Consider the following 72,089-nt stretch of genomic DNA (forward strand, 5'->3'; position numbering starts at 1 on the left):
ATACCACTATTTTCACATTATTATATCAAAACTCGTCCCTACTTCTTAATCATAATGAATCCAAAATTTGGATATTACAATTTTTGAAATTAACCACACATAAATACCAATGATTGGGATAATTGTGATGCATTGGAATGAATAGTTGTAAAGGAGGAAAAATTTAATATTGTCAAACTCTATTGAAGGTCAAAGCTATATCTGCTTTAACTTTGATGTATGCAATAAAATATTAGAAATTATTACTAACCTTATTATAATGTACTTACTCACAATTGATGTTTTTAGATTAAATATAAGTTTTGGATTCCCAAACAAAATCATTTTCTAATCACATAATATAAGACAAACATTAGTATATTATACTTAATATACACCTGAATAAGAAAAAAAATGAGCATCATGTTTGAAGATGTAATTGAAAAGGTACATAAAAATATTTAAATTAATATAATTTTTAACAAATATACAAGTAATGAAATTTTTTATTAATTAAACACTTTTACTTTTGGAGTTGTGCCCTTTTAAAGCAAATATCATTTTGAACTTTATCATGAAACCTTCTTTTTCTACTTTTGGATGCATATTTCACTTCATGCTCAAATTTTTCCTCAACAACATTAATTTACTACTTAATTAAAATTCTAATTTTGAAAAATAATTATATTAGCCAAAAGAGTACTATTCTTTACATCATTATTTATTTTAACTCCTTTATTATCTTCTTGATCATGCCCAATTGATTGTTACTGCGCAACAATTTCAAACAAATATAACCATAACAACACAACACAAATAATAAATTATTATTTTATATATTTGTATTTTGTCTTACTAATAATGTATCCAAGCTTTGATAGATCTCTTTGGATATCTAGGAAGTTCAACACCATTATGTTTGCTCCTAAAAAATAAATCAAATCACTAGGTCAATTTTCTAATATGATTTCAAATACCATAAAATAACTTCTATTTTTATTTTCATTCTATATTAAATATGTTAGAGGCTTCAACATTTAAAAAAAAAAACATAATAACTTATTATCATTGTTTATTTTATATTAGATCATTGTATAAATGATAAGAATCAAAATGGTTATGGGAAAAAAATGAAATCAAACTAATACATAATAAATAAAAAATACTTCCACCACCATACTATCTTAACAAAAATTTATCTTAAATTTCAATCAATTTTCTTTTCCTATCTTACAAACAAACAAATACCAAATAAAATACAAACAAAATTATCCATCCAAATCCACCACACAATTTATTTCACATTTCAAAAAATTTTCTATTACTATCTTACAAATGAATGCCAAATAAAATAGAAATTTAATTACCACTCCAAAATCTCTTTACATTTTCAATGGTGGCAAAATTATGAACCTCTCCATTATATCGTCTTTAATGCTCAATTATGGATATAAACATAGTATTTTTCATTAATGTGATCAATCCATAAATTGAATACTATTTTTCTTTCATCAATTTCTAACAAAACCACCAAAATATATGTTATAGTGAAGACATTTAATTTTTTATTTTATTTTTAACTCTAGCTCTTTTTCTTCTTTGTCCTCCTTTGTTATCACTTCGAGTTTTTTTTTTTCTTATTCTTCCAGGGTTTATCTTCAATTCAGGTCTTGAAAACTTCCTTGCAACTAAAAACAAGTCGTCAACACCTCTTCTAGGTTCAACATCTCCTTTAATTCCTCGTAAAGCTTAAGTGTCACTGAAAGGGAAGCTGAATTTCTCATGGGAACACAACATAGAAGAGAACCAATATACAAATAAAGAGATTTAACACAAAAAATAAAGGGATTTATTATGGGAAAGATGGATGAATTTATCACCGAAAATGGGTAAATGGATTTCTCACTAAAAATTGAGCTCATAAACCAAAGGATTTCTCATAAAAAATGGGGCTCATAAACTAGAGGATTTCTCATCGGAAATGGAGCTTATAAAACATATGATTTCTCACCTAAAATGCAACTCCTAAACCAAAGACCAAATATAGAGAAGAGGGTAGGAGGTTAAGAAGATGGATTTTTCACTTGTGTCATGTAGGTAGCAACCAACTACCTATTTTAATTTTCAATTTTTTTTTTTTATAACTCACTATTTAGACGGTTGAGATTTAACATCACCCATCCAATGACTCCAACATGTTGGAGCTATGGTATTGCCCGTGGTACTGTAGAATTTTCCTAAGTTTTAATAATAATAATAATTGGTAGTTGACTAATCATTTGCAAGTTACTCATTTAGACCCATATTAAATTTTGTTTCACTTGATAGTAGTAGTTGATTGGATAAACATCATTATTTGCAGGTGACTTCTTTAGACCGACATTAAATTTTGTTTCATTTGACTACCAAGAAAATTGGGTAAGAAACTTGGGCAGGAGAAACATTCATGTCTTGTTGCATACTAAATCTCACTTGTTGTAGGAGACACAATGCTAGAAGTACATCATACATCACATCTAGAATGTAAAAATATTCCTTTTGTAGAAGGTAGCATAATAAGTGAAGAGTCCCTTACACTACTTGGCCCACCATAAGAATAGAAGTTGGACGTTAAGACCAAGTCATGTAGCCATAAAGTTTATAGAATACTAAAGAAGTCCATAAGCCCCAATGGTACCAAGGGGTAAGATTGGCCACAATGGCTCTTTAACTCCTTAGGATGGGATGCATTGTTAGTCATGGGTACGATATATGTAGAGCCCTAACAATCAACTTTGTAGTAAGTAGGGATGTAAATTTCCACTAATCTCAATGAAATTTCATTGAAATTTCATTGAAATATTGTGTTAAACAAATTAATTATAATTATTTTATTTTAAAATTTAACTTAATTGACCACTAAAAATACAAAAATTATGGTGATAATTTTCTTAACTTTTTTTTTATATCATTTATATATTAATTAAATATAAAAATATAAATATTAAAAAAAATTATACATTTATTTATATCATTTAATACAATTGAATTAAATGGATCATAATTTTAATATTAAATATATTTTAAAATTAGTGACATTATAATTAAATATCACAACATTATTGTAGAATAAAATTTAATGTAATTTAATCATAAATGTACACTTATAAAATTAATATTTTTTATGGACGCATACGATATTAGGGTCATGCTGATATTTCGGTACCATACCCCTAATCTTGAACCAATGGTCAAATGCCACATGTGAGGGTTAATTGAATTGAAAAAAAATAAGAAGAAAAAAACAAACTTTACTGGTCACCAATCGATCAACCACCTATACAAAGATAAGAATCCAGTGCAACACCAAAAATTGTTATATTTAAAACATCCAATTATATAATTTCAAGAATTATTTTATATATTGAATGATTTGTAAAAATTAAAATCATTTGACGGAGAAATTGAAATTTATTTATTTTGTAATATAAAGTGATAAACCAAACAAGTAAATAAAAAAATTTAAATAAATTAAAAATTCTAAAAAAATAATTTGGTGATATAATTTATAAATTAAGGAAAAGTAAATTTATTTTATTTTAACTTCAAATTATTTGTTGAAAAGAATGGATGAATATTTGAAGTGTGAAAAGCAATATAATTGGTTTATGGAGTGAAAAAATATTGAATAATTTCAATGAATAGTAAGTGAAATTAGATTTTTCATAAAAAAAAGGGGAAACAATAGAAATAAATTTAAATAAGTATACATTATTTTAAAATTAAAATAGTTATGTATTTGTGAAACCAAGGTTTGGTTAATCTCGGTTTTGATAATAACAAAACAAGATTTAGAACTAATGATTATATTTCAAATGTGAATAGGCAAGACGATTTCCAAAGTGGCAATTACAAAAGCAAATCAAGCCAAAGAGAAATCAAGAAGAAGAAGAATACCTTAAAGAGAAGTGTTTTTCAAGACCCACGCTTCATAAGATTTCTTTGTAAGGTTGTTGGTGCACTAGGATTTTCATGTATTACATTCTTTACTTATACACCAAAATCATCCAAGAGTTATTTTGTTTTAAATTTTTTAAAATTGGATGATTTCATGTTTTCAACTAAAACCATGTGTCAAATATTTTCCAAACTTTTTAAAAAGGTTTTAAGTCGAAAAAGTTGGTTTTTAAGCAAAAAAACGGCTTAACTGATTGAACCGGATGAGGAACTGGTCGACTCCACAACTCAACCGGTCGAGGGGTGCAAAAAACCTTCTTTCTATTCTAGAACAGGTTTTCAACCAGTCAAGGTATGAACAGTAACTGGTCGAGGTCCAACGGTCACCTGCCAAGCATTAAATGCTAATGGCTAGTCAATCGGTCGACCCCCAACTTGACCGGTTGAACAACTAACAACTAGTTTGACTTTTTTTCCTCTATAGAAAGGCTTCAAATCTTCATTTTTTATGAGCTTAACCTTTCTTGAATATATTTGAGCCTTGTAAGAGTGTTTTGAGTGCACCATTGTTCTAAAACTTGCATATTATTAGTGCACCATTCAATCCTAGTTTTCTTGTATCATTTGAGTTTAAAGTTTTTGTAGTAGGATTTTGTGAGATCATTTATTTGTAAATCTTTGAGAATAAGAATTGAGAATAAGAATCTAAGTGTGAGGTATCACTTAGGGATTCTCAAGTGTAGGGTATCACTTGAGGGGTTATTCAAGAGTATGATATCTTTTAAGGTTTGTAAAGGGTGCTTGGAGCCAAAGTCCAAGAGGGTGGATTGGAACCATAATCCAATTGTATTGCTTGAAGGCTTGGTTTGGAAGCCTTGAATTAGTGGAACTTCAAGCTTGGGATTGAAGTTAGAGGAGAGTGGATGTAGGTCAGGTTGTGTCGAACCATTATAAAATCTTGTGTTTTCATTCTCTCTTCCCTACTCTTTTACTTTATATGCAATTGTCTTTATATTATTTTATTATATACTTACATATAATTGTCTCTTGCATTCATATATTTTAAATTTATTAAAAAGAGACTATCACTTTTTTCACCCCTCTCTAGGGTGATTACCTTAGGTTGGATTAGCCTAATTTTTCTAACAGTACTAATTATTAATTGAGAAATGTATTAATAAATTATTTTTTATAATTTAAATTTAATTACACAAAAGATTGGTTGAAATATTGAAAATATATATATAAGAATATAATTAGTAACAATAAGGAAACCCACATCCCTCGCTAATTTTTTAGTAATTTTTTATTTGATTTTTTTGGGCATTAATTAAACACCCCCTAAGTGTAATAAACCTATTTAAACAATATCTAAATCATATGAGATTCCAATTTTTTTTTTTTTAAACTTGAAAAAAGAGAATAATTGGGAGGGTACAAAGAATGTGAGGATTCATCACATTCTTCGTACCATAACTATTTTTTTTTAGTATTTTTAGATTTAGATATTTTTTTTTTTAACATCATTTGAGGTCCCAAAAATTGTAGTGAACCTATTTACACAATATCTAAGTCACATGAGGTCCCAATTTTATTTTTTTAAAACTTCATAGAAGTGGAGAATTGGGAGAGTACGAAAAATATGAGAATTCCTCACATTCTTCGTACCCTACTTAACGTTCTAGTTTTTTCCTTTTTTCCTTCTTTTTTTTTGGGCATCATTTAAAAATTCTCTAAGTGTAGTGAATCTATATAAACAATATTCAAGTCATATCAAGTCCTATTTTTTTTTAAAAAAAAAGTTCAAAGATATGGAGAATGGAGAAAGGTACGAAGAATGTAAGGAATCCTCACATTCTTCGTATCCTTGCTAATTTTTTTGTATTTTTAGATTTTGATTTTTTTTGGACATCCATTGAACATTCCCTAAGTGTAATGAATATATTCAAACAATATCCAAGTCATATGAAGTCCCAAAATTTTTTTAAAAGTTCAAAGAAGTGGAAAATGGATACGGTACGAAGAATGTGAGGTTGTATTTTTTATTTTTCCAAGCATTATTTGAATACCTGTTAAGTGTAATAAATCTATCTAAACAATATCCAAGTCATATGAAGTCCCATTTTTTATTTTTTATTTTTAAGTTCAAAGAAGTAGAGAATGGGAAGGGTATAAGGAATGTGACGATTCCTCACATTCTTTGTATCCTGCCTAATTTTTTAGTATTATTAGATTTTGATTTTATTCGGACATCATTTAAATAACCCCAAGTGTAATGAACCTATCCAAACAATATCCAAGCCATATGAAGTCCCAAAAAGTTTTGAAAAGTTCAAAGATGTGGAGAATGGGGAGAGTATGAGAAATGTGAGGACTTCTCACATTCTTCGTACAACTACTAATTTTTTAGTATTTTTTTATTTTGATTTTTCTAGGCATCCATTGAAAATTCCCTAAGTGTAATGAACCCAAGGATTGAAATTTTGGATTTATCAGCGATATTTCACTGATATATCAGATATCGGATGACCTCGAAACGATTTTGAGTATTGATTATCAAACTAGAGGAATTTCGGAAAAATGTTGGAAATATCGTCAAAATATCAATGATATACGGTTTGGAACCAATGAATTGACGATTAAATCAATTGTGGAGCGATGTGTGGAGTAGCAGGGAGAAATGGAAAAAATCGACAATTTTTTAGGGTGTTTTTTTGAAAATTTTGAAAATTCATCTGACAGTCAGATTTGAAGTTTTGACAATCCGATTACCCATATTTCACTTGTGTTTTTGTAAAGGCATCCAACGGTCAGATTGGTGATCTAATGGTGGAAAATCAATCTTGACTTGATCTAACGACTGCGAAATGTTTCCAATGATTATACGAAGATCTAATGGCTAAATTTGAACCAAATTTTGATTCAACAGTTAAAATTAATTTATAACGGCTATTTGACCATCCAACGACTAGTTTGATAAAAAAAGTCCGATAAATACCCACAATCCATTCCATTTCATATATAAAAATTTGATCTTATTCAATTCTATTGCTCCAAATTTTTATTTTTTATTTTTATCTCTAGCAAAATTTTTAAATTTTGAAAATTTGGTGGTAAAGGGGATTAACTCCAAGTTAAGGCTAATTAAGGTATGTTTTACCTTTCATAAAATTTATTTTTATTATGCATAATTCAATTTTATTTGTTATGTATAGTTTAATTGATATTATCTAATTTTAAATTTTGTCATATTAACATTAAGTTTCATATGGAATGCAAATTGATTTGACATATATGCCTATTTAGTTTCATTTTTTAATAATTTTAAAATTAAATTTAAAATTGTAATGTTTATCTATTTCATGCATAATTCAAATTTAATTTCAATTTTTATTAGTAATGATTCTTATCAATTTCATGAATATGGAAATTTAATGTAATGTTTATCTATTTCATATATGCATAATTCAATTTTAATTTCAATTTTTATTAGCAATGATCCTTGTCAATTTCATGAATATTATTAATATTAAATTTTTTAGATGTTTTATCTTTAATAATTTTAAATTTGATATTATTTCGTATAGGAATTTAAAATACATGTTTAGAAAATGGCTAGTGGAAGTGGAAGCGGTATCATGGGTCGAGATCCTTGTTGGAAATATTGTACACCTATGGAAGGGAACAAAAATGGAACAATATGCAATTATTGTGGATTGACAATGAAGAGTGGTGGGATTACTCGTTTTAGATTTCACCTATTGCATACAAACCCTCATTCAAATACAAAAAAGTGTCCTAATGTGCCTCCTGAATTGAAATAAGAAATGAGATGACTTCTAGAGAAAAAAATAGGATAAAAGAGAAGAAAACTGTAGATATAGAAGAGATTCAAGCTTAATTGCGAGACATAATGAGAGGAAGACATAGACATGTAACTGATAAGGAGGATGAGAAGAACCTTGATGATGATGATGATGATGTGTATATGTATCCGGTTGACATGCACCCTCATGAGCAACATACTTATAGAACAACAGTTCGAGCATCAAAAGCTACTTAATGGAATCGACAATAAGAAGAACATTTTGTAAGAGGCAAAAGAAAAACATGTATGATATTAATTTGAATTATTACTGTTTCTTATCAACTTTATCAATAATATTAAATTAAAATATATGTTTAATTTTAATAATTATAATAGGTAAATCTTCACATCCAACTAATCCAAGAAGGCATATGCGAAGATCGCAAAGTGTTCGATATTCAGGTTCATCACCGCCTAGTGCACCCTCATTGTACAAATCTTTAGCAGCAAGATAAAAAATGTGAAAAATCTTTTCAAAGGTGGTGCCATCAAGGAAACCATGGGACGTTTGATCAGTAAGTTCTTCATATATGAGAGTGTTGCACCCAATAAAACAAACTCTCACCACTTCAAGAACATGATTATGGGTACACAATATCCAGGTAATTATTATAATTTTAAAAATAGTATTCATTTTAACAATATCATTATTATTTATAAAGTATGATTGCCACAAATGTTCTTATATGCTTTAATTATATCTGGATGGTAGGTATGGGTATAGAACCACCGTCTCCTTATGAAATCAAATACAAGTACTTGGATAATGGAGTACAAAGACATGGAAGCTTATGTCAATGTTCAAGAGAAAAGTGGAAGACTTATGGATGCATGATTATGTGTGACGGATAGATTGGGCCCACAAAATTAAGCATAATTAATTTCATGGTATATTCACAAGGTAGCACAATCTTCCTCAAATATATTGATGCATCAAATTATATAAAGGACAACAAATACATATATGGTTTGTTGAAGGATGTGATCAAGGAAGTTGGCAAACAAAATGTGGTACAAATAGTTATGGATAATGGGTTGGCATTCGTGAAGGCAGGGGAACTGTTAATGAAAAAATACAACCTTTATTGGACTTTGTGCGCAACACATTGCATCGACTTAATGTTTGAAGACATCGGTAAAAGGTTGAGTGTTGCAGATGTGATTACAAAGGCTCGAAAGATAAGAAACTTCATCTATAACCATAGTCGGTTGCTTGCATAGATGCAGAAGGTGTGTGGTGGAGACATAGCTCGCCCTGGAGCAACAAGATTTGCAACCAATTATATTGTCCTCGACAATCTTTTGAAAAAAAAAAGGCAAACTTGAAGAAAGTGTTTATCATTAATAAATGGGCACAACACAAGTTAAGTGACACATTAATCGACAAAGAGATTGAAAAACTTATGTTTGATCATGCGTACTAGGAGATAGTGGGAAAGCTTGTGTTAATCTATGAGGTGATATACATGGTTCTTTACATTGTCGATTCAGAAGTTGTTCTTACAATGCCATTTGTGTATGAATTGATTTAAGTTATGAAAAAGAACCTCATTCAACTTAATGCTAAAGAATAGGTATTAAAAATAATCACAGATCGTTGGGATAGAACTCTTAAACATCCTCTTCATGCAATAGGTAACTAAGTATTATCCATATTTAAAAGTTATTGGTATTTAATATGTTTCTTTCATAACATTTTAATTCTACATTTCTACTTTACTATTGTAGCATTCTTTCTTAATCCAAGGTTTTAATATAAACGTGAAGTTGGCACTAATCTTGATCTACTTCAAGTTCAAGAAAGTCTTTGCAAAATTAGATCCTGCAGCAAAAGGTCTTAGTCAATTTGGAAATAAGGTAAATTATTAGAGTTATAATATAAATTAAATAATTGAATTTCACTTACTCATTTTTTGACTTTCAATTATTTAATATGTAGCTTATACTATTCTGAGATGCAATGAGAGGATTTGGTGATTGAGCAGTGATTGCTTTGAGGTCATAAATGGTTCTTGGTGAGTATTATTTGTGAATTAATAATACATTTCATTAACATATTATTATAACTTTCCAATATAAGTATTGATATCATTTATTTGGTTGTAACTGAATGGTGGTTCATGTATGGAAACCACACTCTTACATTAAGAAGGTTGGCCATCAAGGTTTTATCATAAACTGCATTATTTTCAGCTTGTGAGAGAAATTGGAGCACATTTGCCTTAATTCATACAAAGCAAAGAAATCGGTCTGCTTACCCGAGGCTCCAACAATCAGTTTTCTGTTATTATAATATGAAACTAAAGACCCATGATATGGAGGCAGAAAATGACAAAGTTGTAGAGAAAGATTACCTCGATTTACTTGACATTATAGTTGAGGTTGGTGAAGAATAAGATAACCAATTGTTTCAATAGGTTAGACCTCTTCATTTAAATGATGAAGATGGAAATCCCGACCCATGAATTGCCGCACATGTCCGAGAAGTAGGTGTTGATGTTGAACGGGTGTTATCTGAAGAAGTTCATACTGATAGTTTTAGCCAAGACACGAGAGATTCATTTCTACAAGGAACTTCTCAACTAGCAATCACTTCTCAACCTTCTTTTGACTCCACAAGTATTGAACATAGTAGTAGACCTAGTGCTATTGGTACTTTTGCTTTCGACTATGATGGTTCAAGAAGAGAAGAGACCAATGATGGTAGCAATCCTAGAAATGATGGAGGGAATGTTTGACAATAGCAGTAAAGTGGACAACCATTGACATTTACTTGTGAAAATGATTTCACTCATTGTACTCAAGATGAAGACCACGACTCTAGAAGAGTTGGTCTAGGTGTTGGAGCCATTGGAAAGCCATATAGAGGAAGACAACGAAGAATGATGCCATGCAACGAGGACTCATTGTTGGCCAGTTTTGAGTCAATGAGTATAGAGACTCAATTTAGTGACTTATCAATGAAGCCAACATTTATACCCCTTATGCAATGAGTTATGGTCAGCCTCCTCCAAATCTTTCAAGTTCTATTGATGAAGAGTACGAAAGGTATAACTATCCTTCTTTCGTACTAATGTCGTACTACATTCCATATCAGATACAACAGTAAGGATTTCAAACAAGCATATGGGAAAACCCTAGATTTCAAGAAATTCTTGCATGGCATGTTCGTACTTACAATCAATACTATCGAAACTCAATGTCCTGGTATGAATATTGTCTTCAACAAGATAGGCTCCTTTCATCTAACAATATATTGGAATCACATCAATCTTCATTTTGGTATTAAAGACTACTGTAATGTCATACGTATTATGTTTATGTATAAAATATTTTCATTTAATAAAATCAGATATTTACTAACTCAATTTAACTTTCTAAGTGTACAATCCCAAAATTCATATTTTCTATTCTTAAAATCCAAGTATCGAATCTACTGATATATCTCTGTTTATCGATATTTTTTTTAACCATATTTATGTCAATTAGACTTACAAAATAACTTTAACATGTATATTCTTGCTTATTTTATTATTCTTTGGAGTTTTCCAAGCATTCCCATCATTTTTGAATAATTTTTATCTCACCGATATTTGTGTAAAAATATCTATCGATTTTTATCCAATATTTTCGATATATCCGTAAAATCCAAATATCGATATATCCATGTTTACTGATATTTCGAACATTGAACGAACTTATCTAAACAATATCTAAGTCATATGAAGTCCCAATTTTTTTAAAAAAAAGTTCAAAGAAGTGGAGACTAGGGAGGGTTCCTTACATTCTTCATACTCTGCCTAATTTTTTTTAGTATTTTTGGATTTTGATTTTACCAAACATCATTTGAACACCCCTTAAGTGTAATGAACCTATCTAAACAATATCTAAACTATATGAAATCTTAAAAAAAAAAAATGGGAAATTTATGTAACCATACACCAAGGGGCAAAATTTTGCCTTTTAGAAACTTTGTTTTTTACTTTTCAAATTCTGTGGATTTTGGGGAAAATAAATGGTCTTTCATACATTGTAATAGTGATGTTAAGACCCTTCCAAAAATGCCCTCTACACTTTAACAACTCTCATAGTTGGATTAGCCGCTTGGAAAAGCCACGTAAGCAAGGTCCAAATCAATTGTCCACTTAGTCTAAAAAATTAACCCATTTTAAATAAGGATATACCAAGAATTATGAGTCAACCCTTTTCTTAAGTTGAAAGACAAGTACCACAAGAATTATCAATGGCAATCACCACAACATGGCTGATTTGGGCAGCTTAACAACTTTCTGACCTTTGACACTTTTCACCATTGAAGTGAACGTCCAGGAGGTCAATTATGCCAGCTATTATCTTTTGACCTACTATTACAGGGCCAATCGGGTGTAGCAGGCATTTTATTTATGTTTCATTTCATGTTTATCTCATAGTGGTCAATATGGTTGAATTGATATAATCATGAAGGTTTTGAATGATCAAAATTAACTATATCAATGGTCATGTTAGATCATTTTAGTAATGAACCATAACAAGCTACATTCTATGGTGAATCACTGATTCCTATTGATGCTCTTTCTCCTATGACAACCATCTATTGATAAACAAAAAAAAATTGCATTAGGCATATGTATTGAAGTGTTTTTTATACGACTTACAAAGCTATCAAGAAGGACACCATCAACATCTACACCTGGCAGAGCAATCCCTTTAGAGTAACTAAGAGCTACACTTATCGAAAGCATTAGACTAAAGTTGAGGTTGGGTAAGTTACAACACTAACCTGAATTTTTCTAATATAAGCCATTGTTGATTGCAAATTTTTTCAACGGTATATCTCAAAGAATATAGCTAATTTTGGATTCTAGGTAAGGATATATATTGTTCAAATCCTAATTTTGGAAGAACAAGAAATTTGGTGCTTTGAAAATTTAAATCTCAATATTTAATATGTGATCTATAAATGACCATGTGTTTTTCAAAGTTTTTCCTTTTTCAAATTAGATAATCATAAATTCTCGCAAAAGTGAACACCTAGAAAGTGATGACCATAAAACATAACTTTCAGCACATAGAAAGAACATCTAGTTCGTTAATTTATTATTTTACTCTATGAACCCATTGGAGTTTTTATTTTGTTTCTTTTAATTTATTATTTTAGGCTTCAATAGGTTCAAACACTTATATTCAATGGCTTAAAGTGGAAAAGGGAGAAAAACTTTATTATTTTTCTATTATCTTTTGTTTTGTTTTTTTATTTTTTATTATTATTATTTTCGCCTTTTTTTTTTGCTAGGTTTGGATGGTGAGAAATTGGATGTAAAAAAAAAAAATTATGGCTAACACATTTCTAGTCAACACTCAACGCTTGATTTGAAAATAAGAGATAAAAAGGGACAATGAACAAATCAGAAGGAGCTACATTGGAATAGGAAAGAGTTCAAACTAAAATTCGAATAGGCTATATTTATGAGCATGCCTTGAAGTTGTGCATGGATACCTATTGTAATGGTTGTGTATTTATCATGGACTTCAATCAAACCTATTTTTTTAGGGCATGTTGATTAAACCCTCATCATTTCAAATGGAGCGTCTATTTTCACACATCACACCGTCCCATTTACCATACCATTGTTTAGGGATTGGAATTGCGATTCCTTGTGGGTGTTTAATTTTGTTATGGCATCATGCCTGGAAGAAGGCCAATTTCTTTTTCCTTGAGAAACTCATAAGGGTTTACTAAGAATGGAGAAAACACCTTAGGGTATTTTTGGTTGGTAAACATCGTAACATGAACAAGACAAAAACTTATAAAAAAATAAAAAATAAAATATGAAAGAAGATGCATTTTCTGAAGGTTACCTCATTATCCACTGCGTTGCAACCTCCGACAGGATGAAAGGCTACTTTCAATCTAGACACCAACTAATATATACTTCTAACAACAAATTTTCAGAATTGACTGGAGTGCATTTGAAGAGCCGTATTGGAAACCAAGAAATTGATTTTGTCCTCCCAACACGCAACAATATATTGGAACTTTAAGCTGGAAGGACATATCAGGCTTTAAACTGGAGTGGATTTAAACAGCTTTATTGGAAACTTAAGAAAAAGATTTTGTTGATTTTGTATTTATTGGAACTTTAAACTGGAAGGGATGACTGCCTCAGGGTACTATTGCATGGGAAATGCTACCTAGCTGTAGGTCTTCAAAAAATGGTTTTTTTATTTTTAAATTTTTTCCAATTTGATTTATGGACTTTTTGCTAATTTGGTTAGCCTTTTGTGATATTGGTCTGAAGCTCTTAAAGTTGATTACTTTTAGGTTTTTCTTTTTATTTAAAGGGTTAATTTCGTTGATAGCCCATTTAGTATAAATATGCTAAGCTATCTTAGGTTTCAATTTTATCGATTAACATTCTTATAAACATATTTCATATATAAATATTAATTTTTAAAAAAATATTTAATTTTAAAAAATTGTTAAACACTCTGACCTAAAATATTTTTACTTAATTAAAATCTTTTTAGGGATATTAATTGACGAAATTTAAAATCAATGATGGTAGAATATATTTACACCAAACCTTTAGGGGTTTTAATGAAATTAATCTTTTTTTAAATGAATTTGGTTTTAAATTAGAGCAATTATATTAATATAATTACTAATACAGGGATTAAAAATTATTTAATTAAAGTTTTCGAAGAAATCAAAGAAGCCTACACTATATACTTATTATGTTTTTTGGAAAAACCCTTTTTATTTCATAAATTAATGCAACCTCTATAGCCTCCGACCATTTAATAAAAAGGTTTACCAACAATACAAAAATATATTGGGTTAATTTCATTAACCGCTCTTGAAATTTTGGTTAAATATATCTAATTTTTATTGGTTTTACCCCTAATTTTTATTGATTTTAAATTTCATGACATACCCCTCTTATTTTTTCTTATTTGATATTTTCACGCATTTTTCTTTTAATTCAAAATAAGTGAGATATTTGACGAATTTTCAAATCAATTAAGGTTAGTTATATTTACCTAAAACTTTAAGGAAGTAATTGAAATATATATATATATATATATATATATTTCACAAGTATAATATATATATATTTTAAAGTCATATTGTTTATACTTTATTCTCATTTATTTATTTTTATTACCTTAATTTCATTTATTTGCACTATTGTTTAACAATTCAAATCTCATCATATGTATTTAATAGTCTAGATTTGGATTTTAAGAAACACCACTACAATATATTAGCATTTTTCTTAATAAACTGACCAGAAAAAGAAATGAGTAAATAAAAAATATATTTTATCATATCCCAAATATCATAAAGAGAATTATTACATGTATTTACGATATTATAGCTAAGCAACTTTTCCATAGTTGCCATACATTTCATTTTGATTTTATTGTTTTCTAATCAAGTTTCATTATTTTGTAGTCTTATTGTTTTATATTATGATCCTATTTTTATTTTAAATTTATTTATTTGTATCATATTCCTTTATATTTATACTTTCATGCAATAATTTAGATTTTATCATTCATCTCATTCTTCAAATTCAAAGTTGAATATACATCAATTGAATACCATTGACTGCTCCTTATCATAAGATCTTTAAATCTATACAAGTGGTCCACATAAAAACAAACAAACAAAAAAGGGAAATAAGTAAAAATTTCTCAACAGTTCTTATCATAAATTCTATTAATAGCTTTATTTCTCAACATTTCTTATCTAGCTTTCTGCACTCAAATTTTTTAAGAGTTAAATAACTTCTAGATATTAATATATATATACATAATTTTTTTTTTCTAAAATTATATATTCCTTATTTTTTATAAAGCTTTTTATGAAGAAAAAAACCTTTCTTATTTTCTTATTTCTCTTTTAGAACAATTAAATTACTTAATTAGTTATGGTTTGGGTACACATCTTATTTCTTATATTTGCAAAATAAAAAATAGTACCATCTTATATTTATATAAACTAAGAACTTTTACATAAAAAGTATAGATTTATATAAACGACACCTTAATAAATATTTTTATCCGTTTAAGTAATTATACATGTAAATTGTAACACATAAGGGTTAGGTTTGGGCAAAAATATAATTTTGGGTCTATAAGCTTAAATTTTGGACTATATCATAAATATAATTAACAATAATAATAATAATAAACCCTAAACCACATTAAGAGGAGCCTGAGAAAACTTCAAAGAGTTTCATTTCAACTTATATTCCTTCCCTTCTCCTTAGAATATAATTGTTATTTTGGTTTCACAAAGAAATAAAAAAAATATTTAATAAAAAAGAATGTAAATAAATAAATCGGTGAGGAATATAAAATTCATAAATTTTAAATCTAGAGGTTTTTTTTTTTTTTTTTTTTTTTTGAGGATTTAAGAAACATAAAGTAATTCTAAGATTGAAGTTTGAATCCGGTGGAAATATATTGTAGATCTATACTTTTATTCTTTTTAGAGAGTTAAAAAAGAGGTGTTAGTGACAAGATCAAATTTCATGCTCTTTGATATTTTATTGTTCTGGGTGAATTCATAGGGCACACTGCATGTGGAGACTATAGAACTATCGTAGGAAAACATTAAAATTAGTACAAGTGGTTATGAAAAATTTTGTTAGTGTATTTTGGGTTGGAAAATAATATGATGTTGATTGAGAGTAAAAGGTTTTTTTTTTCTTTGTACCATGTAGGTTGTAGAAGTATTTCCAATGTGATTTTGAGGTATAGAAGAATTAATCTTAATAAAAGGTTTAATAAATCATTTAAATGGTTGGATGCAGAAAATATTAGGCTAAAATTCTTAGGAAAAAATTTTGAGTAATTGTTTAAGAAAAACAAGTTAAGTCAACCTAAGTAATGGAAATTAGATATTTCCCTATATGAATTGATTTTACTTGATTTTGGTATAGGGTTAATAAATAAATAAATATATTTTGAAATAATATTTATTAAAACTTTAATATGAAGGATTTCTTTAAATCTCTAAGTGATTCAAAAACAAGGAAAAGAAGATAAATAGTTTATTTGAAGATCAAATTTCTGTAAATTTTTTTTGAATAAAACCAAATTTTAAACATCACTTGTGTAAAGGTAACACCCCCCTTAGACCAGACAAAGTCTCCAAAAACATGTCAATTTTTCGGCAAAAACGATTACAGATCAAGGGTTAAGGCTAAAGACTAGTTTTAAAACATGATTTTAAAGCAATTTTTTTTTTTTTTTTTTTTTTTACTATAACCCAATCTTTTTTTTTTTTTTTTTATTTTAAGATTTATATATAGGATTATGTATATTGTAGATATTAATTAGTAAAAAATAAAAATATGACTCAAATAAATTTCATTTCCCTTTATTGTACCCCTTATGAGTTAAAATAAAAATTCAAATAAATAAATAAAAAGAGAAAATTAGAATAATAATTAAAACAAGAAATTCTTACTTTTATTGTTATATTTGATTAGTGAATTTGAAAAATGTTTAGATAAGTTTGAAATATTGATATTGAGAATTGTTTTGATTTGATTATATTTTTACTTTACATATGCATTCTAGTTATCTAGCCCTAGTTAATAAGGGAAAAAGATATTGACCTTTGTTAAATTTGGTGTGGTTCACAATGATTTAAAAACCTAGCGAGTAAGGTAGTTACTGAAGTATAGTGTATCATTAAATTGGTTTTGATTTTGCCCACCAACATATAAGGAATATGGCTAGTCACTTATGTAAATCCCACTATAATAGGCATCTCTGTAAGTCCCACTATGATGGACACTTCTATTAAAAACCAAATTTTTTTATTGAATATATGCATGTTTATTAAGAACTTCAATTTGATACATTTTGAAGATAACACATGTAATATAAGTTTGTTTCGTATGATTGTACTCATGTTACAAGCATTTTCTATTTAATTTTTTAAATAAAATAAAAAAAATAAATGTACTTGATCTCTTCCCTTTATTGGGCTTTCGAGCTCACTCCTTCTATTAAATGTTTTTAGGTACACTTGATTTTAGGAAGGATTAGTGACATAAGTAGGAAGGACTTGAGAAGTTCTTTTATTTGTTCAGTTTTGAAACTAGTTACTACTACTTTTGGGAGAATTGTCATATGAATTTTGTATGTGAAATTAAATTTTTAGTTAAGACTTTTTGGTAAACTTAATTACTACTTCATACAAGTTTTGTGATTAACATGTTGCTAATTATTTCGGCTTATCAAGTCATTTTCATTTCAAGCCTTTAGGTTTCATATATGAAATGATTGTAGCCTCCAAATTCGGTCATCATATAAACCCATGTAATTAAACTTAAATGTTGATACACAATGTTGTACATCAATTAATGATAATAAAAGTAAAGAAAAGAATAAGGTGTAACATAGGGTTTATTTGAGAATATTTATTTTTAAATAATTTATAATAACAGTTTTTAAAAATAATTCTATAATATTTTCAAAATAAAAATTTATTTGAGAACTTAAAATATTTTTAACATACTTTTACATTTTTAAATATTTCTTAAAAGTAGTTCGTAGTATTTTATTTTTAATTATTTTTTATATTTGTAAAATTATATTTTTAAAAGAGTAAAAAATAAGTGAAAACAATCCAAATATATTATCACATAACACCATATTTTATATCTAAACTTATGTTCTTAAAAAATATTTTTAAAAGGTTTAAAATTGGAGGAAATAAAAAAGTTTTGATACCTTAATGTAAAAAAATAAAAATAAAAATCATTACCCTTTCAAAATAAATGTCAAAAGTTCTTATATTTTATGTGTTTTATGTGAGAGTTATTACTATTTTGTTGTTTTTAAAAATAGAAAATAATAAATTTACGTAAACAATACCTTAATAAATATTTTTATCTATTTAAGTAATTACACATACCTAACGGTTGGGTTAGCCCAAACATATAACTTTGGGTCCAAAAGCTTAAATTTTAGACCTTATGGGCTTAAATTTTGAACTATAGGCTATATATATAATAAAGCCTAAACTACGTTTTGGATACACTTTTAAATACTATAGGGAATAAAGTTTAGAGAAAATTTGAGATTTTAGATCTAAAGTGAAGAGGAGAAGTTATCTCTCTTTTTCCAAAGAAAACTTCAGGTAAAAGTTTCATTTCAACTTATATTCCTTCTCCCTATAATATAATTGTTATTTTGGTTTCACAAAGAAATAGAAAAAGAAAAAGAAATAATTAATAGAAAAATATGCAAATAAATAAATCAGTGTGTAGATGAATATAAAATTGACAATCTTAAACCTTGAGCTTTTTTTATGAGAATTTGAGAAACATAAAATAACCCTAGAATGAAAGTTTGAATTTGGTGGAAATATCTTGCATATCTGTGCTTTTATTCTTTTTAAAGAGTTAAAAAAAACGGGTTAGTGATAAAATCAAATCTTATGCCCTTTGATGTTTTGTTGTTGTGGGTGAATTCATAGGGCACACTGGATGTGGAGACTATAGAACTATTATGAGGGAGCATTATAAATAGTACAAGTGGTTATGAAAATTTATTTAAGTGTATTTTGGGTTAGAAAATAATATGATGTTGTTTGAGAGTAATAGGTATTTTTTTTATACCCTATAGGTTGTAGAAGTATTTTTAGTGTGATTTTGAATTATAGAAGAATTAATCTTAATAAAAGGTTAAATAAATAATTTAGATGCTTTGATGCTAGAAAATATTAGACTAAAATTCCTTAGGAAAGAAATTTGAATAATTGTTTAGGAAAAATAAATTAAGTTAACCTAAGTAATTAAAATTGAATGTTTCCCTATATGAATTGATTTTGGTATAGGGGAATATTGAAATATATTCAATATTTTTTTTTATTGTTTTAAATGTTAAGTGAATTTTAGAAAATGTTTAGATAAGTTTAAAATACCAAAATTGAAAATTATTTGGATTTGATTACATTTTTACTTTACATGTGCATTTAGTTATTTGACCCTAGTCAATAAAGAAAAAAGAGTGACCTTTATTACCCTTGGTGGAGGTACTAATGGTTTAAAAACCCAGTTAGTAAGGTAGTTACTAACTTATAGTGTATCATTACATTGGTTCAAGTTTTTCCCATCAACATATAAAGAACATGGCTAGCCACTTTTGTAAGTTCACTATAATAGACATCTTTGGAAGTCCCACTATGATGGACACTTCTCTCAACAACCATAATTTTGTATTGAATATATGCATGTTTATTAAAAAATTCGATTTGATACTTTTATGAAGATAACACATGTAATATAAGTTTATTTCATATGATTATACTCATGTTACAAGTATTCTCTATTTCATTTTTTTTTTATAAATAAATGTACTTGATCTCTTCCTTTATTGAGCTTTCGAGCTCACTCCTTTTTTAAGGTACACTTGATTCTAAGAATAAAGAGTGACATGGGTAGAAAGGGCTTGTGAAGTTCTTTTATTTGTTTAGTTTTAGGATTAGTTTATTTGGACTTTAATATCTTTACTACTACTTTTGGGAAAATTGTCATAATTTGGAATTATAGATTTTTTTTTTTTTTTTTTTTTTTTTGTGAAGACAAATTTCTAGTTAAGACTTTTTGGTAAACTTAATTACTATTTTAGACATGTTTTTTAATTAATATGTTGCTAATTATTTTTGTAAAGTTATTTTCATGTTAAGCCTTTGGGTTACACATGTGAAATGACACTATGGTATGCTACTAACCTCTGAGTTTGATTGTGACATGAACTCATGTAATTAAACGTAATTAAATGTTTGGATTTGGAGCACAATTGTTGTACATCGCTTTAATAATGTAATAAAAGGAAAGAAAAGAATAAGGTGTAACTCAGGGTTTATTTGAGGATATTTTTTAAAAGAGTATCCAAAAAAATATTTATAATAACAGTTTTTAAAAGCAATTCTATAATATTCTTTAAAATAAAAATTTATTTAAGAACTTTAAATATTTTTAACATACTTTTTATATTTTTAAGTATTTATTTTTTAGAAATAGTTTATAGTACTTTATTTTTAATTATTTTTTATATTTATAAAATCATTTTTTAAAGAAGAGTCCCTAAAAAAATAAGTGAAAGCAATCCAATATATTATCACATAACATCATATTTTATATCAAGAAAGACTGTAATTTACATGTCAATGTTTAGGGATTTCATATAAACAAGGGGATATTTCTTACCTACCAATGGTAAACATGGCAAGGCCTCATCATCACAACTCTTAAGGAGTTGCACTTCATTAATCTATTTTCACTTTTATTTATAAATTCCCATGGGTTAATCCTAATAAGAAGCGAGTTTTTCAATCTTATATCTTATATTAAAATAAAAAAGTCATTTTATTTAATTTTCTTTTCATAATGGAAATAGACAGTGGAGTGATGGCTGCACTAGGTGGTTCAACCACATGGGGAGAAGGTCATCATTCTTTGTGCCATCATCATTTTCGCCTTCAATATGTGGTGATGTATGTGAGCGGAGTGTCACAACATTGCATGCCAAAGTGAAGGCAAGGCCCATAATGACTTTCTGGAGGCATTTGTTCTTGGTTTACCAACTGCATGTGAAGTAAAACAGAAAATTAATTTATGCCCAAGTTGTTATTCAAGTGTTACATAATAGAACAACGGGAGGCTTGGAAGCATACATCCAAGTGACAATATCTGCTGAACATGTGGATTTTCCCGGCTAATCATTTTTTAATAAGGTCATCTCTCCATGCTGCAGCTCACGGACGTGTCACTTGAACATCGATCGAGGGCATTCGAAATTTTGCCATATAAAAAAGCTAAGAGATGGGATTAAAATATAAGTGAGTAACAAGAGAAATTAAAAAATCAGCAACATTAAAAATGAATGGTAGGGTCCACTCTTCATGAATGCCACCTATCGTGCTATCTCAGTCCATTCAAATGGATGTTGAGATTATACAATCATTTAAAACGGTAAGGCAGTGGACTGCATAAATTCCTACCCGAATCTAAGTACTTCAGTGTGCTATATTATTTGAGTAACACACATGTTGATTAATAAATGAATGACATTCCATTTGTATCAAATGACAACATAAAGGAGTACAACTTAATGATCAGCTTATGATTTTTTTTTTTTTTGTACAATGGCTAGGCTAGACTAGTAACGTAAATATTTCACAACTAAAATGTGAACATGAACAAGTTTCTAAGTTATTTTTAATGGTATGTAACAAAGTGAATAGCAAAACATCTAATAATAATATTAGTATGTCTAAATCTAATATTACATTCCTTTTGGTTTTGCAACATTGTGTAAATTGATAGGATGTACCTGAAGGAACGTGTAGCCCTTAATATATGTTGGGTGACTATTGCGGTAGTCCTTGATTCCATCCTCTAGGAATTGTAGGAAAAACTTCACTTAATTTTTTCTGGACAACAACATCACTATCCCAAATTTTGTCCCATAAGTCATGCATCCTATCGAGTTTTTGAATTCCTCACCAATGGGTAGATTATGGAGGTTCTCTTCCAACAACTACATATTGTAAGTGCAATTTTTCATTGCTCTCCTATTATGAACAACAACGTCCACACCAATGCTTAGGATGCCCATGATCTCACTCACATCTTCAAGAGTTACCAGGGCAACAATTCTTGTGGCCATATGTAAGTGGTGGTAGCCAATGTCATAATTGGCAATGATCCACTAGATTAGTTCATAACTGAGCTCTTTGCAAGCCAATTGGATGAATCCCCCGAAGCCCGTTTTAGCAATGAAATCTTTCTTCTCAATTGGTAGTGCGTGAGCATAAATTTCTTACCCGAGCAATAGGACTTTGATTACTTAACCTACAATATCAAACATTAGAAAGACCTTAAAAACAGGTGGGAATCATGAAGTTATGGCTTAAGGTTCAAATTTATAAATAAAAAAAATGTTAAAACAAGTGCATTTATAAACCTTTTTGATAAAATTAACTAAATGAATGGAGAAGTTTTTATTAAATTTTTAATGAGTTTTCAAGTTCTCAAGAAAAAAAAATTAAAAGTTTTTATTAAATTGAATTCGCGAATAAGCTTTTGTCTTATGGTCAGATGATGATTCAAATGAATAGCCTATACGCCATGATTACAATAATATATAACTAAATTCATATTACAATAACACAAAAATTCACGTTACAATGAATCTAATAGATATAAAATAAAGATACTCATATGAATGTAAATTATCAAGGATCAGATTTGATTTATTTTAAATTTTTTAAATAATAAATCATGATAAAACCAAAATTATGAAGAACAATTGATTATTGAAAAGGATTTTTCAAGGCTTCTCAATTTTTTCATGCCTAAGCAATCTCACTCTAAGCCATCCTCTGTCACAACAATCTGATTTTTTATTTTTTTATTTTTTTTATTTTTGGCCCTGAGGATTGAGCTGCAAGGCATAGCAAATGGAAGAGAGTTTGAGATTAGCAGTCCAGTTGGCCATTTACCACGCTTTCTGTTTCTTCTAGATTCCAACCCTATAAGCCTTCTTCAATATTATTTGGGCTTTTTAGGTTCCAAAATTGAAGGAAAACAAGGTGTAGACGTTTTGGAATGAGAGAAAGAGTTTAGGATTTTTTGGTTTCATACAATGAGGAAGTAAAGGCAGGTTAGGGTTTTTTTCATTTCCCAAATTGAGAAGAAAACAAGGAAACTTAGCGTTTGGTTTCGATATGGAGATGAAGACGAGGTTACTTTTCCCTTTTCTTTGGTCTCCTACTCTTTTAGGCACTTGGGCAGGAGAGAGTTTGGGAAGGCAACTTAGGTTCTGAATGTCCTATTATTTTGCTTATGTTGACATATATTTTCTTAGACTTAAAAAAGTATATGTCATGGTATGCTATTTTAATGGGTAGTAAAGACTTGTACAATTTAACCATAAGCAATTATGACATATGTGTAAATGGAAAATGATAAGCATGGCTTATGAGAGATTATCTTGACTTAAAATTATAAGTCAATGTATTGTTTTTATAGAATATCTAAGTCTACATGACTTATAATTTACAAGTCAAGTTACATCATTTAAATTATATGTCAAGGTTGCTTATCATATCAAAACCTGATGACCATCTTGAAAGAGCTTAGAGTTTGAAGCTTCTTTCTCCAAACCTTAACCTAACCTAGCGCTTTCTATCCCCTTTTACATTGATTGTCAATTCTACTATATCACTCTGAAAGCTGCTCAAGATGAGGCTTCTAAGTAGACAAGGTTAGCTAATGCTTTCAATTGAATGTGAGGTTACTACATAACATGCATCAAGTGGTATAGGATTTAGTAGCATAGATCTATTGAATCGATGAGTATTTTACCTCTTGTTTCTTCAAAGGATTTATTTTATATATTTTTTGAAAATTTATTTATTTATTTGATTTTTTATCTCTCTATTGTCATCTCTAATGGCTTGAGATAAACCAATTAAAACTCTTTATTTCTCTCTTTAGTTTTCTCTCTCTTCTCTCTTCTTTTCTTCTCCAATTGAAAAGTAAAATATCATATCAACATTTTCCTTGATTCTCTAGTCTTTAATTTTCCCTCTATGACACGACCCTTGACTTTATCAAGCTCCCAACCATTTAATCAAGACCATTTCTCTCAAAAAACCTAAAATATCACAACAAAAGTAATTTCTTTTGCAGTGTTCTTCCTTCTTGGCTTCAATTCCATCTCTTAGTGTTCGTCAATGCACTAAGTGTACTAAATTTTGTGATATGTGGATAACTATCTTGTGCAATTGAGAAGCCACGAGAGTGGAGATGAAGGAATTAGAGTTCGATTTTGCAATGGATTTGAGGCAAACCCTTATGCAAGATGAGACTAACCTCGAATTCATATACAACGAGCTATTAGGAGTTGAAACCCTGATATGGTGGTGGGCAATGTACATATGTGCTACTAATTGTTAATAATTTCCGTAGACATACTTCACATATATTTAAGTTAAATATATAACATATTTAAAAATCTGGACAAAAAAAAAAAAAAAATCATACTAAGTTTAAGGCCTATAATTGCCCTTTAGAAAAGAAAAAAAAAAAGTATAGGAAACCAAAATGCATGTTAAGTGTAATACTTGGATTTTATGTCCGATATGAATCCAAAATGTAAAAGATCTAACTAAAGATGTTAAGAAACTAACCTCTCTTAAATATTTGAGGGAGTACAAGTTCGCTATAAAAGAAACTTATGATGAACTTTTTACTATAGAAACATAGATTAAAGAAGAAATTGTAACATTTTATATTGATTATTTATATACTAGTTCCTCTACATAAACAAACAAGTCATGAACCTTCATCTAGAAAAACAACAGGTAAAATACTTGAAATAAAAAAAAAAACAAATTGTTAAAACCAACGAACAAGGTGCATGAATAGTCAATTAATATGCATCATTAAAATAATAAATAATGATATTACATGTTAAGAAAATTATTGTTTTTGCAAGTTCAATAATAGTGCAACCCAAATTGTAATGAAATAAAATGAAGAATGAGTAAATAAAAATGTGGTATACATACCATTTGTTATGTAGGTCACTCACAAATGGTACACATCATTGTCTAGACAAATATTATCAAAAACGAATTCACCAACTTTATTTAGGTCAACAACAATCATCTGAACTACAAATTTAAGTCTTTTTAGTCTAATACATTCCTGTACGTTTAAGTGTTGCTAGGGTTAATCAATGGACCCGTTTAGACTACTTTCGTCCCAATGTTGGGTGTAAAGGATTAGCATGGGAAGTGATGCGACTCATGGTAGCTTAGCTTTAAAGGCGTATCAACAAAATTTATACCTTAAATACTATTACTAAAGTAGCCAAGCTACTATAGCATAGTGGTTCTAGGATCGTTCACTGGGAAGGGTTTTCGCAAACACAAGTGATATTCAAATTAGGAAAATAGGTGATTTTCTTATGGATGTTAGCTTTAAAAGAAGATGAAAATGTTTTAAAGAGATTTAAACTAACTTAAGCTAACATTAAAGACTAAAATGAAAGGGTGTAAAAACAAGTTTCTCAAAGATAAGATAGCTATGCTCTGGCTCTTATGCAAATTGGAAATCTCAGGATAGGCTCCTCGCGTTGGGGTTGCAACTATGGTGATGCTTGCTTCCCGAACCGGTATGGATTTAGCAAATCAAGTTTTAATCCTTTAAAATGGCAAAACAGATGGTAGTGAATTTTATCAATGGTTATTCACCTTAGACTTCCTTTGAATGGCTCGTAAGAGATAACTAATGGTCTAAAGCCAAAAGCTTACCAAATATTGGCAACTCAAAGTCATTCCAGGTGATAAACTCACCTTTCAATGGCCATTGAAATTGGTTCTAACGGATTAATGCAAAACTTGGAATTGAAAACCTCACCTTCCAATAGCTCGTAGGAGATAACTAATGGATAGAAATCCAAAAGCTTATCAAGTATTGGCCGTTGGAAGTTGTCCAAAGGAAATAAAAACCAAAATTTACATTAATGAACCATTAATGAAAAACGACTACCTTACCTTCCGGGTGCGAGAAATTTCCATGGGATTGCATCCAAGCCATCACATAACATCCATACTTTGAGAAACTTAAAGGTTTTAGCCAATCATCCTCTGAGGAAAAGCCCTCAGAGGCTGTTTGGCTACTAAGAAAATGAGAAAGAAAAGAGAAAAGAAGAAAAACAGAGCTTTATATAATTCTAATTTAATCTACAGAGGATCGATCACCCCATCCATCCATTTTCCAATCTCCCCTTTTGGAGGTGTTGTGCACCTCTATATATAGCAAAATTACAAGATAAAGCCTTATGATGGCTGAATACAAGGTTACAAAAGGAATTTACATGAGAAAATATCAAGCTACAAATATCTGAGAAGTCGGTGGTGCGTGCGTGGAGAAACAGAGGAAATTCGGCATTTTCGCAATGTGCCTAAATCCTCCTTGCGAAATTTCGCAAGGAGAAATTCACCTTGCGAAATTTTCACAAGATTTGATGCAGTTGTCTTCCGAAGGCCATATCTTCCTCATTTCAGCTCCAAATTGTACACGGTTTGAAGCGTTGGATTCTTGACTTCCTGAGCTTTGAAATGGTATATAGCATGTAGAAAATGGACTTCGGGAAGTGCTCCAAAAGTTCGAAAGAAGACTGCAGCTGCTGTCCTCTGTTTTCCTCTTCTCCATTTGTTTTTCCTCTTTGCATTCTCTTTGCTTGTGCTCGTGTTTCCACTTGAAATTCAAGCCTGTAAACTTCCAAAATCCTTGCTTTAACTTGTCCAATTAGCTCCTCCATCATTTGGCATGCTTGAATTGATTCATAAGCTGATAAAAACATGTAAACTTGCCACAAAATGGTTAAAACCAATTACTAAGGACCTTAATGAATTAATTGGGTTAAATGAATATGATTACTACACAAAGGTGCTTAAAACCATTATAATTAGGTCTACAAAATAGCACTTTTTGGTAGTAATCAGGAAGGAATGTAACTAAAAAGTTAAGGCTTACAAAAAGTCAAGAGGAAAAGTTCCTTTTGATTCATTGTAAGGTATATGTTTGTTTTATAGGTTGTTCTTTGGTATATATCCACTATTTATTTTGGGGGTACCTACCTACATTTGTCCCCAACAATAAAATGACATGTCATTGAAAATAAAAAATAAAACTTATGAAACCGGTAAAGATGACCTATTTGTGAGAAATAATCGCATGCATCTCGTACATATTTAAATATTATAACTTTTTTATAATTTATTATTAAATATCAAATATAATTTGTTATTTAATGAACTACCTAACATTTATCTAAAAAAAGAAAATTCTACCAACTACCTTTATACACTCATTATTCAAAAAGGGATACTAATTTAATATGAAAATTAAATAGTTTCAACTGTTATATTAGAAAATATGTGGGATGTCTTTTGATAAATCAAATTTGAAGATCTAGTTTGAAACTTTTTGAGGAAGAAAGAAAGAAAAATTGTATTCCATGAAGAAGATGAAGGATTTCAAGTGATTACAAGTGTCAAATTTAATATTTGATATTTTTTATTTAAATATAAATTTTGTAGGTAGAAATGTTATGTTAAATAACAAATATATAATGATTTATAAAATTTAGATTTTAGAATTTTTTATGATTTTATTATTAACAAAATTAAGATAATTTAATCTTTTGTTATCAAATTATTATTACTATTTTTATATCATTTTTTTGTAGAAGGAAAACTAAAATTTTTGTTTCTTGAGAAGATATTGTATGAAGGATTTCAAGTGATTACAAGTGTTAAAGGTAACATTTGATTTTTTTTTATTTAAATATAAATTACGTATATAGAAATGTCATGTTAAATAACATTTAAATATGTAATGATTTATAAGATTTAGATTTTTGAATTTTTTATGAGTTATTATTAATCAAATTGAGACAATTTAGTCATTTATTATAAAATTGTCATCAATATTTTTATATCATTTTTTTTTGTATTCATAGATTAAATTTGAAGATGAAGTTTTATATATCTTGAAGAAGGAAAATAAGAATTTTTGTTTCTTGGGAAGATATTATATGAAAGATTCCAAGTGATTACCAGTGTTAAAGGTAAAATTGATTCTTTTTTATTTATTTAAATATAAATTTTGTAGATAGAAATGTCATGTTAAATAGGGTATATAAACAATGTGAGAATGTGTATAAACAATGTGAGATAAGGTACAAACAATATGAGAAGGGGTATGAATAATGTGAGAAGGGGTACAAACAATGGGAGAAAGGGTACAAACAATATGAGAGAGAGTACAAACAATGTGAGAGATGGTACAAAATATGTGAGAAATGGTATAAATAATGTAAGAGATGGTACAAAAAATATGAGATGAGGTAAGAATGATGTGAAATAGTGTATGAACAATGTGAGAGAGGGTACAAAGAATGTGAGATGGGGTACTAACATTGTGAGAGGGGGTACGAACATTGTGAGAGGGGATATGAACATTGTGAGAAAAGGTACGAACAATGTGAGATGAGGTACAAACAATGTGAGAGAGTGTACAAACATTATAAGAGAGGGTATGAACATTATGAGAGGAGATAGAAACAATGTGAAAGAGGGTACGAACATTGTGAGATGAAGTACAGACATTATGAGAGCGAGTACACACATTGTGAGAGGGTGTACGAACATTGTGAGAAGGGGTACGAACATTGTGAAAAATGGTACAAGGATTGTGAGAGAGGGTACAAACATTGTAAGAGGAGGTATGAACAATGTGAGAGAGGGTACAAACATTGTGAGAAGGGGTATGAACAATGTGAGATAAAGTACAAACAATATGAGATAGAGTATGAACAATGTGAGAGATGATACAAACAATGTGAGAGATGGTATAAACATTGTGAAAAGGGGTGAGAACAATGTGAGAGATATATGAATATTATGAAAGAGTGTATGAACATGGTAAGATATGGTACGAACAATGTGAGAGATGGTATGAACAATTTTATTAAACAAATTAAGATAATTTAGTTATTTGTTATCAAATTCAATATTTTTATATCATTTTTTTTTATATTTAAGGATTATAAAATATTATTCATATCTTTATTAAAAAAATGTGAGAAAAGACATGAATGATTTTGATATATGATATGAAACATGTGAAACAAGGTATGAAATGATATAAAATATTTATTTATTTTAAAAACCAAATTGATAACAAATATGATTAGGTAATGTAATTTTCTAATTACTCTTTCTTTTATATATCGGTTTCGTCATAGATATGATGGACAAATACAGAGGAAAGTAATTCATTATCAATTTGAATGATGAAGACTTTAGTTACCAATATGATAGCAATATGAAAATTGAGTCTAATGAAGAGGTCATGCTAGGTTCAAAGAAGATTTTGAATGGTTTAACACTTGAAGATGTATGGAAAATGGAGTTCAGCTTAATAGAGGAGGTAGAAGAATTTTATAATTTATTTCCTAACGTTACTAGATTCGGTGTTAGAAAGGATGATGTAGAATGAGATAAGAATCAAAATATAATATCTCGTAAGTGGGTTTGCTCAAAAGAAGGATATTGACAAAGAGTGTGTTTGGAGAATGAAAATTGAAAATGAGAACCTAAGGCAATAACTAGAGTTGGTTGTGAGCCAACATTTCATATTGGGTTTGACAAACAAGTGAACAAAGTGGATTGTGAGGGAGTTTATGACCGATCATAATCATCCTTTGGTGGAACAAAAAAATATCCAATTCCTTTGTTCTCATACGATCATGAAAAATGTAGATAACACTTAATTGAATACAATGCGAGGTGTTGGCATGAGAACTAGCCAAATTATGGATTACATGGAGCAACAATCAGGTGGATGTAACAATGTTGGCTTCACAAAAAAAGATCTCTATAACAATGCTAATGTTAATCGTAGAGTTCAAATAAGAAATGGTGATGCAGAGGGTGCTTTGGCTTGCTTGTGTGGAAAGGCTTAAATGGATCATCATTTTATTACAAGTACAATGTTGATGAAGACAATCGTCTAGCAAATCTATTTTGGGTAGATTCTACAAGTAGATTGGATTACACTTGTTTAGGAGATGTGTTAGCATTTGATACAACTTATCAGACTAATGCTTATAAAAATCCATTGGTCATACTAGTTGACATTAACCATCACCATCAAACTATAGTGATTGGATGTGCATTATTGGTAGATGAGAGTGCTAGCACTTATACATGGATCTTGGAGACATTTCTTGATGCAATGTATAACAAAAGGCCTCTTTCTATTATTACTTATGGGGATAAAGCAATGCGTTAAGCCATTAAGAGGATATTTTCATACTCTTATCATCGATTATGTGCTTGGCATATTCAACACAATGCATTCACTAATGTCCATGTCAAAGATTTTACTAATCATTTTTCTAAGTGCATGTTCATGGAAGACATCATTGAAGAATTTGAATGTGCATGAAATGATTTGTTGGAAATGTTTATTCTTCATGGACATAAGTGGGTGATATATATGTTAAGCGTTCCAGATAGGCAAAAGCTTATTTAAGGGTTTTTTTTTTTTTCCAAGTGTGAATAGCACGCAAAGGTGTGAAAGCATGAATGCATACCTGAATCATTTCCTTAAAAGTCGTTTGAAGCTGTTTGAGTTTGTGAATAATTTTGATAGAGCACTCTCACATATTTGTCATAATGAGGCAAATGCAAAGTTTGAGACACACCATCCTTCAGTTGTTCTAACAACCAAACTCTATGCACTTGAGAAACATGCAAAGATTGTTTTCACAAGGCAATCTTTTCTTAAATTTAGGGATAAGATGAAGAATGAAAAATTGTTTTTCCCTGTCGATACAAAAAATCATGGAGATTATCATGTCCATCAATTGACCAAGTTTAGAAGCCTTGACAAGTTCTGGAAAGTATGTTATGGTAATGGTGATTAGTCTATGAAATGTACTTGTATAATGTTTAATTTAAGTCAATTGGTTTTTCATATCCCCACATGATTGTTGTAATGAAGATAGAACACCTTGAAGAAATACCCGATATTTGTATTATGAAAAGGTGGTCTAAGTTAGCAAAAGAAATGATCCAAGTTCATCATGACAATGAAAGTCAAGGCGATGCGACTAACATCATACAATATGATGCACTTAGCTCTATGTGCTCATGGATGTCTTATTTTGCATCTCAATCAAAAATTTTTTTTTAAAGAGACTAGATGTGAAATTCAAAGACTCACTTGTCAAATGGAAGAACTTTGTAAAAATTCAGTGGAAGAAGGTGAATGAGAAGATTTGAAAGCTACAAACACCATGTTTAAGATCCTAACATTGTAAAGACCAAAGATAATCCAAGTACCTTAAAAGACAAATGTAAGAAACCAAGGCATTGTGAGAAATGTAAGAAAATAGGACACACTATTCAAAAATGTCCAAAGTTTGTTAAGATTCACAATGCATCCATCCACATTGAAGATTCAATTAAAGAAATGGTATATTCAAACTCATCACTAAATTTATTAATTATTCACTTTATATTTATTTTTATTTGGTTAAATTGATTTTTTTTTTCATGATAATATATGGGGACATGCCTTCATTACTAAATCACAACATGGAAGGTCGATCAAGACATGAGACAAATGAGTTTACTCAAAATGTAAGTCTAACTTTTTTTTTTTATTAAGTTTTATTACGATGTACAAAATATTCTTTATGAAAGTAATTGAAAAATTAAATCATACTACATGAAACAATTGACACATTTCAAAATGGTTGAGAAACAAGCTTATATGATTCATGGCTCGGGTTACATCCACCAAATTAGTTTACAAGCCAAGCAAGAGTCATAAAGTAACTTATCTAAAATATATATCATTTATTTGTATATTGAAATAAAATATCGTTTATGTTAATATAGGGAGACATGCCTTCATTACTAAATCACAACATGGAAAGTGGATAAGACATGAGACAAATGAATTTTCTCAAAATAAAAATTTAACATTTTTTTTTGTAAGTTTATCATGATGTGCAAAATATTCTTTATGAGAGTAATTGAAAAATTAAATCATATTACAGGAAACACTTGGCACATTTCAGAATAGTCTAGAAACAAGCTTATATGATTTATGGCTCGGGTTACATCCACCAAATTACTTCACAAACCAAGTAAAAGTCATATAGAAACTTATTTAAACCACATGTCATTTATCCATATATTGAATGAAGTTCCTAAGCATTTAATATTAAGTCATATATATAACTATAAATATTTCAATGTAGGTTACTATGAACCACTTTACATCCAAATTTTCGAGATCAAGTTCTTCATATCAAAACCAATGAGTGCTACTACAATGTAAAAAATCATGTAGACAAAAAATCAACTCTTGATTGTATTCTATACTCTTCTTCTCTTGCTTTTTGTATGATTATGAATTTTACTTAGTATTATGGCTTTCTCACTATTTTCATCATCAAACACTAATTCAATTGCCGACTTGTGCCTTGCAAGTGTAGACTCCCAATGGAAAGGGGTTGAATTTGAGTCCATGTATTCTGATCTTTGTATATGATTAATGACATATACTCCATAATCCCACCTAACATAAACAATGAGACAAAATTTATCTAGTTAGTACATAGTAATATTATTTTGAACACATTATATTTGATAAAATAGTTATACTTGTTTACCCATTGTCTTGCACATGTACCATGTAGGTCTTTCAATAGGAAAACTTGATAAATTCTTGTCATGCTCATTGAGATTAAAAAAATGTGCACACTCTTCAACCTAACATATCATTATATCTTTTAGCAAAATAAAATATGTCAAGTTAACAACTAACACTAAAAATTAATAAAATTAATTAAAATGCATGTAAGACATATACCACTGTTTTCACACATGTAGTTCACATGTGATCCATTTCTTTAGATGATGATGAATCGAAAATATGAATATTACATTGATCAAAATTTATCACACACAAATATCAATGATCCGGACATGTATCATGCATCAATATGTGTATCTAAACAAAACACACATTTTAGCATTGATAATTATTTACAACTATAATATGAATACAACTTCATATATGTACCTTGTCACAATCCTTCATTTCATCCATGTGCTTGATAATATGTGAATATCTTGGTAGAATTTGACAATTTTCTACCACCATGCAAGATCATTTTCTATACAAAATAAACTATCACAATATTCATTAGGTTTCATTTTTTTCTTTAATAAGAAATATAATGGATGAACATACCATAAATGTAGTGGGTAAATAGCATCTCGTGGACCGTATTCCTTGAATTGCTTCTTAAAAGTATTGAGTTTGCATGCAAATACATTTATGATCTAAAAATTAAACACAAAAAATTAACAATATTAATTATGTAATAAAATTAATAAGAAGTGGGTTTATCCTTGTATTCCTCACCATATCTAGCAATTTTTGTCTAGGCCCTAAAGTAAAAAAGTCTTCCTGATTTGCATCCTCATATTGAAAATTAACAAGTTCACTGCAAAATATAAGGTATTTAATAAGTATAACTTTTAAAACATGACATGCATAAACAAGGTTTAAAATATCGATAATCACGGATATATTGGTATTTTAATTTTATGGATATACAGGAGATATATCGACGAATATTTTGGAAAAAAATTTCAATAGGCCTAATAATTGATCAAAACTCATGGAAATGTAAAAAAAAAAAAAAAAAAACCTCATAGCAATGTAATTAGAAGTATAATAGACATTTTAAAGTTATTTTGTTAAAGAATTTGATATATATGTATGATATGATTTGCGATATTAGATGTAATTATATCATGTTGATCAATAAGAAATGTGAATTTTGTAATTGTACATTCATTATAAAGCCACACGAAAGACTTGATTTCATTAAATATTAATAATTTGTACATATTACATTGTAATTACCCTTTAATACCAAAAGGAGGACCAATGTGGTTCAATGAAATTGGTAGATGAAGAAACCCCATCTTATTGTTGGAGACAATATTGGTACCAACTCATTGAGCCTCGATAATATTAGTTAAAAATTTTAACATGCCTCATATATATCTCTTAAGTCCTGCACAATATCTCTACATAGATAGGATACTCGAGGTTCACCCATGTGTTCATGTCAAATCCTCTTTACATCTGGTATGGAACTTGGTATGACATTTATGCAGAATGGGAATAGCTCAACATACCATACTCTTCATTGGTTGAACTTGAAGGTTGACCAACTCATCACATAAAGAGGGTATGCGTCAACCACATTCGAGGAGTCACTAAATTGAGTCCCTATACTCATAGATTCCATGGATGAAAATCTTTTTTTTTTTTTTTTCCATCAAAATTTTGGGTTTCGACGATTGGTGATACGAAATGTTGACGGGAGGAATTTCATTAAATTTCGATCAAAATCTCCAAAAAAATAAGCTTCAGGCAAAAAATTGACAAAATCTTCAAAAAATCATCAACCATTGCAATTAATTAGCAAAATTTCGGTTTGTATCGTCAATTTTTCATCTATTTTTTGAAAAAATCGACGCCTTCATCTACTTGCTTGGTCCTCTGATCCGACAGCTCCTAACTTCCCCACATTGATTTGACGGTCTAGATTTGGTTGGAGTTAGGCGCCTTCATTTGCTTCCCTGGTCCTCTGATCTGACAACTCCCAGCTTTGCCACGTTGATCTAACGATCCAGATTTGGTCCGAGCTCCAATAGTCAATTTCATGTGCATCTTATGGTCCAAATTGAATTTGGATGTGATCCAATTGCCAGAATTGAATCCCACATCTATATGATGATCCAATGGTTATATTTCACCTAGATTTCGATCCAATAGCTATTTTGGCCCAATTTTTTTTTTTTTCTATAAATAGCTCATTTTTTACCAATTTCATCAACATTTCATCTTTAATCTTTAATTGCTCCCAAGGTTACTTTTTTTTTTTTTTAAAGGTATGTTTGTTTTAAATTTTAATTATTTTTGTATTGAAGTGTAATTAATTAGTACATCAATTCTTTTTCTTTTCATTTGTAATTAATTAGTACATTTTTTAATTCTTGAATGAATTTGTAGATTTTCTTAGAATTAATTTAGCTTAGTTAATTTATTAAGTTAATTAACAATATTAGTAGCTTCCCAATTTCTTCAATTTTTTTTTCAATTGTAATTAATTAGTACATTTTTTAACTCTTGAATGAACTAGTAGATTTTCATAGAATTAATTTAGCTTAGTTAATTTATTAAGTTAATTAACAATATTAGTAGCTTCTCAATTTCTTCAATTTTTTTTTTCTTTTCAATCGTAATTAATTAGTGCATTTGAATTAATTAGTACATTTTTTTAACTCTTGAATGAATTACTAGATTTTCTTAGAAGTAATTTAGTTAAGTTAATTAACAATATTAGTAGCTTCCCAATTTCTTCAATTTTTTTTCTTTTCAATCGTAATTAATTAGTACATTTGAATTAATTAGTACATTTTTTTAACTCTTGAATGAATTAGTAGATTTTCATAGAATTAATTTAGCTTAGTTAATTTATTAAGTTAATTAACAATATTAGTAGTTTCCCAATTTCTTCAATTTTTTTTCTTTTCAATCGTAATTAATTAGTACATTTGAATTAATTACTACATTTTTTTAACTCTTGAATGAATTAGTATATTTTCATAGAATTAATTTAGTTTAGTTAATTTATTAAGTTTATTAACAATATTAGTAGTTTCTCAATTTCTTCAATATTTTTTTTCAATCATAATTAATTAGTACATTTGCAATAAGTTTATTTTTAATTACTTGTTTAATTTAAATTTTTATTCAATTGTAATTAAATAGTATATGTTCAATAGATTTGCAATGACTAGTATAAGTGGAAGTAGAGGTGGAGGTGGTGGGAGTGGCATGTTCGGTCGAGATGTAGCTTGGAAGTATTGTTCACCAGTAGAGGGGAACCAAAATTGGACAATTTGTAATTTTTGTGGACTATTAATGAAAAGTGGAGGCATTAATCAATTCAAGTATCATTTAGCGCATGGAGACCCGAATAACAACACAAAAAAGTATCCTATAGTGCCACCTGAAGTGAAAGAAGAGATACGAGAGATGTTACATGAAAAAAAGTAAAGCAAAAGCAATGAAAACTACACATATTGAAGAGATCTAGGCCCAATTACATGGCACTATGGGGGCCAGGCATACGCATCATGGACAATGATGATGATGAAGATGAAGAAGTGTATATGTATCTAGTAGATATGCACTTAGATGAGTAGGATGGCTATTGAGAAGTAGTTTGTGCATCAAAGGCAACAGAATGGGAGTGACAACAATATGAAACTATTATGGGAAGCAAGCATAAAACAGGGGAATCGTCACACCCTAGTGGTGCACCGACAATACAGAAATATCAAAGTACGCAACATTCAGACCCATCACCATCTATTGCACCTCCTTCTACAAGTCTTCTACAACAAGATAAAAAAATATTAAAGATATATTAAAGGGTGGTTCAATTAAAGAAACAATGGGACGCTTAATAAGCAAATTCTTCATTTATGATAGCATTGCACCCAATAAAGCAAACTCTTACCACTTCAAGAATATGATTATTGGTGCACAACAAGTAGTTAATTTCTAATTTCTCAAATTTTATATTGTTTCTTACCTTGAGTAGGTGTAGTCTTTTGTGTCATGTTTCAAATATGTCTTACATATGATTTGTAGGAATGGGAATCGAACCTCCATCTCCATATGAAATAAAGAATAAGTACTTGGAAATGGAGTACAAAGATATGGAAGCATATGTGAACCAACAAAGAGAGAAATGGGTGACATATGGTTGTACCATAATGTCAGATGGATGGACATGACCCACAAGATTAAGTATAATTAATTTCATGGTCTATTTAAAAGGGAGTACAGTGTTCCTTAAGTCAATTGATGCATCGAACAATATCAAAGACCACAAATAAATATACAAACTATTGAAGAATGTCATCAAAGAAGTCGGGGTAGATAATGTGGTCTAAATTTTCATAGATAACGGGTCAATGTTCATGACAACAGGGAAGGTGTTGATGAAGAAGTTTAACTTATATTGGACCCCATGTACGGTACATTGCATCGACTTAATGTTTGAAGACATCGGGAAAAGACCTAGTGTTGCAGATGTGATACGCAGTGACCACAAGATAACCAACTTCATTTACAATCATGGTTGGTTACTTGCAGAAATGAGAAAGTACTATGGTGGCGACATTGTTTGACCGAGAGCTACAAGGTTTACTATAAATTATATTGCTCTTGAAAGTCTTCTTAAAAAAAAATGTTGATTTGAAGAAATTGTTTGAGTGGTGAATGGGTACTACACAAGCTCAATCGGACAAAAATTGGACGAGATATGGAAAAATTAATGTTTGACCATCAGTATTGGGATAGAGTGACACATGTTGTTTCATACTTTGAGCCACTATACGTTGTGCTTTGAATCATGGATTCAAAAGTTGATCCCATAATGTTGTTTGTGTACGAGCTTATGCAAATGATGAAAGCGAATCTCATTCATCAACAAGTTGGTGATTGGATCTTCAAAATAATCAAAGATCGTTGGGGAAAAACATTAAAACATCTACTTCATGCGGCAGGTACTTAATTTTCATCAATTGTTACTTTGATTTTATTTCATTTTCTCTTATACAATACTAAATCTACATACTTTTATTGTAGCATACTTCTTGAATCCAAGGTTTCAATATAGGCCTGGAGTTGGTAGTGATCTGAATTTAATTCAAGCAGTCCATGACGTATTTGCTAAATTAGACCCAAATGTTGAATTGATTAGTGTGGACCTGCATTTTTCACGTGCGCCCCCACTCAATCGGCGAAACTCGCTTTTATTTGGTGAAAAATTTATTTTGGAAAAGTTGAAGTCACCACTTATTTTATTTTATTTTAAAAGGGCAAATAAAACAAGAAAGAAAACCTTAAAGAAGTGACTCCATAGTTTTTGGAAAAACGTGTCTTTGAAAAACCTGAGTCTAGGTCCATGGATCAGGTTACCTATTGGGAAGGTACCTCTAAAAAGGTAGCACCCTTCTAAGCCCTACAAAGGTCTCTACTGAATAAGTTGAGGGAAATGTGGCAATTAATTGATTAATTGAGGATACCTAGGTAGACTAAGGTGATTTCAAAAAATAACATGCCAAACAAGATCAAATCACAATAAAGGAGAGTTAGGATGCGTACCCAAACTACTTCTCAAACGTTATCATAAAACATCAGAGTTAGTATAGAAATATAGCACACAACATGTATTTAATCATAGCGAATCAAGCATACATTTAAGCGCCTAAGGATCACATCAAGCATAAATAAGGCTCACAACAACATGCATATTCATGGAATCCCAAAAAGTAATGATAGAGAGCGTACCTGGATATCATGCATAATTTATAAGATTCCTCAAAAAAAGAAAAGAAAAAAAAGGCTAGAGTGGTTAGGACAAGTATATATTATATAACACCTTTATTATGTCTAATATATAGTGCCAAAGCCAAAATCGAGCTAAGATAAATCAAATGACCCCAAGAATAGTAACAATTCCAAGTAAAGTATAAAACCATTAGCATGTAGTTAGAAAAGGAAGCATCATAAAACAAATTTCTAAAAATTGGATTAGAGTGGAATTTAATTACAAAAAATTTCAGAAAACAAATCCTACACATCTAGATCAACATACCGAAAGCCAAATACTCATTTAAAGGATAGATTGTAGCAAAGACACCTAAAGGTTCTACAAAGTCCAGATTAGATAAGAAAAAAGTGACATGCATAAATGATTTTTTTAAAAATAATAAATGATCACATAAAATCATAAAAAAAAAAAATCAGACATATATTTCAAAGTGTCTATATCACATAAAAAATGAATCCAGGGTCGGATAGTACTTAAAAATATTTTTAAAACACTTAACCTAATCAGATGTTCGGAATCCAGAATGCACAGTAGGCATGACTTTGAAAAATCATATCTCCCTCAAAAATGCGTATTTTTTAATTTTTTTATGTATCTAAGATCAATTTAAAGAAGCTTAAAATTGAGGAAAAATATCAAATCAAATTTAAAAAGTCTTCTGACATTTTATTTTTGCAAAAAGATCCCGGGTGTCCAGAACTGGGTGAAAACGGAGCCCCCCTAAAGACTCATTCATATCTTCCATTCCGGAATTGCTTTCTAACTCAAACGAAACTTTAAATTCAAGTTCAAGGAGTGAGAAAAGTTATAAAAATTTTGAATTTTTTTTTTTAAATATTCTAAAGTTGCTGAAACGAATTTTGAAACTAAAGGGTCAATGGTTGAGTGAAAAACTGGCAGCAAGAAATAAAAAGTTTTAATTTTTATTTTTTTTTTGGTGGGGGTTCCATCAAGCTTTTGTTCATGCAATGTAATCAAATTCCCCACTGAGATTGCATCCTGCTCTTGACATTCTGCACCTCATATCTACCTCCCATCCAAACAACATCTTAGTTTTGAACAGATGCTTTGGCCAGAGATTCTGAAAATTTTGGCTTGCAAGTGATTTTAGCAAAGTGCAAGAAATTCTACACTGAAGCAGCTGCTGAAACGCTGCATGGAATTAGATCATCATCAAGGGAGCAACGGATTTCTCAATGCTACTGTCCAAATGGCATTTAGGATCTGGAACCAAAGGCCTCCCATTCCGAAAATAGGTATAGAAGAATGATCAAGATCACCCTTGTTGAGTAACCAAAATCACTATGCTCACAAGTCTTCTCCTATTGAGTTGGTTCATAATTCTCACCTGAACCTGGATTGGGATGATGACCAGGTCCAAGTAAAGTAACATTTGAAAGAGGTTTCCCCCGCACATTGAATTCATGTTGATCAATATGCCCATTCTCATTCTATCCCAACTTTCCCTAGTGTCTTTACTATCACTCGTTCGATGTGTAGTAGATTTGCCTGAACCAATGTAAATGGAGCGAGATAATATGATGGGATTGTCCTTGCTGTCGGCTCTTTCTTTTGATCAATAGAAGCAAAGAAAACTTGTGTTTGAACCTTCATGTGTCCATCACGGCTTACAAATTCTTTTTGTTCCCAATTGCCAATGGCAAAATAGTCATCTCCAAATTCAGAAACTGATGATCGATTAGCATGAGTCTTCATCTGTTTTATGCCACCCAAATGGAAGAGATTCATTAGAGCTGAGCTGCCGACAATCAAAATCAATGTCATCCCCACCATCTTCTCTGTAGGCTTACTTTAACAGAGGCTCACCTCTGGCTTTAGGAGATCTGAAGGGCCCAGCCAGCACCCAACCCTAATTCTCACGGAAAATACAGTTACATAGTCACCATCTCTCCATCAATCACAATCGCCAAATTATTCTTTTAAAATTGTAGAAATCTCCGAAGTGCAATCTGTTTTTAAAAAGCAAAAATATCTACGATAGTGCTTTCTTTTCAATTTCCCGAGTGCTCACATGGGAATGGGTTTTCGGTTTGTCATCCAATACACGCACTGTTGTAGAATTTTTTTACGTCCAGACCAAGGGCCTCTTGCCATCTAACCAGTTTTGAAATGCCCCCACAGATGATTCGTATACAATTTCTTGCTACCTCGGTTGTCTTATACCCTTTTTTTTTTTTCACAGTTCCGTCATCCCTTCCTTTTCAATCGTGTGTGGACTATATGCTTCCAAATTCCATGCAAAACAAATCAAAATTAATGGTTTCATCTCCATTAGTCTTCCAAATGCACCCTGAAACTCCAGAACTACAGCCACTGTTATTTGAATATTCGTGCACCACATTTAGGAACCAAGAACGAGTTACTGATCTTCTCCAAGACGTTCATCCAGGCACTTGGTTGAGTTATATTCTGCTGCGTCCAAGATTTCATTGGAGTACATTCTTTTGGGCATTCAGTTTTGAGATTCTTGTGCACCGTCTGGGTTGTATTCATCACCTTTGAGCAGCACAACCACCTGATTCATTCAAAGTCGTAGAACTGGAGACCACTAACATAAAATTTCAGTTCATGCCTTCTTAAGCTTTCTTTTGCATTGTTGGTGCTGTAAGTAGGAATTAGAAGACCCATGCAGCCAATATTGCCCCTATGAAGGGGCAGATCCAATAAATGTACAACTGCTCCCACGTGTTATGCCAATTGTTTATATATGCCCATCCAAATGCATTGGCGGGATTCATGGAAGGCCCAGTGTAAGCAGAGCCTGAGACGACCAGAATTACAGTCGTCATGGCAAGCAACCATGTCTTTAGTACTGGACTCTTTGGTCCCTTGAGGACAACCAAAAGCACAAGAAAGCTAATTGTAAAGGTCAAAACCCCCTCAGCAATGGCTCCAGTATGCAAGTCCACTTTCAAAGAAGGCCCCCCAAGCATAAGCCTGTACTATGTTGGCATCACCTCCATGATTGCCAGGGCACCACCCACAGCACCAGCTGCCTGAGCAGGAAAACGGAAAGCCATGGAGATGAGGCTGTCGGGTGTGACGTCGGCGGCATAGAGCCCAGCAATTGCAATGGGATTGAAGCTGGCCCCACCCAAGGCATCCCCTATCATGTTGAACACGAACACAAGAACAAAGATGAGGACAGTGGTGATGAAAATCGCAGCCAAACAACAGCGCCAGAACCCCCAAGGCCGACGATATAAGATAAGTGAATATCCTCACCGTTGAAATGTAGAACACCCACCTGAAAAAGTCCACATCCCATCACCCATTGCCGTGTTTATTACTCCCATCCTCCTTTTCAATAACGCCATCTCCCTTGGTCTCTTCTCACCCTCTTCAAAACGTACCCCCCTGCTTCGAACACAACCCCTCTCCCCGTCTACATACAGCTTCATCCTTTTCTTTTCACTTGCCAATCTGACTATGGAAATTTTTATTTCAGAAGGAAAAAATGATGTTGTCCTCCTTGGATTGATTCCCCATTCTCCAAAAAAAAAAAAAAAAAAATCACAGCCTTAACTCCAATAATCATTCCATTGACTCAACCAGCTTGGAAATGACGCCTCACCATGGATAAATCTGGCCCTTCAAGATGTGTGATGGTTATTCGTTTTCTCATTCACCACAGTGTTCCCTTTTTAATTTCCATATGTCATGAGGTCCCACTAGAAAAGTCCATTTATGCATCCATCACATGAAAAAGTCTTCACATACATATTTTCCACTGACAATCATAATAATAAAAACCTTCTCTAAAATTCTTCTGTGGTGGCGTAGCTACTACTCTCTCCAATCTTTCCATTGGTGTACTCTCTTGCAAAATTTCAAAGTCAATAAATTAAATAGAATAATAATAATAATAATATTACTAATAAAACATTTAAACAAAATTATTAAGTTAACATAGATAAGTAAGGACAAGCATTATGGAAAAGTGACAGAATAATAAATAAAAATAGAGGAAGAAATAGACAAGATATTAAAAAAAAATAAAAATATAATAATAAAAAGTCAAGTCATGTGATTTTACAAGAACGAACCATGCAAGTCATGCAAGCCATACCAAAAATGCAATCTATACCAACCATGCAAGCATGCAGAAATTCCCTAAAAGGTAACCTAAGTAGACCTAAGGTGTCTAAGTGGGCCTATGGCGCCTAAATGGGCCTAGGGGTGCCTAAGCGGGCCTAAGGTGGTGCCTAATGGGCCTAGGGTGATGCCTAATAAGCCAAGTGTCTAAATGAGCCTAGGGTGCCTAAGTGAGCCTAAGTCTAAATTAGGGCTGCCAAGAGTCACAATGGAGTTAGATAAATCCCTCAACCAAAGTCCCCAAAGTGGCTTAGAAAAGATAGGCTACACAAGTAGTAATGGGCCACCAGGGAATTACTGTAAAATATGGGACAAATACCTTATAGGACATGTGCTAAGATGATAAAATGGAGGGTCTACAATTTGTCAATTTGGAAATGAGGTAAATAAGAAACTCTTATTTTACTCAATATAATCAAATAATAATTTCATTCATCATTTTATTTGAATGTTTACTAACAAATATTGATATAACAAAGGCTATGAGTAAATAAGGAAAATACCCAAAGGGGGGGGGGGGGGGGGGGGGGGGGGGGTGAATTGGGTTTTTCAAAATCTTTTTCCACACAATAATATATACACAAAATAAATAAAGGAAGGAGATAAAGTTAGAGAAATTCAAACTCGGGTTTATAGTGGTTCGGCACTCCGTTGCCTACGTCCACTCTCCTCAATCTCCTAACCGAGTGAGGGTTCCACTAACTTGAAGCTTCAATCAAGCTTTCAATCTTCTTACACTTGGATTCCGGCTCCAATGGGCTCTTACACAATCTCTTCAAGATTTGAACCACTTGAAGGCTTTCACACTCAGTTTACACAAAGATGAAACTCTCAACCTAGCTTAAGGATGACTCAAGTACAAGAGAAAGCTAGGATGAATTGCAAGAGTGCACTAAGAATATGCAAGTGATGGTTTGATGCACTTAGAAAGAAAATGAGAGCTTTTTTATCAAGAACAGGTAGGTGGGCTTTGAATGCAATTGTTTTCTTGTTCATAAATGAAGAGGAGCCCTCAATTTATAGGTTTCTAAGCTCGGGAGACAAAAACAGTAGAAAGTAGCCTTGATCGGACGAGCAAAGGGTCGACCGGATCACTAGCCGTTGGTGCATTTAATGCATGGCAGGTTACCGTTGCCTTGACCGGACCTCGACCAGACTAGGGTGAGGTTTGATCGGGAAGAGGAAGCTACTGGGAGAGACAGAAAGTTTTTGTGTCTCCCCGACCGGAACTCGACTGGACAAGGGAACCGGTCGATCGGTTCCCAACCGGTTGAGCCGGTTGGCCATGGCCTCGACCGGTTGAGCCTTTTGGCCCCGAAAACCTATCCTTTTTTATTTGTTTCTTTTCCAATACTTAGGCAAGGTCTTTAGGGAGTTAATATGCCATTTTGAATCAATTTGCCTAAGGTATATTTGATAAAACTCGGGTTTTAAAGAAAATCAAGTTTTAGAGAATAAACCGAATTTTCTAAGATGCATGAAAAGGTATGAACATCCTAAGTGCACTCATGCTATCATCTTACATTCATTTCCTATGATTACAAATCTTCCAAATGATCTCGATCCCGTATTCGTTTGGTCCTTGATGAATTTTTGAGATTAAGCCTGAGATTCTTAACAGTTTAAAACAATTAGTCACTTAACCATGGTTTGTTATCATCAAAACCTGATTAGGAGAACCCTTGGGCTAACAATCTCCCCTTTTTGATGATGACAAACCTTGGTTATCTAGGAGACAGAGAAATCTCCCCCTCAAACCAATAATGGAATAATCAACACAAAATTTAGGAAATTTAAAACGAGAAGACAATGTGAATAAATAAAAGTGTCATATCATATATAAGCAAGAGCAAGAGTACATGAAAGCATAAGTATGATATGCATGGAAATGAAAAAGTCTCCTAAGGTCCCTATCCTAACATATCTCCCCTTTTGGCAACATAAAAAAGAAACGAAGGGGGATCCCAAACAAAATCAAGGCTGAGGAGGTGGTGGTGGAAACACTGAACGGAGGTAAGCCATCATCTCCTCGTGTTGACTCTCCTGGCGGCTCTCAAGACGCTCAATCCTCTGTACGAGATGCTCAAACTGAGAGGTGAAGCCGGCCTGATACTGATCAATGCGATCCTCCATGGAATAAAAGCGAGTATCATGAACCACTGCTAACTCCTCCATACGAGACCGAGAGAGCTGATCTGTGCCGACAAATCCATCCAAGGTGGATGATCAGGAGCATGAGGAGCCTGAGATGGTAGCTCGGTAAATGATGGCTGAGATGAAGGGCCTGCGGTGAAGGATGGCTCAGTCGTCATAGGCTCTGACTGATGTGGAGGCGGAATGTCAAGCTCGGGCCCTCTCTGCTCAAAGTCCCTCTGAGGGTCCAACCCATCCTCCATCTCTCTGATCTCGTCCTCCTCCTCTACTCCGGGGTGTATCTGATCATGTCCCCGGGCCTGTCGCTCGGCTTTCCTAACCCAGGAGCCATCGGGGGCCTTCTCAAGCTTCATGCGCCCAGAGAATGCTCGTCATACGTGTCATAGATGCTGGGTGCTCAAACTCTGTCTCTCTACTCAAGTCTACCCCAGCATCCTTGAAGACACGAGTGAGGAAGCGGCCGTAGGGAAGCACTCGTGTGGTGCTCTCACAGCAGGACATCATATGCCTCATCATCACATATCCTACGTGTATCGCCTCCCGTGAGAAGTGAGTCGACAAGAAAGGCCTCATAGTAGGAGACCTCGTCCCGATGTCCTCCCCGTGGTAATAGGATGGAGCAGATCATATGGTGAAGGACTCGGCTAGGCACGGTCAGGCTATGTGCTGAAGGTTTGCCCATCCCATGGGCATCTGCAAGTCCGCACAACCTCTGAATGGCCTCTCTAGGCTCGAACCCTGGGATAGTAGGCCATGCCTTGGCCTCATATACTCGAGACCAACAGGGGGAATGTCAAGGATGCGGCAGATGCTCTCCGGACTCAGCTCAATCTCAACTCCTCGGACAGTGGTCCTAATCGGTCCTCCAAGTCCATAGGTCATCCTGGAGTAGAATGCACGCACTAAGGTCGGAAAATAGGCTCAGAAACCGTCACAACTGGCAGCCATCCCATCCTGATGAAGAGTCCCTCAAACCTGAGGCTCTGAAGTTGGGAGAAATTGATGTTTCTCCCTGGAACCACCTTTCTCTTGGCGAAATGCGTCTTGTACCTCTGATAATCCTCAACTGAGCCGAAGAGGGCGGTGTCGTACCTCGCCTTTCGGCGAGCCTCGGTCTGCTCAGGCTGCTGAGAGGGCTCAGCAGGGCGCTTGCCCTGAGCCCTGGAAGCACCCGTCTCCTTTCGAGGAGCCATCCAAAATCCAAAAATGGAGATAATCTCGGAGAAATGAAGCGATCAAAGAGAGAAGACCAACCCGAATAAGCCCTAGGCGCGCGGGAAAGGAGCAAAACCAGAAGATGGCGCGCAAACAGAGAGGAACCCGTCCAGATCCGAAGTCCAAAGCCGTCAGAGATGAAACCCTAGCCTCAAAATCTCGTCAAAAATCACTCCAAGCCCTGAAATCGGTCCAAGAATAGCTCAATCTGGTCTCTGAAGGCGGGAAGATGAAGAGGCTTCAAGGAATAGCAGAGAATAGTGGAAAAAACTGACGCGCGGGGACCTTTTAAATTCCCAGCCCCGACGAACCGGTCGACCGGTTCCCCAACCGGTCGACCGCTTGGTCAACGGTCAACGGTCACATTTTCCAATTTTTCTTGCATTTTCTTGTCTCGTGATCCTCCCCCTGCCCTTTTCAGTTGAAATCCCCAATTTTTTATGTCCAATGCCACGGGAATTTGTATTTTTGGTCAAAAATTGACCTATTTCCTAAGGGATTGCTATATGATGCGTATGAGATGAAATTTATGCAATCATAATGCATTTCCAACAAGAATTCATTATACAAACATCAGATCAAAGAGAAATAACCCCTAGTTGTCTTCTAATATCGGAAAATTGTTCTTCACTTAGAGGTTTTGTAAAAATATCGGCAAGTTGATCTTTTGTGCTTACAAATTCAAGTGTAATGTCACCCTTTTGTGCATGATCTCTAAGAAAATGATGTCTAATTTCTATATGCTTGGTCCTAGAGTGTTGCACGGGATTTTTTGAAATATTTATGGCACTAGTGTTATCACATTTGATAGGAACATGCTCAAAAGACAAGTTAAAATCACTAAGTGTTTGTTTCATCCAAAGGATTTGTGCACAACACAAACCGGCTGCTATGTATTCGGCTTCCGCCGTTGACAAAGCTACCGAATTTTGCTTCTTACTATGCCATGAGACAAGTGAGTGTCCTAAGAAATGACAAGTGCCACTAGTGCTCTTTCTTTCAACTCTACAACCGGCAAAATCGGCATCCGAGAAACCAATCAATTCAAAATTATCACCCTTAGGATACCACAAACCAATATTCATTGTCCCTTTCAAATATCTAAGAATTCTTTTAACGGCACTTAAGTGAGATTCTTTAGGACAAGATTGAAATCTAGCACACAAGCATACACTATACATGATATCGGGTCTACTAGCGGTCAAATAAAGCAAGGATCCTATCATGCCTCTATACATAGTTGAGTCAATAGATTTACCTTTTTCATCCATGTCAAGCTTGATGGATGAGCTCATTGGAGTTTTCATCACCTTGGCTTCTTCCATGTTGAACCTCTTGAGAAGATCCTTTATATACTTTGCTTGATTGATGAAGGTTCCTTCCTTTAGTTGCTTGATTTGAAGTCCAAGGAAGAAATTGAGTTCTCCCATCATGCTCATTTCAAACTCACTATGCATACACTTAGAGAAATCTTCACAAAGAGAGTCATTAGTAGCTCCAAAAATAATATCATCAACATATATTTGAACTAGGAGCATATCCTTTTCTTTGGTTTTTATGAAAAGAGTTGTGTCAATTTTTCCCATTTTAAAACCCTTTTTCAAAAGAAATTTACTAGTCTTTCATACCAAGCTCTAGGTGCTTGTTTCAAACCATAAAGTGCCTTTTTAAGTTTAAAAACATGGTTTGGAAAGTTAAAGCTTTGAAAACCGGTGGTTGTTCAACATATACTTCCTCATTTATGAAACCATTTAGAAAAGCACTTTTCACATCCATTTGATATAGAATAAAGTCTTTGAAACATGCAAAAGCAAGCAACATTCTAATTGCTTCCATTCTAGCTACGGGGGCAAAAGTCTCTTCATAGTCTATTCCTTCTTCTTGATTATACCCTTGGGCTACCAATCTTGCCTTATTTCTTACTATGATGCCATTTTCATCCATTTTGTTTCTAAAGACCCATTTGGTTCCAATGACACTTTGATTTGAAGGTCTTGGTACTAGTTCCCATACTTCACTTCTTTCAAATTGATTTAATTCTTCTTGCATAGCAATCATCCAATTTTCATCAACTATAGCATCTTTTATGTTTTTAGGTTCAATTTGAGAGATGAATGCAAGATTATTACAAATATTTCTAAGGGATGATCTCGTTCTTACCCCACTTGATGGATTACCAATGATTTGATCTTGTGGATGGTTGATGACAAACTTCCAATCTTTTGGAAGGTCTTGGCTTGATTCACCTTGCACTTGTTGAGGAGGAGGTAGTGCCAAAGGTGATTCTTCTTTCTTGGATCCTCTCCACTTTCTTCTTGTTGTCTTTTGTCTTCAATTTGCAATTTTCCCATGGAGGTCTCCAATCCTAAATCATCATCAAAACTTTCTCTTTCTTGAAGAGAATTGTTAGATTCATCAAAAATGACATGGATGGACTCTTCTACAACCATGGTTCTTTTGTTGAAAACTCTAAAAGCTTTACTTGAAGTTGAGTAGCCAAGAAAAATTCCAACATCGGATTTTGCATCAAATTTTCCAAGATTATCTTTGGTGTTTAATATAAAACATTTGCACCCAAAGACTTTGAAATAGCTAATGTTGGGTTTCTTGTTTTTCCAAAGCTCATAGGGAGTTTTCTTAAGAATGGGCCTCAACAATATTCTATTTAAAACATAGCAAGAAGTGTTTACCGCTTCGGCCCAAAAATACTTTGGCAAATTGTTTTCATTTAGCATGGTTCTAGCCATTTCTTGAAGAGTTCTATTTTTCCTTTCAACTACCCCATTTTGTTGAGGAGTTCTAGGAGCCGAAAAATTGTGATTGATACCATGCTTATTGCAATATTCCTCAAAGTCAAAATTCTCAAATTCTCTCCCATGATCACTTCTAATGCAAGTGATTGTAAAGCCTTTTTCATTTTGAACCTTGTTACAAAATTTTGAAAACTCATAAAAAGCTTCACTCTTTTGACTTAAAAACAAGACCCATGTGTATCTAGAGAAATCATCCACAATGACATAAGCATAAGATTTTCCTCCTAGACTAGGTGTCCTAGAAGGACCAAATAAATCCATGTGTAGCAATTCAAGAGGTCTAGATGTTGAGATGAAATTTTTGTTTTTAAAAGAGTTTTTGATTTGCTTTCCCATTTGACAAGCTTCACAAATTTTGTCTTTTTGAAAATTAATTTTGGGAAGGCCTCTAACAAGTTCATCTTTGTTGAGTTGGGAAATGAGGTCCATGTTAGCATGTCCCAACCTCCTATGCCACAACCAACTTTGATCATGCATGCTTGAAAAACATCTATCATGGCCATTATATTTTGAAATATTTATAGCATATACATTTTCACATCTATGGCCCATGAAGATGGTTTTGTCATTTTGAATATCCTTGATGATACAATGAGATGCTTCAAAAATTACTTTAAAACCTTTGTCACAAAGTTGACTAATGCTCAAAAGATTGTGTTTTAAACCATCTACTAATAAAACACTTTCAATAAGGGAGGATGTACCATTCCTATGTTACCTTGACCAATGATTCTTCCTTTTGCATTGTCTCCAAAGGTGACATATCCTCCTTTTCTCTTTGTAAGGAAGGCAAACTTGGATTCATCCCCGGTCATGTGTCTTGAGCACCCACTATCCAAGAACCACTTATCCTCCGTTGAGCCCTACAAAATGAATTCAAGTTGGTTTAGGTACCCATGTCTTTTTGGGTCCTTGAGGGTTAGTGACTTTGGATTTTTCAATCCAAACCTTTTTAACCTTGCATTTGAATTCTTTTGAGCACCATTTCTTAAGGGACATGTACTACTAATGTGCCCTCCTCTTCCACAAAAGTTACAAATAGTGGAAGGACATTCACTTGAGGATTCTTTTACAAAATAGTTTTTAAAATACTTTTGGTTCTTTGAAGATTTGAATCCTAGTCCTTGTTTGTCAAAAACACATTTTTGGCTTGCTAAGATCATTTCAAAGGACTTTTGTCCACAAGAGAAAATTGAAAGAGAGGAGGTCAACCATTCATTTTTCTTTTTCAAAATTTCATTTTCATTTCTTAAAATCTCATTCTTTTTTCAAGATGAGTTTTAGAGATTTCATCAATCGAAAACTTTTTTTCACTTCCTCAAGTTCTTTTTCAAGTTCTTGAATTCTCTTTTTAAGAGAATTATTTTTCAAACTAAGTTTTTCAAAATCCTCATATAGTTCTTCAAAAATAACATGCATATTTCATCACTAGAGTTAGAGTTTACCTCATCAAGATCATCTATTGCCATGAAGCACATGTTTGCCACTTCTTTTTCCTTTTCTTCTGGAAGATTCTTCACTCTCACTCCAATGGCCATCATTGCCTTCTTCATTCTTCTCTTGGCTTCAATTTTGTAGAGAGTACAATCATATTTAATGTGTCCCGGCTTTTTGCATTTGAAGCATATCAACTCTCCTTTCTCTTCCCATTTTTCCTTGTCACCATGTGATGAGGGTTCCCTTCTTGAGGGATTTCTTCTAGAGGTAAACTTTTTCCCTCTAAACCTTTCACCTCTCATGACTTGTTTAGCTTTCTTGTGATGAGAGCTAAATCATCATCTTCTTCACTTGGTTTTTCTTCTTCAACATCTTCTTCTTCCTTGGTTGTAGCCTTGAGAGCTATGTTTTTCTTCTTTTTGTCTTCACTCTCTTGTAGTTGCTTTGTCAAACTGATTTCATAAGTCATTAATGACCCTAAGAGTTCTTCCATAGGTAGCTTGGTCAAATGTTTAGCTTCTTGAATAGCGGTGACCTTTGTATGCCACTTTGAGGGGAGAGACCTCAATATCTTCATCACATTTTCAGATTCATTTATGACCCTTCCCAAAGCTTCAAGGCCATTAACGATTTCAGTGAACCTAGTGATCATCTCAACAATAGTTTCAGTTTCTTTCATTGAAAACAATTCATAGTTATGGACAAGTATATTAATTTTTGACTCTTTCACTTGATTAGTTCCTTCATGAGTTATTTCAAGCAATCTCCAAATTTCCTTAGCAGATTTACATTGGCATATTTTATTATATTCATTCCTATCCATAGCACATTGCAAAGTATAAACGACTTTAGCATTTAATTGAAAATTTTTTCTATCAAGCTCATTCCATTCTTTCTTGGGTTTTGGAACCAAAACTCCATCAACTAATTTAGTGGGAAAAGTTGGGCCATCTTCAATGACATCCCATACATCTAAATCAGTTGATTGTAAGAACCAAGTCATTCTAGCTTTCCAATAGGGATAGTCGGTTCCCGTAAAGAATGGAGCTCTATGTTTTGAACAATTTTCAGTTTGAGATGAGCTTGATGGAATAGCCATTTTCCTCTTAGACGATTATGTCTTAAGCAAGAGGTCTAGCTCTGATACCAATTGATATAATAAAGGCTATGAGTAAATAAGGAAAATACCCAAAAGGGGGGGGGGGGTGAATTGGGTTTTTCAAAATCTTTTTCCACACAATAATATATACACAAAATAAATAAAGGAAGGAGATAAAGTTAGAGAATTCAAACTCGGGTTTATAGTGGTTCGGCACTCCGTTGCCTACGTCCACTCTCCTCAATCTCCTAACCGAGTGAGGGTTCCACTAACTTGAAGCTTCAATCAAGCTTTCAATCTTCTTACACTTGGATTCCGGCTCCAATGGGCTCTTACACAATCTCTTCAAGATTTGAACCACTTGAAGGCTTTCACACTCAGTTTACACAAAGATGAAACTCTCAACCTAGCTTAAGGATGGCTCAAGTACAAGAGAAAGCTAGGATGAATTGCAAGAGTGCACTAAGAATATGCAAGTGATGGTTTGATGCACTTAGAAAGAAAATGAGAGCTTTTTGATCAAGAACAGGTAGGTGGGCTTTGAATGCAATTGTTCTCTTGTTCATAAATGAAGAGGAGCCCTCAATTTATAGGTTTCTAAGCTCGAGAGACAAAAACAGTAGAAAGTAGCCTCGACCGGACGAACAAAGGGTCGACCGGATCACTAGCCGTTGGTGCATTCAATGCATGGCAGGTTACCGTTGCCTTGACCGGACCTCGACCGGACTAGGGTGAGGTTCGACCGGGAAGAGGAAGCTACTGGGAGAGAGAGAAATTTTTTGTGTCTCCCCGACCGGAACTCGACCGGACAAGGGTAACTGGTCGACCGGTTCCCCAACTGGTTGAGCCGGTTGGCCATGGCCTTGACCGGTTGAGCCTTTTGGCCCCGAAAACCTATCCTTTTTTATTTGTTTCTTTTCCAATACTTAGGCAAGGTCTTTAGGGAGTTAATATGCCATTTTTGAATCAATTTGCCTAAGGTATATTTGATGAAACTCGGGTTTTAAAGAAAATCAAGTTTTAGAGAATAAACCGAATTTTATAAGATGCATGAAAAGGTATGAACATCCTAAGTGCACTCATGCTATCATCTTACATTCATTTCCTATGATTACAAATCTTCCAAATGATCTCGATCCCGTATTCGTTTGGTCCTTGATGAATTTTTGAGATTAAGCATGAGATTCTTAACAGTTTAAAACAATTAGTCACTTAACCATGATTTGTTATCATCAAAACCTGATTAGGAGAACCCTTGGGCTAACAAATATGATATTAACAAATTAAATATTGAATACATAGTTTATCATTTTTTCGAGATGGAAAGAGAAGATTCGGTGATCGAGCAGCAGTTGCATCAAGGTCAACAATGGTGCCTAATGAGTACTATTTCTTAATAGAAAAAAAATTTGATTATCATTATTGTAAATTCATCACATAAGTATTTATATAATTATGAATTCCCTTGTAGCTGAATGGTGGTTCATGTATGGGAACCAAACATCTACGTACATTGAGGAAGTTTGTCATTAAAGTTCTCTCACAAATTGCATCATCTTCTGCTTGTGAGAGAAATTGGAGTACGTTTGCTCTAATCCACACAAAGCAATGAAATCATTTGGCTTACCACCGATTGCAACAATTAGTCTTTTATTACTACAACATGAAGCTAAAGTTACATGATATGGAGACGGAAAATGATCGAGCTATTGAGAAAGATTACTTTGATCTTCTTAACATTTCAGCCAAGGTGGGTGAAGAAGATAATCAATTATTCCAATGGGTTAGGCCTATTCACTTGCATGATGAAGTTGGTAATCCTAATCCATGAATTGTTGCTCATGCTCGAGAATTTGGAGTTGATGTTGAACGTGTGTTGTCCGAAGAAGTTCATAGTGAAAGTTTTAACAAAGATACTGAGAATTCATTTCAAGGGGCATTGGATTCCCACCAAGAGGTTAACTCCACAAGTGCCGGCCAAAGTAGTAGACCTAGCGCTTCTGATACTTTTGCTTCTAATTAAGATGGTTCAAGAAGTGAAACTAATTATGGAAGTGATGACATAAGAGGAGATATTGGGAAATGCCAACAAAGTCAATATCCAATAAATCAATTCACCTGTGAAAATGATTTCACACACTACACATAAGATGAAGACCATGGCTCTAGAGAAGCTAATCCAGGCATAAAAGCTATTGGGAAGCCTCACAGAGAAAGAGAACATACTATGACTTCATATAACGAGGAGTTACTTTCAGGGAGTTTTGAATCTATGAGTATAGGAACTCAATTTAGTGACTCCTCGAATAAGGCTAACGTCTACCCTCCTTATGTGATGGGTTATGATCAACCTTCAAGTTCAATTGGTGAAGAGTATGGTATGTCGAGCTACCCCTTTGATGCACAAATGTCATACCAAGTTCTATATCAAATGTAAGAAAGATTTGACATGAACACATGGGTCAACCTCGAGTATCCTATCCATGTAGAGGCAATGGCTAGGACTCAAGAGATATATGCATGGCATGTTAAAATTTTTAACCAATATTATCGAGGCTTAATGAGTTGGTACCAATAGTATCTCTAACAACAAGATGAGGTTCCTTCATCTACCAATTCCATTGAACCACATTAATCCTCATTTTGGTACTAAAGGGTAATTACAATGTAATATGTACAAATTATTGATATTTAATGAAATCAAGTCTTTCATGAAGCTTCATAATGAGTTTACAATTACAAAATTCACATTTCTTATCGACCAACATGATATAGTTACATTTAATATCACAAATCATATCATACATATATCAAATTCTTCAACAAAACAACTTTAAAATGTCTACCAAATTTCTTTTTCAAAAGATCCACTGATATTTCTCTAATATATACGATATATTTGTAAAATAAAGTTACCGATATACCCATGATTATCGATATTTTCATCATTGATAGATTCAAAACTGTCTGAAAGTAACTCGTTATATGGTGTCATCATTCATTCTCTTCCTCTATAAGACTTCTTAATAGTTCCTATGCTTTGACCAGCTATTCGGGAGTCATGGTCTTCATCTTGTGTGCAGTGCATGAAATCATTTTCACAGGTAAATTGGCTAATTGGATATTAACTTTGTTGGCATTCCCTAATATCTCATCCTACATTATCACCTCCATCATCAGTTCCACCTCTTGAACCATCATAACCAAAAGCAATACCAACAGCACTAGGTCTACTACTTTGACTAGCATTTGTGGAGTCAACCGCTTGGTGGGAAGTCAATGCTTCCTTAAATGAATCCTTAGTATCTTTGCTAAAACATTCAGTGTGAACTTCTTCTTTACCCAGTTCGCTGAAATGTCAAGAAGATTAAGATAATCTTTCTCAGCAACTCAATCATTTTTTGCCTCCATATCATGTAACTTTAGCTTTGTGTAACTTTAACTTCATATTATAGTAACAAAAAAACTAATTACTCCAATTGGGGGTAATCTAAACGATTTCGTTCCTTTGTGTGGATTAAAGCTAGCATGCTTTAATTTCTCTCACAAGTAGAAGAAGACGCAGTTTAAAAGAACTTTGATGATCAACTTCCTCAATGTAGGTGTTTAATTCCCATATATGAAGCACCATTCAATTGCAAACAAGTTCATAATTATATAAATACTATGTGGTGAATTTACAATAATGATACTCAAAAAAAAAAATTCTATTAAGAAATAGTACTCATTAGGCACCATAGTTGACCTTGCTGCAACCGCCACTTCATAACTGGATCCTCTATTTGCATCTTAAAAAACACAAACTATGTATTCAACATTTAATTTGTTAATATCATATTTGTTAGTTAACATTCAAATAAATCGATGAATGAAATTATTATTTGATTAGATTTAGTTAAATAACAGTTTTTTATTTACCTCATTTCCAAATTGACCGATTTAGCATTTGAGTCTAATTTAGCAAATACGTCATGGATAGCTTGAATTAAACTTGAATCACTACCAACTCCATGCCTATATTGAAACTTTGGATTCAAGAAGTATGCTACAATAAAATTAAGTAGATTTAGTATTTTGTAAGAGAAAATTAAATAAAATAAGAGTAACAACTTACCAAAATTAGGTATATGTTGCATGGAGAAGTGGATATCTTAGTGTTTTCTCCCAACAATCTTTGATTATTTTGAAGATCCAATCTTCAAATTATTGACAATTAAGATTCTCTTTCATCACTTACATGAGCCCGTATATAAACAACATTGTGGAAACAACTTCTGAATCTATAATTCAAAGCACCACATATAATAGCTCAAAGTATGAAACATATGTCACTCTATCCCAATACTAATGGTCAAACATTAATTTCTCCTCATCTCATTCAATGTTTGTCCTACTGAGCTTGTGTGCTACTCATTCATCACTTAAACAATTTCTTTAAATCAGTCCTTTTTTTTACGAAGACTGTCAAGAGCAATATAATTCATAACAAACCTTATATCTCCTAGTTTAACTATGTCTCCACCATAAAATTTACTCATTTGTGCAAGTAACCAATCATGATTATAAATGAAATTGGTTATCTTATGAGCATTGCTTATCACATCTGCAACACTAGATCTTTGGTCGATATCTTCAAACATTAATTCAATGCAATGTGTCTCACATGGAGTCCAATATAAGTTAAACTTCTTCATCAATAGCTTCCCTACTTTCATGAATGTTGACCCGTTATCTGTGACAATTTAGACCACATTTTCTATCCTGACTTCTTTGGTAACAATTTTCAATAGCTTGTATATGTATTTGTGGTCTTTAATATTGTTCGATACATTGACTGAATTTAGAAACACCATGCTCCCTTTTAAATAGACCATGAAATTAATTATACTTAATTTTGTGGGCCCTATCCATCCATATGATATTATGATGCATCCATATGTCTTCCATTTGTCTCTTTGTTGGTTCAAGTCTATTACTCGGTGTTCAACTTTTAAGGCTATTACAAGATCACTAGTAAAAATAGAAGGGATAAAGTAAGGGATTGAGTCATGTTTTACTAAGTTGGTACTTAGATTTATTTTGAGAAGACAACAAATTGGAATTTCATAAACTACAACACAAGTATGGTCAACAAATTGTTATCTAAAGGAATTAAAGGACTAAAAACTAGTGGCGTTGGCATGAAGGGTCATGAGATTGATTAGGTTTTTTTCTTTTCTCTTGATTTTCAAGCTAGTACTTAGAGAGGAAAGGCTACAATAGTTTAGAATACACACCTACCTATGAAGACAAAGATGGAGATTGGATGCTGGTGGGAGATGTTCCATGAGAGTAAGTCTCCCTCTATCTCTCAACCTCCCCTGTTTGCTATATTCTCTCTCTCATTCTCTTAACTTACAGTTCTCTATTTTCTCATTGCAATATGTTCATCTCTTCCTACAAGAGGCTAAGAATCATGAAAGGAACATCTTTCTTTTTGGAAAACAAAGTATCCTTACCTGAAGATGCTCTAAACCTAATAGGAATTTTTGGGGTCTTAACTCAACTTTATTTCCCAAACTTTCAACAAAACCACTAACAAGTTCTCTCTTCCCTTAGTTTGCTCCTTTATTTTCTTGATCTTTCTAATTTCTCCTCCAAAACCTCCACTCAACTCACTCTCTCTATAAACTATCTTTTCACTATAAATCTTCCTCTCCACACCCTCAAATGTTATTCTAAAGCTCACCTCTCTAAAACCTAGAAAATCAATAATCCCCTCAATTTATATTGATTCTCTTATGGTGAAACGTGGCTTTGAAAGCCAAAAAATCAATAGGCCCCTCAGTTTACATTAATTCTCCCATGTTGAAACATGGCTCCAACAACTTCAACATCTCTATCTTATTACAAGCTTTTGGACAAAACAAGGTGAGATCGGCAACTTGTACACCCTATTTTTTTTTTTTAATGCATAAACCAGTTGGACAGTCTAGATTGAACCACCTTCATCCAATGGCCAAAAATGTTTTTTTTTTTGGTACAATATCGAAGTGATAGTGCAGAATTTTCCTTGTTTTATATCATAGATACTTAGGTTGTTCTTCGGTACCCACTCTTTATTTTGGGGGTACCTACCCACATTTGACCGAAATAATAAAATGACACGTGTAAAGTGCATGTCCTTAAAAAATTTATAAAAACTTATCAAACCGGTAAAGAGGGCCTATTGGTGAGCAATAATCAGATGCATTTCATACATATCTAAATTTTACAATTTTTTTTATAATTTATAATTAAATATCAAATATAATTTATTATTTAATGAACTACCTAACTCTATCTAAAAAAGAAAATCCTACCAACTACCCTTATACTCTCATTATTCATATATGCAAAAAGGAATACTAATTTAATATGAAAATTAAATAGTTTCAACTACCATATCACAAAATATGTGGGATGTGTTTTGATAAATCAAATTTGAAGATCAAGTTTGAAACTTTTTGAGGGAGAAAATTTAAAATTTGTATTCTATGAAGAAGATGAAGGATTTCAAGTGATTGCAAGTGTCAAAGGTAATATTTGATATTTTCTTATTTAAATATAAATTTTGTAGGTAGAAATGTTATGTTAAATAACGAATATGTAATGATTTATAAAATTTAAATTTTAGAATTTTTTATGAGTTTATTATTAATCAAATTAAGATTATTTAATCTTTTGTTATCAAATTGTTATTAATATTTTTATATCATTTTTTTGTGTGTTCATAGATGAAATTTGAAGATGAAGTTTTATACGTCTTGAAGAAGACATTATATGAAAGATGTTAAGTGATTACAAGTGTTAAAAGGTAACATTTAATATATATATATATATATATATATATATATATATATATATATATATATATATATTATATATATATATATATATATATATATATATATATATATAAATGTTGTAGGTAGAAATGTCATGTTAAATGACATCTAAATATGTAATGATTTATAACATTTAGAATTTAGAATTTTTTTTATGAGTTATTATTAATCAAATTGAGACCATTTAGTTATTTGTTATGAAATTGTCATTAATATTTTTATATTATTATTTTGTGTATTCGTAGATTAAATTTGAAGATGAAGTTTTATATATCTTGAAGAAGGAAAACAAGAATTTTTGTCTCTTGGGAAGATATTATATGAAGGATTTCAATTTATTACAAGTGTTAAAGGTAAAATTTTTTTTTTTTTCAAATTTAAATGCAAATTTTGTAGGTGGAAATGTCATGTTAAAGAGGGTATAAACAATGTGAGAAGAGTGACAAACAATGTGAAAAGAGGGTACAAATAATGTAAAAAATGGTACAAACATTGTGAGACAAGGTACGAACATTATGAGAAGGGGTACAAACATTGTGAGAGAGGGTATGAACAATGTAAGAGGGGGTACGAACAATGTAAGAAGGAGCACAAATAATATGAGATGGGGTACGAACATTGTGAGAGAGGGTATAAAAATTATGAGAGGGGGTACGAAAATTGTGAGAGATGGTATGAACAATGTGAGAAGGGATACGAAAATTATGATAAATGGTACGAACAATGTGAGAGTGTGGGTACAAACATTGTGAGAGGTGGTACGAACTTTGTGAGAGAATGTATGAACTTTGTGAGATGGGGTACGAACATTGTGAGAGAGGGTACAAACATTGTGAGAGGGGGTACGGACAATGTGAGATGAGGTACAAACATTGTGAGAGGGGGTACGAACAATGTGAGATGAGGTACAAACATTGTGAGAGGGGGTACGAAAATTATAAGAGAAGGTACGAACAATGTGAGGGGGGATACAAACATTGTGAGAGATTGTACGAATATTGTGAGATGAGGTACAAACATTGTGAGATGTAGTACAAACTTTGTGAGAGATGGTACAACATTGTGAAAGTATTATGAGATGTGGTAGGAACTTTGTGAGAGGGGATACGAACTTTGTTAGAGGGGGTATGGATTTTGTGAGCTGGGGTACGAACTTTGTGAGAGAGGGTACGAACATTGTGAGATGATGGATGAACAATGTGATAAGGGGTACAAATATTGTGAGATGGGGTACGAACATTATGAGAGGGAATACGGACTTTTTGAAAGGTGGTATGAATATTGTAAGAGATGGTACGAACATTATGAGAGAATGTACGAACTTTGTGAGATGGGGTACAAACATTGTAAGATAGGGTACGAACTTTCTGAGAGATGGCATGAACTTTCTGAAAGATGGTACAAACTTTGTGAGAGATGGTACGAACTTTGTGAGAGGTGGTAGGAACTTTATGAGAAAGAGTACAAACATTGTAAGAGATGGTACAAACTTTGTGAAAGATGGTACAAACTTTGTGAGATAGGGTACGAACTTTGTGAGAGGTGGTAGGAACTTTATGAGAAAGAGTACAAACATTGTAAGAGATGGTACAAACTTTGTGAAAGATGGTACAAACTTTGTGAGATAGGGTACGGACTTTGTGAGAGATGGTACGAAATTTGTGAGAAGAGGTACGAACATTGTGAGAGGTGGTACAAACATTTTGAGAAAATGTACGAACATATTTAGTGATTATAAAATAATACTCATATCTTTAGTATTAAAAAAATGTGAAAAAATACATAAAATAATTTGAGAAATCATATGAAACATTTGAAACAAGGTATAAAATGATATAAAATATATTTTTTTGAACCATATTGATGACAAGTATGACTAGATAATGTAATTTTCTAACTAGTCTTACTTTTATATTTCAGTTTCTTCATAGATATGATGGACAAAGGCAAAGGAAAGGAATTCATCATTGATTTGAACGATGAAGACTTTGATTACCAATATGATAGCAATGTGAAAACTAAGTCTGATGAAGAGGCCATACTAGTTTCAGAGAAGATTTTGAATGGTTTAACTCTTGAAGATGTATGGAAGATGGAGTTTAGCTCAATAGAGGAGGCAGAAGAATTTTATAATTTATTTGCTAAAGTTATCGGATTCAATGTTAGAAAGGATGATGTGAAATGGGATAAGAATCAAAATATAGTATCTCGTAAGTGGGTTTACTCAAAAGAAGGATATCGACAAAGGGTGTGTTTGGAGAATGAAAATAAAAAATGAGAACCTAAGACAGTAACTAGAGTTGGTTGTGAGGCAACATTTCGGATTGGGTTTAACAAACAAATGAACAAGTGGGTTGTGAAAGAGTTTATGGTCTATCATAATCATCATTTGGTGGAACAAAAAAATACCCAATTCCTTCGATCCTATAGGGTCATGAAAAATGAAAATAAGGCTCAATTGAATGCAATGTGAGGTGTTGGCATGGGAACTAGCCAAATTATGGATTACATGGTGCAACAATCAGGTGGATATAACAATGTTGGCTTCATAAAAAAAAAAAAAAAAAAATCTATATAACCATGTTGATGCTGATCATAGAGTTCATCTGAGAGATGGTGATGCAAAGGGTGCTTTGGCTTATTTGTGTGGAAAGTCTGAAATGGATCCATCATTTTATTACAAGGACAATGTTGATGAAGACAACCGTCTAGCAAACATGTTTTGGGCAGATTCTATAAGTAAATTGGATTACACTTGGTTTGGAGATGTGTTAGCATTTGATACAACTTATCAAACTAATTCTTATAAAAAACCATTGGTCATACTAGTTGGCATTAACCATCACCATCAAACTATAGTGTTTGGATGTGCATTATTAGTAGATGAGAGTGTTAGCACTTATACATGGGTCTTGGAGACTTTTCTGGAAGCAATGAATAACAAGAAGCCTCTTTATGTTATTATTGATGGGGATAAAGCAATGCGTAAAGCCATTAAGAGGATACTTCGAAACTCTTATCATCGATTATGTGCTTAGCATATTCAGCACAATGCATTCACTAATCTCCATGTCAAATATTTTACTAATCATTTTTCTAAGTGCATGTTCATGGAAGGCACAATTGAAGAATTTGAATGTGCATGGAATGAAATGTTGGAAATGTTTAATCTTCATAGACATAAGTGGGTGATATATATATATATATATATATATATATATATATATATATATGCTAAGCATTCTAGATGGCCAGAGGCTTATTTAAGGGGGCATTTTTTTTGCTAGTATGAGAAGCACACAAAAGTGTGAGAGCATGAATGCATACTTGAATCGTTTGCTTAAAACTTGTTTGAAGCTGTTTGAGTTTGTGAAGCATTTTGATAGAGCACTCTCACGTATTCGTCATAATGAGGCAAAGGTAGATTTTAAGAAACACCATTCTTCGGCTATTCTAACAACCAAACTCTATGCACTTGAGAAATATGCAGAGACTATTTTCACAAGGTAATATTTTCTCAAATTTAGGGATGAGATGAAGAATACGGAATTGTTTTTCCTTGTCAATATAGAAAATAATGAAGGTTATCATGTCCATAGATTGACCAAGTTTAGAAGCCCTAACAAGTTTTGGAAAGTATGTTATGGTAATAGTGATCGATTTATGAAATGTACTTGTATGATGTTTGAGTCAGTTGGTTTTCCATGTCCCCACATGATTGTTGTAATGAAGATAGAACACCTTGAAGAAATACCTGAGAGTTGTATTATGAAAAGATGGTCTAAGTTAGCAAAAGAAACGGTCCAAGTTCATCATGACAATGAAAGTCAAGGTGATGCAACTAACATCATACGATATGATGCACTCAACTCTATATGCTCATGGATATCTTATTTTGCATCTCAATCGGAAAAAGCTTTTAAAGAGGTTAGACGTGAAATACAAAGACTCACTTGTCAAATGGAAGAACTTTGTAAAAATTCAACGAAAGAAAGTGAACGGGAAGATTTGAAAGCTACAAAACACCATGTTCGAGATCTTATCATTGTGAAGACCAAAGGTAATCTAGGTACCTTAAAAGACAAATTTAAGAAACCAAGGCATTGTGGGTATTGTAAGAAAGTAGGACATAGTGTTCGAAAATGCCCAGAGTTCATTAACACTCATAATACATTCATCGACATTGAAGATTCAATTGAAGAAATTGTATGTTCAAACACGCATTCACTAAATTCATTAATTATTCACTTTATAGTTATTTTTATTTGGTTAAATTGGTTGAAAAAAATTTGATTTCTTTATGTTAATACAGGGGGACATTCCTTCATTACTAAATTACAACATGAAAGGTGGATCAAGACATGAGACAAATGAATTTTCTCAAAATGTAAGTTTAACATTTTTTTAGTAATTTTTATTATAATGTGCAAAATATTATTTATGAGAGTAATTGAAAAATTAAATCATATTACAGACAACACTTGGCACATTTCAAAATGGTCCAGAAACAAACTTATATGATTCATGGCTCGGGTTACATCCACCAAATTACTTCACAAACCAAGTAAGAGTCATAGAATAACTTATATACACCACATATCATATATCTATATATTGAATGAAGTTCCTAAGCATTTAGTATGTAGTCATATGGATTTTCTTTCAAAATATTATGTATAACTGTAAATGTTTTCAATGTAGGTCACCATGAACTACTTTACATCCGGATTTCAGAGATCAAGTTCTTCATATCAAAACCAATGAGTAGTACTACAATGCAAAAAATAATGTAGACAAAAAATCAACTCTTGATTGTATTCTATACTAATCTTCTCTTTATTTTTGCATGATTGTGAACTTTATCTAGTATTATGGCTTTCTCACTATTTTCATCATCAAGCAATAATTCAATTGTCAATTTGTGTCTTGTAAGTATAGAGTCCAATGGGAAGGGGTTGAACTTGAGTCCATGAACTCGGATCTTCGCATATGATTAATGACATGGACTCCACAATCCCACCTAACAAAAAAATGAGTCAAAATTTATCTAGTTAGTACATAGAAATATTATCCTGAACACATTATATTTGAAAAAATAGTTATGCTTGCTTACCCATTGTCTTACACATGTACCCATGTAGGTCTTTTAATGGAAAAACTTGATAAATTATTATCATGCCCATTGAGATTAAAAAAATGTGAACACTCTTTAACCTAATTCATATCGATATATCTTTTAGAAAAATAAAACATGCTAGTTAACAACTAATACTAAAAAGTAATAAAATTGATTAAAATATAAGACATACCATTATTCTCACACATGTAGTTCGCATGTCATCCCTTTCTCTTGATGGTAATGAATCCAATATATGAATAATGCATTCATCAAGATTTATCATTTCTTTTCTTACATCATGATTTATTATCAATTGTTATCTCATTTTATTGTGAGTATTTGTTCTAGATTGTAAAAAAAAAAAAAATCACATAAAAATGATTATATTTTCAACATAAGAATAAATAACCAAAATGAATTAACTATATATATATATATATATATATATATATATTCTAACAAATAATAAAGTCATGAACCCATAGGGCATTTTGGGTTTAAAGGGGGATCATTCTCCTCAAATGATTATTTGCTCCTATTTAAAATACAACATTATGAATGTAATTTACAACTAATAAAAACTATGTACTACATTCAAATAATTAAGTCACAAATATTAAATCTTACATATTTGGTTTTCTAAGTCAAGATGTTGACTGCTCAAAATAAGATAAACTCCTCTTAGACTAAGCAATTGTGTAGCCTACAACATAGTGAGCATACTGATAAGAAATTAAGTTTTGAATTTTATAGCGATGGGTTTGAAAATAATTGTAACAAAATAGACCTTTTTCAAAAAGTATTAAATTATATTTAGTCCTCAAAAAGTATTAAGGTTAAGGAAAATTATATTTTCTTGTACAATTATCTTATGAAAAATATCAAAGAAAGTCAAACTAATTAATCATTATTTAATCATTATATCGATGAGTTAAACTAATTAAAAAAATTTAAATTAGCAAATAAAAATAATTTATAAACTTTAAATCTTTTTTATTTATTTATCTTATCTTTTTTACATGGCATAGCAAAAAGGCAATTTTTAATACTATATCAATTAATTTATAATTTTTTTAATATAATAATGTTGTGTTGGATTAGAAATAGAAAATAAAATAAAAAGTTAAATTTAGAGTATGCTATTTTAAAAAAAAAATTATCTTTAAAAAAATTTCCATAATATATATATATATATATAATATATATATATAAAATGAGAAGTGATGATCCAATCATTTTTGATAGCCAATGCTCTATTTCTACACATCTTGTCAACCTATAAGGTTCAGTTCACAAGTCAGCATGGACTTCTATCACTTAAAAAGAGATGTCTATAATGGACTACCTCAACTTGTTGGTCATCAGTGAGGACATGTCCGGATGTCTTAAGCTCTCTTATCACTCTTTTCATCTCCTTAAGATGTTGTTTCATTACATGGTTTAGTCGTATTTTGTAATTTCCAAATTTCATTACAATTTCTCTCTACTTCGTAGTTGAAAGTCCACCATACTTTTCTTTTAAAGCTTCCCACATCTCATGAGGAGTTTGGTATACCTATACTCAATATGAGATCATCTTGCATACAACTTAACAACATAATGCGAGCTAAAGAATTCTTTTTTCTTCTAGGCCACATCAACAAGATAAATATACATGCCATGTCTTACATATCAAATTATTTACATTTTATGTACAAAGCATAAAAGAAAATGTAACATATAAAAGAAAATCTAATTTTCTCCCTTGAAACTAAAAAAAAAACAATGTTAGGATTATACATAGTGTCTTCTATAACTCTAGAAGTTGTTTTCAATAACCATAACCCTCTAAGATTTTTATGCCTAATAGAATTTGAAAAACTTGCATTTCGCAAGTTAGGAGAAATAGAAAGCACTGTTGTTCATCTAATGACATTCTTCGCGAAGCATATTTGCCAATGTTCCTTGAAAAGAGCTACTAAGTTATCAAAAGACCTATTTGTTAAACCATGAGGCCCTTCTTGAATGAATTCCCACATATTTTTTAAAACTATCCTCAGGTTCTGTTAATGACATTTGTAAAATTCGCTTTTTATAGTTTGACTGAAAAATATATTCCACTTTCAAACACTTGATCATATTAATCACATGATTCACATGTTCATTTATAGAATGGTTAGGGTCCCTCTTATAATCCATAAGTGTATCCAAACACAACCAGAGTCTTCTACCCCTTAGTACTCTCTTAGTTCTCTTCATTCGTACCATTTTGCACTTGACCAAAAGAATTTAATTTAATTTTACTGAGTAACATATACTCATACTTTAATTACATATTTGAACAAATCAAATTTTAATTAGAAAGACATAATTATTAAAAAAAATGTCTTTTATTATCCCTCAAATTTTTATTATTATTTTATACACAAATCAACATTCATAATTTGAAATAAACAATATAACACTAATAAATGGTATTTTATATCATATCAAGTGTTGGTACTTTAGTGGTAATAAGGGACTCTTTTGAAATGATAGACTTATGTTCGAATCCATGTTATATTATTATTTTTATTTTTATTTTATTTACTATTTTTTACTTCTACATGATTGCAGTGTTGCATTATCATATATATCCCATAATTTATTTATTTATTTTATTCTAATATCCAATTTTGGTACTTTAGTGGTAATAAGGGACTCTTTTGAAATGATAGACTTATGTTCGAATCCGTGTTATATTATTATTATTATTTTTTTTTTACTATTTTTTACTTCTACAGGATTGCAGTGTTGCATTATCATATAAATCCCATAATTTATTTATTTATTTAATTCTAATATCCAATTTCCACTATTGGATATTGGGTTCTTCTTTGGTACCCACACTTCATTTTGGGGGTACCTACCCACATTTGATCCTAATAATAAAATGACATGTGTAAAGTACATATCATTAAAAAATTTATAAATACTTATCAAACCGGTAAAGATGACTTATTGGTAAGAAAGAATCACATGCATTTCATCCATATCTAAATATTACAACTTTTTTTATAATTTATTATTAAATATCAAATATAATTTGTTATTTAATGAATTACCTAACTCTATCTAAAAAAAGAAAATCCTACCAACTACTCTTATATTCTCATTATTCATATATACAAAAATGGATAGTAATTTAATATGAAAATTAAATAATTTCAACTACCAAATTACAAAATATGTAAGATGTATTTTGATGAATCAAATTTGAAGATCAAGCTTAAAACTTTTTGAGAGAGAAAATTTAAAATTTGTATTATATGAAGAAGATGAAGGATTTCAAGTGATTACAAGTGTCAAAGGTAAAATGATATTTTTTTTATCCAAATATAATTTTTATAGGAAGAAATGTGATGTTAAATAACGATTTTAGAATTTTTATGAGTTTATTATAAAATTTTTTATCAAATTGTTATTAATATTTTTATATCATATTCTTTTTTGTTTATAGATTAAATTTGAAGATGAAGTTTTATATGTCTTGAAGAAGACATTATACGAAGGATGTCAAGTGATTACAAGTGTTAAAAGGTAACATTTGATTTTTTTCCCATTTACATATAACTGTTGTAGGTAGAAATGTCATGTTAAATGACATTTAAATATGTAATGATTTATAAGATCTAGATTTTTTATTTTTTATTTTTGAGTTATTATTAATCAAATTGAGAGCATTTAGTCATTTGTTATAAAATTGTCATCAATATTTTTATATTATTATTTTGTGTATTTGTAGACTAAATTTGAAGATGAAGTTTTATATATTGACAGGAGGTACAAAAATTGTGAGATGAAGAACAAACTTTGTAAGAGAGGGTACGAACTTTCTAAGAGATGATACGAACTTTCTAAAAGATGGTATGAACTTTCTAAGAAGGGGTACGAACTTTGTAAAAGAGAGTACGAACTTTGTAAGAGATGGTACGAACTTTGTAAGAGAGTGTACGAACTTTGTGAGAGATGGTACGAACTTTGTAAGAGAGTGTACGAACTTTGTGAGAGATGGTACGAACTTTATAAAAGAGAGTACGAACTTTGTAAGACAAGTTACGAACTTTATAAGACATGGTACGAACTTTGTAAGACAGGGTACGAACTTTATAAGAGGGGATACGAACTTTCTAAGAGGGGGGTACGAACTTTCTAAGAGGGGGTACGAACTTTGTAAGAAATGGTAAGAACTTTGTAAGAGGAGGTATGAACTTTCTAAGGGGGGTACGAACTTTGTAAGGGAGGGTACGAACTTTGTAAGGGAGGGTACGAACTTTATAAGAGAGGGTACCAACTTTGTAAGAAATGGTACAAACTTTGTAAGAGAGTGTACAAACTTTGTAAGAAAGGGTATGAACTTTGTAAGACGGGGTACGAACTTTCTAAGAGGGGGTACGAACTTTCTAAGAGGGGGTACGAACTTTCTAAGAGAGGGTACGAACTTTGTAAGAGGGGGTACGAACTTTGTAAGAGATGGTACAAACTTTCTAAGAGAGGGTATGAACTTTCTAAGAGAGGGTACGAACTTTCTAAGAGATGGTATAGACTTTCTAAGAGATGGTATGGGTACGAACTTTATAAGAGAGTGTACGAACTTTCTAAGAGAGGGTATGAACTTTCTAAGAGAGGGTACGAACTTTCTAAGAAATTGTACGAACTTTGTAAGAGAGGGTACGAACTTTATAAGGAAGGTTAGCATTTGATTCAACTTATCGGAGGACTAATGCTTATAAAAACCATTAGTCATACTAGTTGGCATTAACCATCACCATCAAACTATAGTGTTTGGATGTGCATTATTGGTAGATGAGAGTGTTAGCACTTATACTTGGGTCTTGGAGACTTTTTTGGATGCAATGAATAGCAAGAAACCTCTTTCTGTTATTACTGATAAGGATAAAGCAATGCGTAAAGCCATTAAGAGGATATTTCCAGACTCTTGTCATCAATTATGTGCTTGGCATATTCAACGCAATGCATTCACTAATGTCTATGTCAAAGATTTTACTAATCATTTTTCTAAGTGCATGTTCATGGAAGACACTGTTGAAGAATTTGAATGTGCATGGAATGACATGTTGGAAATGTTTAATCTTCATGGACATAAGTGGGTGACAGATATATATGCTAAGCATTCTAGATGGGCAGAGGCTTATTTAAGGGGGCATTTTTTTGCTGGTATGAAAAGCACACAAAGGTGTGAGAGCATGAATACATACTTGAATCGTTTCCTTAAAACTCGTTCGAAGCTGTTTGAGTTTGTCAAGCATTTTGATAGAGCACTCTCACGTATTCGTCATAATGAGGCAAAGACAGATTTTGAGACACACCATTCTTCAGCTGTTCTAACAACCAAACTCTATGAACTTGAGAAATATGCAGGAACTGTTTTCACAAGGCAATCTTTTCTAAAATTTAGGGATAAGATGAAGAATGTAGAATTGTTTTTCCTTGTCAGTACAAAAAATCATGGAGGTTATCGTGTCCATACATTAACCAAGTTTAGAAGCCCTAACAAGATTTGGAAAGTATGTTATGGTAATAGTGATCGGTCTATGAAATGTACTTGTATGATGTTTGAGTCAGTTGGTTTTCCATGTCCCCACATGATTGTTGTAATGAAGATAGAACACCTTGAAGAAATACCTGAGAGTTGTATTATGAAAAGGTGGTCTAAGTTAGCAAAGGAAATAGTCCAAGTTCATCATCACAATGAAAGTCAAGGTGATACGACTAACATCGTACGATATGGTGCACTCAACTCTATGTGCTCACGGATGTCTTATTTTGTATCTCAATCAGAAAAAGCTTTTAAAGAGGCTAGATGTGAAATACAAAGACTCACTTGTCAAATGGAAGAACTTTGTAAAAATTTAGCGGAAGAAAGTGAACGGGAAGATTTGATAGCTACAAAACACCATGTTCGAGATCCTATCATTGTGAAAACGAAAGGTAATCCGGGTAACTTAAAAGACAAATTTAAGAAACCAAGGCATTATGGGAAATGTAAGAAAGTAGGACACACTGTTCGAAAATGCCCAGAGTTCGTCAACACTCACAATGCATTTATCAACATTGAAGATTCAATTGAAGAAATGGTATGTTCAAACACACATTCACTAAATTCATTAATTATTCACTTTATAGTTATTTTTATTTGGTTAAATTGGTTGAAATAAAAAATTGAATTCTTTATGTTAATACAGGGGAACATGCCTTCATTACTAAATCACAACATGGAAGGTGGATTAAGACACGAGACAAATGAATTTTCTCAAAATGTAAGTTTAACATTTTTTAAGTAATTTTTATCTTGATGTGAAAAATATTACTTATTAGAGTAATTGAAAAATTAAATCATATTTCGGGATCAAGTTCTTCATATTATAACTAATGAGTAGTACTACAATGCAAAAAATTATGTACAAAAAAAAAAAAATCAACTCTTGATTGTATTTTATATTTTTCTTCTCTCTATTTTTACATGATTCTGAACTTTATCTAGTATTATAGCTTTCTCACTATTTTCATCATCAAGAAGTAATTCAATTGCCAATTTGTGACTTATAGCTATAGAGTCCCAATGGGAAAGGGTTGAACTTGAATCCATGAAATCAGATCTTCACATATGATTAATGACATGGACTCCACAATCCCACCTAACAAATAAAATGAGTAAACATTTTTCTAGTTAGTACATAGAAATATTATCTTGAACACATTATATTTGAAGAAACAATTATGTTTGCTTACCCATTGTCTTGCACATGTACCCATGTAGGTCTTTCAATCGGAATGCTTGATAAATTCTTTAGATGCCCATTGAGATTAAAAAAATGTGCACACTCTTCAACCTAATATTCATATCGTTATATCTTTTAGCAAAATAAAACATGCTATTTAACAACTAACATTAAAAAGTAATAAAATTCATTAAAATATAAGACATACCACAATTCTCACAGATGAAGTTCGCATGCCATCTATTTCTATTGATGGTAATGAATCCAATATATGAATATTACGTTGATGAAGATTTATAACACACAAATACCAATTATCCGAACATGTATCGTACATCGGGATGTATATCTAAACAAAACACACATTTTAGCATTGATAATTATTTACAACTATGATATGAATACAACTTCATATATGTACCTTATTGCAATCATTCATTTCATCCATGTGTTTGATAATATGTGTGAACATCTTGGTAGCAGTTGCCAATTTTCTACCACCATGTAAGATTATTCGCTACACAAAAAAAAAACATATATATATCACAATATTTATTAGGTTTATTTTTTTTCTTTAATAAGAAATATAATGGATGAGCATACCGCAAATGTGGTGGGTAAGCAGCATCTGGTAGGTCGTATTCCTTTGAATTTGTTCTCAAAACTATTAAGTTTACATGCAAATACATTTATGATCTAAAAATGAAACACAAAAAAGTTAACAATGTTAAATTATGTAATAGAATTAATAAGAATTGGGTTTATCCTTGTATTACTCACCACATCGAGTAATTCTTGTCTAGGCCCTAAAGTCAAGAAGTCTGCTCGATTTGCATGCTCATACTGAAAATTAACAAGAAGTTCACTACAAAATATAAGGTATTTAATAAGTATAACTTTTAAAACATGACATACATAAAGTATATTCAAAATAATTAGTTTACACACCTTTTGTCCAATGAAACATCAAACACATAAGCAACAACTAGAGACTAAGTGTACTCAAGGAATGTGAATCCTCCACGTTCGGCAAAATGGACATGGGAATTGTCTATATTGAAAACATCTCTAACAAACATTAGTTATCGTTCACTATATTATTAAGTATTTTAAAAAAACTAGATCAATGAAGTAACATTTTACCTCTAATACCTTTTGTGATCCAACAACTATGCTTGGGAATCTCTTAGGCTTTGCCATCTTATTGGATTGATGAATGTAGGGTGACACCTTGAATTTACTAGGCTTGCGTTCCATTGTTGTTCGCGTTTTCTTCAATTGACGTGGGAGCACCACCAATGAACTTAGTTGTTCTTCTTGTTTTTCAACATATGGAACATCAACATTAACCTATCATGTATTTGAACATTAGTATATATATGTATATATAAAACTTTGTAAAAAAACTAGGTCTTCATAATATGCAAATAGCTTTTCATCTTGACATTGATTGTTGACAATGAGAGAAACATGTAACTCCATGTCACCACTTGAGTCATTCTCACTCAATCTCTCTTCTACCACAACATTGCTCATAGGAAAACCAAACATTTCAATTCCATATATTTTTCTTCAAATTCGCTAAAAGTTGATTCTTTTCA

General features: G+C 31.7%; 1 protein-coding gene and 1 pseudogene across 1 annotated transcript; both read right to left on the reverse strand.

Moving 5' to 3' along the window:
* Positions 1-41,505: 41,505 nt before the first annotated feature.
* Positions 41,506-42,225, reverse strand: LOC117911779 (annotated as a pseudogene).
* A 21,272-nt stretch (positions 42,226-63,497) lies between these two features.
* Positions 63,498-71,842, reverse strand: LOC117911906. The gene is made up of 7 exons (XM_034826341.1): positions 71,632-71,842; positions 71,269-71,331; positions 71,092-71,184; positions 70,910-71,005; positions 70,697-70,837; positions 70,499-70,599; positions 63,498-63,628 (listed from the first exon to the last, which is right to left on the reverse strand). The coding sequence occupies exons 1-7, from the start codon at positions 71,743-71,745 to the stop codon at positions 63,523-63,525; spliced, it is 714 nt and encodes a 237-aa protein (XP_034682232.1). The 5' UTR covers positions 71,746-71,842; the 3' UTR covers positions 63,498-63,522.
* Between the last annotated feature and the right edge of the window lie 247 nt (positions 71,843-72,089).

This window comes from Vitis riparia, chromosome 3 (assembly GCF_004353265.1).
Source record: "Vitis riparia cultivar Riparia Gloire de Montpellier isolate 1030 chromosome 3, EGFV_Vit.rip_1.0, whole genome shotgun sequence".
NCBI classification, from domain to species: Eukaryota; Viridiplantae; Streptophyta; class Magnoliopsida; order Vitales; family Vitaceae; genus Vitis; species Vitis riparia.

Excerpts from the sequence above, each read along its gene's own strand:
- LOC117911906 (XM_034826341.1), bottom strand. The coding sequence starts at position 71,745 with ATGGAACGCAAGCCTAGTAAATTCAAGGTGTCACCCTACATTCATCAA. Across the intron at positions 71,185-71,268 it reads GACAAGAATTACTCGATGTG|ATCATAAATGTATTTGCATG; the intron begins GTGAGTAATACA and ends TTTCATTTTTAG. Across the intron at positions 63,629-70,498 it reads GTACATGTGCAAGACAATGG|GTGGGATTGTGGAGTCCATG; the intron begins GTAAGCAAACAT and ends TTTTTTTGTTAG.